At 43.2% G+C, this 72,089-nt stretch overlaps 1 pseudogene; it reads left to right on the top strand.

Moving 5' to 3' along the window:
- The first annotated feature begins 22,712 nt into the window (after positions 1 to 22,712).
- On the top strand, positions 22,713 to 26,374 carry LOC136127915 (uncharacterized protein KIAA0087-like; annotated as a pseudogene).
- The last annotated feature ends 45,715 nt before the right edge of the window (positions 26,375 to 72,089 follow it).

Raw genomic sequence — 72,089 nt, 5'->3', positions numbered from 1 at the left:
GCTGAGCCTGTGCATCTGGAGCCTGTGCTCCGCAACGGGAGAGGCCACAACAGTGAGAGGCCCACGTACCTCAAAAAAAAAAAAAATTAGCTATATAGTTTCGCTATATATCCTGCTAATATTGAGCTGAATTGGATTCAGAGATGAGTAGTATAGATACACTGAGTTCATAAAGTCTTGCTTCCTAAGTTTCCTGGACAGCTGCTTAAAAATTTAGGTCTGGCCTAACAGTCCTCTAATGGGTAAGTTTTTTCTTTCTTTCATAAGTGAGAAATAAGGAATTCTGCTAAATTGAAATAAAATTTTCTTATACTAATTGCTATAAGTAAAGGGCTACCATTTCTATGACTCTGCCCATGCTCAAAGTCTCTGTGGTGACACCCTGAAAGATGAATAATCTGAAATAATTAGCAAATTAGCTATTTCCTTTTTTCCTTCTCTTGAGGAAAAAAAGTTGAGGCTGATGAAGTTTCCTGTTCCAGTGTCCGAAGGTGTGTGCTTGTAGACAGCACCCTCTCATCACACCTGTGGCTCTCAGGTTTGGGTGTGCACCTGCATTCCCTGGGAAGTGGGTTCCCATACGACACTCCTCTAGATTCCCAGAACATACTCCTGTAGATTCAGGAGGCTTAGAGAAGGGTTCAGGTATCTGTATTTTTATTAAGTCCCCAGAAGATTGTAATGCCTTCCAAGATGAAAAACCAGTGCATTTTCTTCCTGGATTATCCATGCTTCCTCCTTGTCAAGATAGGGAAGGGCAGGAGGGCATGGGGCTGCCACACCAGGTGAGTTCTCCAGGGCTGGTCTGGTGGGTGATAACTGTCATCCTACAGGGGATACCAAAACCAGGGGAGAGCGAAGAACAGCTCAAGTTCACCAAGCGGATAAGAAATCGCCCAACCTGTTGCCAGCACCAATGAGGCCATGACTGGGAAGTCAGGAATCCAATGGAAGCTGAGAAGCAAAAGCATGGGTCCAAGGGAAAGGCCAGGGCCACTGTGAAGGTCAAGTGTTGTCTTCTACTTGTGGCTAGGGTATAGGTGGGGCAGCTACACCTTAAGCATCAGCACTGTCTGACAGCTGGAGCAGACTCAATCAATCTGTGATTTTTCCAGGAATTATTGACTGAGAAACTGGTGGAGAGAGGAGCTGCCTGAACATAAGTACTTGATCCGCTATTGGGTCGGCCAGCTCCTCAAGAGGTCATACTTTGGGACCCTGAAAACAGAAGCAGAGGTTGGAATCCTGACTCTGCCATCACCACGCTGTGACCTTGGACGGGCCAAAGTCATCTCCCCAGGGCTGACCAAGTCAGCACTTGGTCAGTGTTGGTACATTTGAGAGCAGACTCCTCGTGGTTTTGCTTTTTATATTTTTGTGATTGATCACCAGGCTTTAAATACAGTTAGTACCCAAAAAATACCCGTTGAATGAGCAGATTCTAAAAATAATCAAAAGAAAGTAATCAATGGGATGTGATTCATTGATAAACAGCAGGCTTATCCTGTCTCTGAAACTTAACTCAGCCATGCTCAGCCAAGGCAAGATTTCAAGGCAAATGGATAAATAACGGTGGTAAGGACCTAAAGACTATTTAATGAACAAATGAATGATTAAATGAATGGATTGTTAAAACTAAATTACTGTGTAGACATTCAGTCACAGGATGCTAAATACCCACAGAAAAAATGATGCCATAAAAGTATGTTTGCTATTAAAAGTCAATTAAATATTTCAGTAAATCCAAATATCTGGATATCTGGGTTAAGTTCATCAAATGACTGATTCCTGACTGAATTTTTCATTTTAATTGAGTCTCTTTTGAGATGGTGTAGCCTGAGTCACTCTTGAGGACACAGTGAAGGAGAAATGTGAGGAGGCATCATGCCCATGGGTAGCCTTGGACTGTCTCATGAGTTCAAGTTGCAAAGAGAATTTCAATGTCACCACAGTCATTGCAGGTTCACAGTGAAGGAATCATTTCAGAGTTTCTATTTTTAGATTCCATCATAGTAAAATAGGGCTTTGAAGTTTTCCAAGACCTTTATCTCATAGTTTTTAATTAAGGAGAACTGCATTATCACTGAAGTATATAATCTTCTTGGAGCTATAAAGTCCAGCTGATGGCCGATTACATTTTAATCTGTTTAATGAAATTTCCTAATAAAATATCTGATCAATGAATATTTGTATTGTGCATGCTTTACACTAATACGTGGTGTGTGTGTGCTTGCATACATCAATACTGTTCGGGCTTTTCAGCCTTATAGATTTATATCCAATTTGCTTTCAATGTTTCCTGCATTTTCTGAGCAAAATCCCTTGTTCAGTTTAAATTTCTAATATTCAAATTTATATCTAGATGTTAGTAACCAGAGGGAAATTATTTAGCCACCGCTATGCATTTTACATGCAGATTTTTATGGAGTTGCACTAAACCAAGCATTGCAGTATATGGTGTGCCAATTTGTTGCTGTTTTTTCTTTCAGCATATTAACTGCAGAATTGTAAAATGAAAGAGGCGAGAATTTCTCACCCCAGTCCATGAGTTGTATGTGGCAGTTCAAAAAGCCCAGGAGTTCTGCCAGCAGCTCAACTGAATCCGAACATTTCTCTCCTTAGGATGCTACTTTTTGTGCAGCGTTTTTCTCTAACCCTGGGAAGGGACGATTGAATAAATAATGAGTAAACATGTCTCACTGAAGGGACTTTGACGTTTCATCTAAGTTTACACGTTAATTAAGATTGTTCTAGTCTCCCCCAAAGGGTATTTTTTTTCTTTTGAGCAACTAGACTGAAATATAGCATAAAAGCGTATGAACACTCTGTTAAATGCACAGATTTAACCCAGCCGTTTTGCTTCTAATCATTATTAATTGCCTCCAGTGGTGGACATTAATTTCCCTATTGCAGCAACATGCATCTTGAGCTTGGGCATATCCTAATACATCAAACGGGACAGGTGATATAATTCAGTTGGTCACAGCTGGAAAGGAGACAGCCACCCACACGCAGGCAGTCTGTCAACCTTAGTTACCACCACAGCCTCCAAAACAACGTTGTACATTTATCTCAGGGGATAACGTTACATGAAGTATGGCCGCTTGGTTCATCCTATTTAATCTGTTATTGTCTTAGTGACTACAAGAATCAAACAGTTGAAACTCAAAACTCTGAATTTGTTCCTAGCCATTGGAGGGGGAGAAAATGGAGACAAATGGTCAAACTCATGGTTCCGATGAAGTGATAAGTGCTTGGTTCAGTGTGGATTATATCTGAAGATAGATGTCATCACAGGATGTAGAGTGAGCCGCTAGTAATGTTTACTGTGATGTGATTTCAGGGTCCTGCCCTGCTCCGTGGGCCTTTAGGAGATCTTGACAAGTTGCTCGTAGTACCTTGTGTTTATACAAGACTGGCTCTTTGGAACGAAGTTATTAGCTTTGTTATCCTCAAAGATTAGCTCAAAGCTTCTCAGTGGTAACACAGAAAAAAGAGGTAGGGTGGGTATTAGAGTCGATTGGCTGAGAGAAATGAGACGATGGTGAGGCTGTGTTGAATTATGAGCCAACATCAAAGCTGCAACTAGGACTCAAGGCCAAATGTTGGCCCTTGAGTCTGGCTCTCCCTGAAGAGGTACTTCCTCTTCCTCTGCAGGATTCATTCTAAGTAAGAGAAATGCAAATCAAAACCACAATGAGATATCATCTCACACCCATTAGGATGGCCACTATCAATAAGTGTTGGCAAGGATGTGGAGAAATCGGAACACTTGAGCACTGCTGGTGGGAATGTAAAATGGTGCAGCCGCTACGGCGAACAATATGGTAGTCCCTCAAAAAATTAAAAATAGAGCTACCATATATACGGCAATTCCACTTCTAGGTACATATCTGAAAGAATTGAGAGCAGGATCTCTAAGAGATATTTATACATCTATGTTCAAAGCAGCGTTCTTTACAGTAGCCAGGAGCCGGAAGCAACCAGATGTCCATCGACAGACGAATGAACAAAGAAAACGTGGTACTATATAAATACAATGGACTACTACAGCCTTTAAATACGCAGCCTTTAAAAGGAAGGAAATCCTGTCACAGGCTACAACATGGATGAGCCTTGAAGACGTTATGCTAAGTAAAAGAAGTCAGCTGCAAAAGGACGAATGCTGAATGCTCCCCCTCGTGTGAAGTATCTAAAGTCAAAGTCATAGAAACAGAAAGTACAAAGGGTAGGGAAGGGGAATGGGAATTCCTGTTCAGTGGGTATAGAGTTTCAGTTTTGCAAGATGAAAACATTCTAGAGATCTGTTGCACAGCATCGTGAATGTACTTACTACTAAACTGTACACTTAAAATGGTTAAGATGGTAAATTTAATGTTATGTGGTTTTCACCACAATACAAAATACATATAGACAGATATATAAATTGAAAAGTCTAGAGGAATATCCACACAATGTTTACAGTGTTAGAATTATGGGGAATATTTTCTAATTTTTTTGTTCTCATACACCTATATTTGTAATTTTTCTCTACAATGATATATATTGGAATTCTGTCTAGAAGTTAGTTTATCATAGTAACTACCTTTTCTAAAAATAGCCCCAGGCCCACAGGTGTCTTGCCCAAGGACACAGAGAGTCAGCAGGAAACCAGGAGGAATGTTGAGTCATTTGCTCACCCAGCAAGGTGGGTAAACACGCAAGTATGCTCCTGTCTTGCTCCACATCCAGGGACATAAATTATTTCACAGTAGGATTCGCTGGACATTCTCTACCAAGGCATTCTTAGGATTTTCTTTACCACCACCCAGCTCCCCATCTGCCCAGAGTCAGCTCAAGTAAAACCTCCCAGTGGGATGCCACTCATCACGGAACTTCCTCTCATCTCTCTTTTTGCATTTACCATATCCTGCCTTGTTAATAGTTCTTTGTGAACCTGTTTTCTCTTTCTCATTAGATGATAAACTCTTTGAGGGTAAGATCCATGTTTGCTGCATTTGTGTATCTCCAAACACAGTGTCTACTCATGGCGATACCTGGAGGGGTAGCCGCTAAATGAATGACAATGAATGAACAAATCAGTGAGTGAATCAATGAATGACATGATCACTGAACTCTCAATGAGCAAATCAACAAATCAAGTCAGCTAGGACAAAATTTTTCCCACGAGTTCTGGATTGGTTCTTATTTTATCCAAAGCAGCAATCCTTATCCTCAAAACTTCTTTTTGATCAAGGAATTTTTATTCTTTGTACTTAATAAGAATTATAAAAAGAATTACAATAATAATTATAACTATGTCATCTCAGCCCCATATTTTAAATAATATGAATCCATTTTTACCTCAATAAAGGCAAACTTTCATTGTTAAATTTGCTTTAGCAGGGAATCTCAGACTTTTATACAAAGACAGGATATATGCTTCATAAAAATGGTTTTATCATATGTCTCCAACCTGGTCCCTGGGGAAAAGTTACAGGTGGGTCCTATTTTGTATATTAGAGATGCCTCTTTGTGTAAATAAATTTTTCATAAATCAAATTACTGTTGGGATATCATAGAGGCACCACTATTTCAATGGAACTTTCCAGAAGGGTTCTGTAAAAACAAGTTTTGCAAAGCAAGTAACCAGACGTCATTTGTACTGTTTGTAAACTTTGCTATATAAGATTTTCTAAAAGTGCAGCACGAGGTTTTATCCAATGGTTTTGGCATTAGGTTTAAAAAAAGGTAGCAAAATACATTCGCAGCCTCTGCACGTAAGGCATCCATAAGTCTAACCACCACAAAGAATCAGGATTCCGTAAGACAGATCCCAGGCTTGCAGTGACTGTCACTCTTTCCTTGCTTTCATCTCCCCTGCCTTTCCAGAGGAGATTCTTGCAGGATCCAGGCCTGAGCACCGCTTTCTTCCAGGGCTTCCACCACAGCTGTTTATTTTTCTCTCATTCTGTTTTCTCCTGGAAGACTCTGAACTCCCCCTGAAAAGCCTGCCTCAAACGTCTTTGTCAACTTTAACTAGAGGGCCTGGCTGGCTTTTGCAAGAGTCCCTCCCTGCAAGATTCACTGTCCCTTGCCTGCCTGCGAGGAGGTCTGGCCACGACGCTTGGACTGCTTTTCACTCACACGGAGGTGAGATTCGCAGCCAGGCGGGCGATGATGGGCTTCAGATGGCAGATAGGCCGTGTGCCGCCAGCACCGCCTCAGACGTGGAGCTCCTCTGGGGTTGCTGTCAGGGACTCACACAGGACATTTTTGTTATCTAGGCAGAATGTGTGTCTGGGTTAAACTGTCAGTGTCACCGTGTCACCGAGTTCTCTGCTGAGCCCGAGACAGGCCTTCCCTATCAGTGATGGCTACAGCAGGCTGGGATCAGCTGCCTCTCCAAGCAGCCTGCTTTTTGCAGCCGCAGTGTTTACAGGGCATCACAGGCAGCCGCCAGGACTGGGATCAGCATTCTCTCTGAGTTTGCAAGGGAACAAAGACTACTCCGAAAGACTCACGTGGAGGAAAAAGCATGATAAGATGTTCTGTGACTACAGAGATGCCTTCTGCAACCACGTACAGTCATGCTGTTAATTAAAAGAGTTAAACTTGGAAGTTAGACTTTGATGCAATGTGTTGTTTCCATTCTTGGAAATACAGTCACGAGGAGCTAATAAATAATCCATGAATGCTCATCTTTTTAAGTCATTTCAAAGGGATGAAGTTGGCCTGGATAATTGTAAATGCAATGGCTCAAGCCCAACTCCATTAAAATGGAAAGGTGTGAACTGATTAGATACTCAGCTGCTTTTGATAGAAGTCTTAAATTCAAATGCCACATCATTTGTTTCTAGCAAATGGAGTAATTACAATAATATTTTCTTCATTTTTAAGGTCAGATCTCTTAAAGTCTACGTGCCTGTGCCTTATTTAAATGCAGCCATAATAATTTCCCCTCCATTTGTTAATTAAATGTGTAGGTAGCTTAAAGGTAACATCCACCCTTATTTTCTCTGGAGGGGAAATAAATAAATATTCCAGGTGTCTAGCTCCAAGTTTGGAGGGGAGAGTTATAATGCTATTTCATTTCAGATATTATTAGTGAAATGGAAATTAACCTGATTTTCCACCCTAGTAACTCTATTCTTGCTGAGAAAGATAGCTTTTGTTTAAAGCGAAGGTGTTTTCCTACTGCTGTAGCTTCTCAAACCTATTGTGATCTGAATTTTTTTTTAATTGATAAAGGATTCTTTCAGTGGTGAAGTCAATACTTTTTAATATTCTTGTAGCATCAATGCCCAAAGCAAATTTTGTAAATACTTACCTCTTGTGGGAATTGCAGTATGTTAACAAATATGTATTTTTCTAGGATTTTGATAAATACCCGAGAAGTTTTTTATAAGGGAAAACTAAACAAGATTTTATTGTTTCAACTGGGCCTGGCATTTTAAATGAGCCCCCAAAAACCACAAAAAACAAAACTGATCTCTGCTTACTATAAATTAAAAGGTTTCCTTTTGCCTCCTTCCTCCTGGCTGTCGGGGAGTTAAGCTCCGGAAGTCAGTCGCTGTACAGAAGTGATGAAACCGGAAGCAATCGATTTGCTCAGGAGGGGTAAGTCTGGTTACAACTGGGTCCAGAAATCTCCAGATGCACCCCTCTTCTGTACTGTCAAAATATTTAAATGTCCTGCAAGCAAGCAGTTGGTCAGTCTACTTTCAGGATTGCAGCAAAACAAAAGAATTAATAAAAGGATTCAACAGAACCAGGTAATACAGACCAGAAAGGAAACCATCTATTCAGCTGGCTTGGTCCCTGGGCAGAGTTCTAACCAGGTCTAGCAGGATTCCTGGAGTGTCCCTTCCAAAATATCTGTTTGCAGCGATTCTGATTCCAGGGTCCACGGGAGCCAGGTGTCTGTCCTCTGGTGATGATGGTGTGCAACCCTGGGGAGGGATCACTCATGTTTTATTATTCATCTGTCTATGTACTAGAAAGAACATGTAGGGCTGAGGGTGGGGGTGAAGAATACACTTGGAAATATTTAACCCATGCTAACAAAAGCTGGAGAGAGGCAGCTCTGTGACAGACATGGCCCCGACCCCGAGAGTGGGTCTGTGTTCGAGTCCTCCCCATCTTAGCTGGGCAAACTTGGACCCTCAATTTATCTTCTCCAAGATTCAGCTTTCTCATATGTAAAACAGGACAATCTATTACCTCCTTCATTAAATTTAGGAGAATTAAATGAGTTAACGAATGTAAAATGAAGGCAATTAACAACGTTTAGTACATAGTGAGTGCTAAGCCACTATTATTTATAGATCTGTAGACCTCCTTAAAAAAAAAAGGTCTACAGAACTGGAAAGGATTTTAAAGGTGTTCAAATCCAGCCCTCCCTCCAGCATCTCACGCACATCCCATTGGAAACTTGAATGTGTTGGCTTGTTGATTATGGAAGACATGTTTAGACAGCAGGGAGAGAAGACTAGCTTGAGGAAAGGCTTGGAGATAACCTTGACAAAGAATTTTGAATGTCACTGTAATCAACAAGGGAACTGGTTAAGGTAAAGTTTCCTTCATGGGTGTTACATGTTCCAAGCATCAATCTGAGACCTGACCTGACTGCTGGGCGTAGAACACATGGAAAGGTAGTACATAGCAGGGGTGTGAGGTCAGGTGGCCTTGACCTGGGAAGGAGGTGGGGGTCGGCAGTGAGACTAGAAGGAAAGAGCGAGGTGTGAGGGTGACTCTGAAGTTTAAAGAACAAGTTGAAGGGCTGGAGGGTGAGACAGAATGTGGGATTGAGGGTTCTGTGTTTTGAGTCCAAAGAGAATTTTGTGCAGGCCCTGGTGATGAAAATTTCTGCCGGAATTTTTAAGGTTGTGCTCTCCTTTTAGCTTTGTAATAATTTGATTGTACTCATCTGTGTTCCACAAGGCAGGATATTTATTACCTCTGTGTAGATTCACATAACTGAATTCTGTATGTATGGGAGTATAATAAAAAGCAGCTGGTGTTTATTGAATACTCACTGTGTGTATGCCAGGTACTAAATTAACTTCCTTAGTTCTCACAGCAACCCTGAGAGGTGGATACTATCCTTTTCCCCATTTCACAGATGGGGAAACTAAGGCACTGAGAGGTCAAATGGCTTTTGAAAGCTACTCACTGAGTACGTGGGGAAGCGGGGATTTGAGCCCAGGCAGCGTGCCTCCAGAGTCCTGGTCCTTGACCCCTGGGAAGGGATGAACACTACACAATCTTCCCAAGGTCACAGCTGAATGGTGATCACACTGGGATTCAAACCCAGGTCAGATGCCAAAGCCCAGGCTCTTTCCTTTATTCCCCAGCCGACCCCAGAGACGACATTAGCAATTCAAAGACCAGGTTCAATCACTGCTTGGGGGTAAAAGTGTCCAGGGTTCAGAGAAGCAATTTTGCAGTGAACCAGGGTGACACTAAGAGTTTTCTCCTCCTAGAATATAAAACTTGTATGAAAGGAGGCACTTGCAAAAAAGATTTTTCTTAGATTTTCTTTGCACATTAAGTTGATAATTACATATAGGAGTTGATAATTACAAAAGGAGGGCACTGATAAACACCAAACCATTGTCTTGCAGGGGGATTGGGTGGGGTGGGTGAGAATGAGAGCCTTTTGGAGTTTGGGTCATGTAAAAGGGAATTTTTCACATTTTCCCCTATGTCCGTACTGTATCGTTTGAATCTTTTATAATGATATTGTATTCATGTATTAATTTTCAAATTTAAAAATGAATTTTAAAAAATATATAGAAACAGAAACTTCAGGTTTTTAGGCAGAAATAAGGAAGTCCTAGTTATCCGATACTATAAACGCATTTTTATAATTAGTGCTATGCAGGCAAGGAAATAATTCCAGTGTAACTAAATAGTATCTATGTATGTCTGTGTGTGTCCACAGATATACGTGGGCAGGGCACCTCACCAGGATGGCAGGCCGCAGCTGTATATAGCAGGGCAACTAATTATCCCTCACTTCACTAAAGGAAGAATTTCACAAAAGCTTTATCGATTCCAGGAAGCAAATCTGCAAAACTTGGTAAATGTAGAAGAAATGATCCAGTATTGAGATAAGGCATCTAACCTTAAAAGATTTTTTTTAAAAAAGGCAACCAACAGTTAAGTGCCCACCGTCTATTGCCGGGTTTCTCCTGGCTGCACCCCACAACTTCACACCTTTAGTAACAGGGCTCCCCTGATATGCCGAGGCATGACAGAGTTTCCAATTGAAACTCACTTGTAATTTATTGTTCTCCTCACATCAGTTTGCAAGGAAGGGAGCACAGCAGAGAGACATGCATCCTGTACGCCCAAGACAGTCTGGTTGATCTCTTCTGTTCTACCTATTATTAATAGCACCCTCTCACCTTCACTCCGTATCTGATTTTGATTGATCAGCCATATGGTCACTGTAGGCTAGAGCAAAGCCTGTATCTTGCCAGGTCCAAAGGAGAGAGCAGCCCATTCGTCCTTGTGCACAGCAGCCGTGGTGCCTTCCTCGTCTTGCTATCTCTGCGCAATCACAGAAATGTCTCAGTCCTCTTATCTCAACTTGGGTCCCCTGTCTTTTCCATCCCTCCTTCCATTTCCTTTGCTTAAAGCTAAAACCAGCTTTACTAGTCCCAGAATCCCACCTCTCCCCATTGAACTTCTCAAGGCCATTGAAGCTTCACACTGTAGCTCCAGCTTTAGGTGAGTTCCCAGATGAAGGGGAGAGAGAAACTGAGGTCCCAGGACACCACAGCAACACCTGACAAGTTAAGCTACTTCCTAGAGTGGGAATGAAACTAAGGGTGTGGAGAAGACATTAGACCTACCTTTGATACCAACATACCACGCAAATAAGCAGTTATGGGCTTGGAATCTGATAAATTAAAAAAAAAAAGAAAACAAAACACACATGCATGTACAACTCTCCCTCTCTCTCTCTCTCTCTCTCTCTCTCTCTCTCACACACACACACACACACACACACACACACACAGGAAGACATGCTTTTAGAATGGTAAGTGCTTCCAGAAAATAAAAAGACTGGGCATCGCTCTGGGGTTTCTCTGGGAGGCAGCATCTGCTGTGGGTAGGACCTCCAGCTTGGGATTCAGACACATCTTAGCTTACAATCCAGCTCAGCCATTTACTAACTATGTCAGCCAGTTTTATTATCTGTACAATGGGAATAATAAAAGCATCAAAGCATTGTTTTGAAGTTTTGAAGATTAATATGATCGTGGGGTTAAAGTAACCACAGTAATGATTCAATAAATGTTAGCGAGTATTGCTGCTATTATAGATATACTACTGACAATGTCATGATAAAAAGACATTGTGACCTTATCAAAATATGTTACTGGAGCATAGTACATGCTGCATAAATGTTAACTGTTATTACTATTACAATGGTTAGTTCAGCCTGTGTAACAATCTATCATTACGATGGCAAGAAATTGCCAATCTGGTTCTTGACGGCGGGTTTGCCATCCCTTGCTGCCACCTTGGTTTCCTCTCGTGTGAGGGCTGCTGAATACCGGCGTTATGTCAAATCTGGTATTTCCGGTGGCGTCTCCAAGGCTCCCCACCCAGCCGCAAATATACAAGAAGCCTCGTAGTCAATGCCTTCACTACAATTCTCCAGAATTCTCCTAGCCCGGCCTGCAAAATTTCCAGTAGAGTTTCTGATCTAAAATGAGAGGCAAGGTAGGTCATGGGGTACTTTAACCCTAAGGAGGTTTTCCCCACTGGCCATTTTTACAGCATCATACTTAAGGAGGACCCTTTCTGAGGGCAATTATTCTGTTTGTTTCACAGTTTGGTGGCACAAACAGTAGTGTTTTTCTATTGAAAAGTGAAGGCTCTAAAATTAGATGGTGGCCGTAAATTTTTTATGGGTGCCCTGCACCGTTCATACCCTCGCTTTACCTCCTGTGCTCCACTCAGCTGGGACGGCTCCAAGCTGCCAGCCTGATTTGCGGTCAGTTCTACTCGCTGAGAAGCAGTGGCCGATGGCACTGAACGCTGGGCAGGGCAGGAGACCCAGGCCCCTTTCCAGGCATCATCTCCAGCTGCGTCCACCGTCATGGGGAAGCCCTTCTCTCTTGGCCTCCTTAGACCCCAGCTGCCTGGGGTCAAGTCCAGCTCTCCGCTTTCCAGCTGTGTCACCCTGGATAATGGCTTGACCTCTGTGAGCCGCTGTTCCTCACCTGTAAAGTGAGAATAACAATGAGACTCCCCTCCCACGGTGCTGAAAATGAAAGGAGATCGTGTTCGAGAAAGCTCTAGGCATCCATAGTAATTCCTCCTAAGCGCCCACTTTATCATTGAGCAGACTGGCATTTCCTGAGCACCTGTTCTGTGTCACCCCTGTGCTAGGTGCTTACTTGGGCTATCTCGTTGAAGCTCTGCCGCCCTGAAGGGCAGCCACTGTCATCCCGTGTACGTGTGAGGGAATGAGTTTCAGGAGTAAAGTCCTCTCTCTTTGGACCCACAGGGGATGAGAGTGCAACACCAACTCGGCCTGTCTGATTTCGGGGTCTTACTTCTCCTACCACACCCACCATGCAGAGGCTTCATAAAGGGCACATCTCTGGTGGGGCTCAGGGCCTGTAGACAGTGACCTTTGCTTGGCTGTGGGTCCTTTCCCACGAGCAGCCCTGCAGGGTCTGCCTCGGGCTCTGTGGTTCCGTGCAGCCATTTGCTAAGCAGGATGTGAGGTGTGGGGCGTTCGCTTACCAGCCTGGCTTATCTGCTTTGGGGCAGGTCCTTCCTGGCTCTGGCCTTGTGGGTTCATGATTTGGCATAATTACGGTGACCACAATGACACCACTGGCTTTGCTCAGGAGCCTCCCAGGCCAGGAGCCTGAGAGGAAGCAGGATGGGGCCTTGGTTTAGATTTCAAAGGCTGGAGATAAAGGGGTGTGTTCCCCAGCTTCCCACCTGGTCCTATCTCAGAAAAGTAGCTCTTGATTCTTTTGGTTCTCCCATTATTTCACGAACTGAAAACTGAAAGAAAATGATTTTTCCCTCTATCAAACCTGTTTCACTCTCTATTACGAATGACAGTTCTAGGGACAGTCGTCCAGTTACTGTTTTCCACCTGTATAGGTCAGCTGCTGGTGGGCTTCCTGGCAGCCACTCTCTCCTCTTCTGTCCCCCGTCTGAATTTTCCTCTGTGGCGTCACTGCTTCTCTTCTCTCAGCCCTTGAGCTTCGGGTAGCACCACTCACCCCAGGCTCAAGGGCACACCATGTGACTCAGCCCCAGCCAATCAGAGCATTGCATTCCACTGACCACAGGATTGGTCCAGGACTAGGCACTGGCCCACTGAGATGGAGAGATACTTTTGCCAGGACTTCTCAAGAAATCATTTTTAATTGCTTACCATCAACAGAGCAAACAAAGAACATTTTCATCCACATTTGCATATGTCCTGACATACCACTGGGTACCCCTAGAGGTACATGGCCCCACTTTGAGAAGCATAGTCCTACAGGCAAATTCCAAACTCCTGTGTACTCCGTATAAAGGTCTTCACAATTTATTGCAAACTCATCTTTTCAGCCCCATCTCTTGCTACCCTGAGTTTCTTGCCATTTCTGGAACAAGCCCTGCTCTTCCACTCCTCTGGGTCTTTGTACCAACTGTTCCCCTTGTCTAGAATGCACTTCCCCCTCCTATGCCTAGAAAACTCTACCCATGCTTCTCTCTAGATCCACATCAGATGTCGCCTCCTCAGGAAGTTTTTCACTTCCCAGATTTTTAGCTTCTTTCTCCTCAGCTAGACACATATCTTAACCTGGGCTTGCGTGATTCTCCCTTCCTCACTGGGCTATAAGCACACCCCTAAGCACCTCTGTATATCCAGAGCTAACACAGGGCCTGAATAAAGGCTTATTGGATGGGTGGATGGATGGATGGATGGACAGACCAACGGACAGATGGACCATTATGCTTAGAAAAACCAGCTCCCACACCCGCCACATCATCCCGGCCCAACTGGCATCACTGTCGAGTCACAGTGACGGTTGAATAACATGCAACCTGGTTCTTACACGGGCATAATGCTATTTATTAATTGCCAATTTCATAACAATCCATTTCACTGTCTATGCCTGTTGAACTCTTGAATGCTTTATAAGGAAAGGAAAACAGGGCCAGTTGCTCTTTTTCCTTAGTCTACCTGCTTCCTGACGGCAGCCAGGGCAGGAGTCACTCTTAGTGCTGTGGCAGAAACTGGCTACCTGCCCACCAACCCCGTTTCCTTTCCTCTTGGGCACACAGATCAATTATATTTCCCAGCCTCTCTTGAAGTTAGGTGTGACCATGTGACAATTCCAGCCAACGGAACATGGATGAAAGTGATAGATACAATTTCCAAGTCTGGCCCATGAAAACCACCCATGTGAGATCCTGTGTGCTCTTTCCCCAACTCCTGGTTGGAAGTGAGAGGGCTCTGAGGTCCCCAGGGGGGTAATAGAGAGTCAATATGGAAGACCCCAGGTTCCTGACTCACCGTGTGGAGAGCCACTACAAACATCCACATTGGACTGGGTTGTAAATAAGAAATGTCATTTTATACTCTTAAACTCAGTGATGTGCTGGAGCTGGCTTATTCTGACTTGTGAAAACCAATGATTAAATTTGGAGGAATTTTGCAAGTCAGTTGTTAAATACAGCCATGATTAAGAGTTAAGTTTTATAAACTAACAAATACATTATATTTTTTAAAGGCAGTAATATTCAAAACTCATCCCAACCTAATAATTTTACCATATTTATTATGTACTGCTCTTGAGGTTATTTTTGTGGAAATGCTGTGTAATGGGAGGGTTACAAATATCTCTTCCCAACTCTGCATTTAATGATGTCACATTGTGTCTTGAAATCAGCCACGGTAGCAGTACTTACACTGTAGAAATCGGCAAATACTACAAACCAGGCTTTCCCCCCCCGGAAAAGGTTAAACATTTGCCAACACACCACTCTAAGGCTTGTCTGTTACAGGAGCAAATGCTTCCCTAACACACTGACTTCCTACTTTAGGAAAAGATAACAGATTAAATGCACATTAGCTAAGTGCATTAGCTCAGCATAAAGGAAAAGCAGCCACAGTGGCCACAGCAGCTGCCCAGAGCCGTGGCACGTGAAGAGTCACACCAGCGCTCAACATACTCAAGTTGAATGTCAGTGGCATCGTGTGCTTGAGACCCCGCTCATCTTCCGAGCACGAGCGTGTGATGACGGAGGCACAGCAGCTGTCATTGCCTGCTTTCACATTTATTGGGTGACAAGTGTAAATAAGAGGGAATGGAAATATGGGTGCTAAGTTTCAATCCACAGCTCTTGCTGGAGAATACAAAAGTGAAGATGCTCTGTGTTCCTGCCCAAGTTCTTTGAGGAAGAAAATTTCTCCATGTTTTAACTCTCAGCAAAAGCATACGTTTTGGCACCAGCACCTGGAGTGGACCCATGCAGAGCAGAGAGGCCGAGAGAGTGGCAAGTCTGTGGCCAAGGCAGATCCTGGGCTGCAGGTGTGAGGACAGCAGGCCTTGGGCCAGAGCCAGATCGACAGTGTTTGAATTCACCAGGTTTGCACATGACAAAATGATCGAAATAATTATCCTTTGTGGAAGCCATAATATTTTACTTAGAGGAAGGCAGGCAGATCCTTGGGCGGCGCGGCCCTCCTCCTCGGGATATAAACTGCTGAAGTAGACCCCAGAGTGCAGGGCCATTTGCGAGAGACATCACGCAATTCGCAGGACATTTCAGTGCAGACACTGAATGAACTAATTCTGCTAATAGAGTATTTGATTTAATGGCACATTAAAGGGGAAAGGGGAGCGCAGACACATCCTTCAGCTCAGCAGCTGATGGGTTACCATAGATATCGTAAGTGAAGGAGCTAAATTCTCCTCTGCCTGCACCAGAGCATGAGAGTTGCAGGAACAGACGCGGTCATTTTGCTCCTGGGTTTTGGCTCAGGAGCTCCGAGCAGAAATCATCAGGTTAATGCAGTGCTCCTGCATAGAGGTTATAATGACTGGCTGGAAAGACTGACCCACACAATGACGATGAGTTTCTTTCCCTTTTTGTTAAAAAATAAAAGTTGCTAGATCACACCAGAGTGGAATAAAATAGAACTAGGGGTCACCTAGTGGATCACCACTTTTCCTTTCTGAGCCATTTGTTTTTAGTTATTTGCCCTTTGGTTCCTTCTGTCATTTTTGAGCGCCAGGCTCTTTACATGTATGCACATGTTATTTACATGTACACCATCATGTAACCCTGGGAAGGAGATGCTATTTTCATCCTACTTTACAGATGCATAATCTGGGGCACAGAGAGGTTAAGTAAATTTCTCAAGGTCACTCAGCTAACTGGGCCCACAGCTAGAATTTAAATCCAAATTTCTCTGACTCCAGAAGCTGGGTTCTTATCCCTCCAAAGTATTATCCTTTCAGCTGGAAGGTGGGGCACAGCAGAGCTCATCAAATATCATCACCCAAAAAAAGCCCATCAGAATTGATTTGTTTAGAGACTCGAGCAATAAAAAATATATCTCCAAAGATATATATTTGGAGCAAATCTTTACTTTTTCAATTTCAAATTCAATTTTTCAATTTTTAAAGAGTACTTCCCTAAAACAATCCAATGGGAGTTTTACAGTAATTTTTTTTTCAAGAAAGCTTCACCTTGTATCTTTTTCTTCAAGATTCATATATAAACCCTAATCAGAAAAGGTGGCAAATTTTAATGATTTTGGTTTGTTCATTTTCTATTTATAACACCCCTCCTATTTATTTTTTCACTCAGCTGCCAGAAGGCCTTTTCTGAAACTGAAATCTGATCAGCTCAGTCCCTTCATTGGGTTTTCCTGTAAAATGTGGGCCAACCTCCCCAGAGTGGTGCACTCACCGCGGGGCCCTGTTCACCACTCCTCCTGTCTGCCCACCCTCTCCCTCTCACTTGCATCTTAGACATCAACCACAGCAAGCTGCTAGGAGAGTCTCCAGGACTTTGCATGATCTGCCTGCTCCATTCTTTGACTGGATGACGCACAATTCCTGCTGCTTCTTTGAAAACAGCTCTGTGTCACCTCCTCCAGAAAGTCCCTGTGGACTTCATCTCCTCGCCCTACCTGTATTTGGGGCTGCTTCTCTCTGCCCCCATTGAAGCCTGGGTTTATGTCTTTCATGGCCCTTGTCCCATTTCATCACCCTTCTCCACATGACGGTCTCCTCAGAGCCTGGCACAGTGCTTCAGCGATGCATGATAGGATCACCCAGAGAGTCTGATTTAGTTCGTCAGTGGAGGGCTAGGGTTGAGAACATCACCTCTGGCTTCATTAGGGTTTGCTGACCAACTAACTGAACGGGTGGATGCATGAATGAATGAATGAACACACTGAGGCACAGAGCCTGAGATTCTGACCTGCTTCCACCAACCCTGGAGACTACGACTCGCTCTGCCCTAAAATAATTAGAATTTGTCTAAGGAGGCTCCTTGGTCACGCACTAGGTTGGGGGCTGCGAATTCAGATCCTGAAAGTTTACAGACTCCTCGTTTGACTTCAAGAACAAGAATGGACTGCCACTTGTTCCAGTACACAAAATGGGAAAGATGATTCTTCCCACATAAAGGAACCTCTCCGTGGAGCTGATGGCAGACGCTGTGAAATTACCAATTCCTCCTCAACAGATACCCCTTTCCTCCTCGACCAGCTGGGATGAGAGCTCATCTCAAGTTCTCTGCCAGCTAAGAATCCCAGAACCGTTGGTGGTTGGAAGGGGTAACAGCACTGGCCAGTGACCACTGGAAACACCCCCGTGTACTGGAGGGCACGTCATCCTGACTCGGGCTACACTTCTGGCAGAAGAGGCCTGACAGCCCATCCCTGAGGTCACAGCGGAGCAAACCCCCAACATCACGTCCGAGTCCGAGAGGCCAGTTCATGGAACAAAATAACCTCATGCTGCTATTGCTGGGACCCACAGGCATGGAGAGATACTCCTCGCTAAAACCTGCACCCTTTTGTCCTCATTCTGAGGAGAAAAAAGCCAAAAGTCCTGGAGATTTTAGCTCACAGAGCCCAATCTCACAAGCTAGAATATCATGGGCTATCTCTTGCATTTGAAAAATCACAGATGCGTGCTCTGCCTTCCAGCACCAGGCAGGAGAAATGAGACAAACAAGCTTTGAAAATAAATCTGACTCTCGTGGCTCCTGAGAGCCGACGAGTGTTGTCCATCTGCCGCAAGCGCTCACACTGTGAATTCATTGATTTGATGATACTCTAGCATAATTGATTGAGGAGACTGGCTTCTTGACTTGCCTCCATGTTTGCTGTCTGATATCTTCCCAACACCGCTCTCTCCACTTTATTTGTGACGAGGAAGGAGAAACCAAAGATTTTTCTGGCACTTTCTGATGGGATGACACCCACTCTACTGGCCGTCCTGAGACAGCACGCTTTTTGAATTCTTGAATGGCAGGAACTGTTAGCTGAGTGTTCCTTTCTACTGACAGATCTTACTCATCTTCCCAATACTGCGTGCATCCTCTCTACCCTGGCTGTCCATTTGTATTTATAGGTAACGAAAAACAGCTAGAGGTCTATTGCTACACCTGAAGTCTCTCCCTAGTAAGAGGGACGTAGCAGCAACCACGGGCTGACACAGAACAGTGATAACGGCAGAATTGTCACAGGAGCTGTTAGCCTGGGGAATAATACTGATCTTTCCACTCTCAGCAACCAGACCCGTCCACCTCTCTGCAACTGTGACATTCAGATGTCACCACTATTTCATTAAATGGAATCAAAACAGCTGTGAGGATTGCTGTTTTCTTTTCTAGCACAAAGTCACCATAACTTACTTTACAAAGCAGCTAGCAGCCAGCAAGTACAGCTGAAACGGAAAAGCCGACTGCAAAAGGAGGAACTTGAAAGGGGGACGACCCAGGGGCAGGTGGAACCTGGAGCTAGCTAGGAGCCCCCCGTGGCTCACTGCAAATGACCCAGGAGCCCTGGCCGTACGGTTATTCGCGAAGATATAACCACAGGACAAGTTGAGTTTGGCATCTAGTAAGCAGATACCTATATACTAAGGTTCAGCTCAGCCTTCGATAGATCGCTATCCGGCCACTGCTAGAGGCAGCAGCTCAGACAATATAGCACTTCCAGTGCCCTTCTCCGCCCTGCCACACTCAGCCTCAGCCCTGATGCAGTGTAAACCTCCTTAAGACACGGTTGTTAAGCCTTAGGAGGCATGCCAGCTTCTTCAGCTGGACAGCATGGCCAAGACAGTGTGGCTAAGTGGTTAAGTCACCGACTTCCCAGTGAAATGGGCTGGGTTGCATTCTGCGCTGTACTGCTTAGTAGCTGTGTCACGGGAAAACTACATAACCTCCATATCTCAGTTTACTCATCTGTAAAATGAGCTTCATGGGGAGAGCAGATCTTGTCAGCGCCTTGCCCTCACCTTCAACCTGACTGCTCTTCCAACTGCGTTTCTTGCCCTAAAGCTTTTTCTGGTGGTCAGAGCCCACTCTCTGCTCACCTGGCAGGCTGGATGCACCAGAGAATTAATGCCCCCTAGGAGCAGATCTCGACCAGTGAGAATGGGAGCTGGTGTATAAATTAATGATGGTATATAAATACCTCAACTCCCTTGCCCCTTGAGTAGGACAACCCTAAGACACAGATTCTCTACTGACACCCAGATTGCTACAGTGGATCAATCTACAGTTGACCTCAGCGGCCACTTGCTGAATAGCAAACCCTTTGCTAGCTGCCTCCTTTCTTTGCCTCACTTTCCCACTCACCTTCTGGGGTTTCCTGAAATCATCTCCCAGATAATTTCAGAGGGCACCTTTTTTCTCACTGGTCTTGTGGAAGGATGGGGGCTGCCTTTTTCTCATTGGTCTCTCCAATGAGAAAATGTCTGTTTCTAATTGCCCCCGCCCCCCCCGTAGATGTGCTTTTTTTTAAGCCCATGATCAGGGAGACCCTGCAAATCTACATATGAGATTTTCTGGTTCCCAGATATATTTGGTCTCACTTCACAGCCATCCTCAAAATCCAGCAGTGAGCCTTCCCAAAGTACTATGTTTCTGCATGCATGTTGTTTGATACTAGAAATATCCTAGCATTATCATTTGAAAACTCCATTATTAGGACAGTGAATTAAGTTTCACATTGCTATTTCCTTTCTGAAACTGGTACACTCAACCCCACAGCTTCTAAAATGTGGTAGATCAATACTACATTCTGACCAAGTGAACCATTTGCTGTCTCCAAGGACAGCACAGCAAATTTTAAAAATCACAAAATCCATTTTATTCTTGACTTCCAGTATATAATTGGGAATATTTCAGGGGAAAAAAAAAATCCATGAATCAGTTTTGCTCTTTTAACCTTGTAGGATCTTGTAAGAATTTATGCATTCAAAAAATGAGCAACTATACACCAAAGGCTTAGAGTTCCTTGGTAATGGTACTTGTTGTGAATTAGCACTTATTCGTGGGAAGGTTGAAGTCTACAGCTTGTTAACACTTTAGTTGGAGAAAAGGTGTTAATGAAAGTAGTATTTGCATTTATTTCTCATCAAGGCTAAATGAAACTGGGTAGAAGAGTCAGATCAAGTTCATCTTCTGGAGGAAAAAACAATTCAAAGCACACACTTTCTTAACAGAGAGACAGTCACATAAGAATAACAGCTGAGGGCTTCCCTGGTGGCGCAGTGGTTGAGAATCTGCCTGCTAATGCAGGGGACACGGGTTCGAGCCCTGGTCTGGGAGGATCCCACATGCCGCGGAGCAACTAGGCCCGTGAGCCACAACTACTGAGCCTGCGCGTCTGGAGCCTGTGCTCCGCAACAAGAGAGGCCGCGATAGGGAGAGGCCCACGCACCGCGATGAAGAGTGGCCCCCGCTCACCGCAAGTACAGAAAGCCCTTGCACAGAAACGAAGGCCCAACACAGCAAATAAATAAATAAACTCCTACCCCCAACATCTAAAAAAAAAAAAAAAAAAAAGAACAACAGCTGATATTATTATTAATCCTCATTATTTTAACTTCAGTCTTTGGGTCAGGGCACCTATGCAAAAGAGTTTTTGTGGGCCTGGGCATCTGGGAGCCACGTACAGCTACACAATGCGGTCATGGCACTTTGCACAGGCTGCCATTCTCTGATGGCAGGACCAGTGTCAACTCCCTCTGGAGAGTTGATGCCTCTCTGAGGGTCCATGAGAAGTCTGGCAATTCGGACGTGTGTCTCAGGGTAACATTTATTCCAATCCTTCCCCCTTTTAATCAGTTCAAAGACAGACCCGTTTCAGCGCTGATGGGCCAGCACCATCCGTAGGGTGCACTCATGCTCTCTTTTCTGCTCGTTTAAGGGACTTAGGAATGCCTGGTAGACAGTCTGTTACTGGAACCAATGAGACCCATATAAAGCTTAAGGGATGTGGACAAACCTGTTCTTGGCTTTCATAAAATTTCTTCCTCTGGTGTTCTGGACAGCCCCATAACTTGTCCATGGAAAGGGCTGCTTCAGAAAATTGCGCTTTTTATGGTGGCAATTCAGTCTCGCATCTGAGTCCTTGATGGTAAAAGGTATTTAAATTTAAAAGCGTATTTTGATATAAAGTCTATGGAAACCCACTCCCTCCCAGTTATTTGGATACTCTCGCCAAGCAGAGACCTTGGGGCTGGCTGCTTCATGCCTATTTCGTTTTCCCATTCAATCCATTTTCACTGAAAAGGAGACATAAGCAGGGAAGCCAATATAGTTTTATTGGATCCAATGCACTGCCACTAAAACAAATATATGTACACTCAGGCCAATACACTTTTATTAAAACAAACAGAATTTAATTCAAACCAGCATTCAATACATTTTCTCAAAGCAATGAAATTAAGCTCTACCAGTACTTCTGCTCAATATGTTTTCCCAATCAAATCCATTTGAACAAAGTGAAATATATTTATCATAGATAACACAGTTTTATTAAAAACAAATTCACTGAAACCGAGTTTCCCTTTGAACTGATAGATAAAAATTCTAACCAATTGTACAATTAGATCATAGAACAGATGTATTTTTACTTTAGCAAAAAGCATTTCTATTCAAGTCCACTTTAAAACACGCTAATGGATAATAAAAGTTGCTCCAACAATGTCTTTAACGGAGTATTTTCTCAAAAGTATGTCCTTTGGGGTTGAAGTACAATCTAGAAAATAAAAAACACTTAGGGAAAAAGAACAGTGCTGGGAATATGATTACAACAAATTCAGACTTGTAATGATTAAATACTTAAGTCTACCCATGTGTACTTAGCGTGAAGGTTTTGGACATGTGTGAACACACAGACATGCTTGGGGACATTCTGTAGCTGTGCTATTATACCCCATTACCCAGAAAAAATCTTCCTTATCAGTGTTCAAACACATAAATTCTCATCTGTCTGAGGTCCACTAGGGGTTATCATGCTTAGGGCTAAGCTGACGGAATGGGGAGTCGGGTGTTCGTATGGCTCTTTGGAGGAGATTTCAATGTTGGTGCTTAGATCACAAAACACCTTCGAGTCTTCTGAAGAACCGTGGAGAGGGAGACTACTTCCAAATGCCAAATGCCATGCACCTTTTGCAGAGTAACAAACTCACTTACTACATACAAGTGAGAGTATCCACATGCATTCCACCTCTACCCAGGGCCACCATGCTCCTGCCATGCGCAAACTCTCAGGTAGAGGAGCACATCTGGAGAAATTAGAATCCTCCCCATCAGGGAACATTAGGGCTCTAATCCGTGGCCAGCGTGAACTCCACCCTGTCTGCCTCTGCAGTGATCCCCACCCTCTGTCTTCTCTGCCTCTATCCTACCCAGAGGCTGCAGGTCGTAGGGATCGAACAGAATTCTACTCCCGTCATGAAGCAGCCCAGAAAATACTCTGTAAATCAAGACTGTGGGTTCCCTTCACTGTTTCCCTCTTCCTGCCTAGAAAAGTGCAAAAAGTACAGATTGTGCCCACAGGTCCAATAATTCATTGACCTCTAGGGCACCCTGGCCTTGAATGAACTAGACACACCATCCCTGAAACACATCTAGTCACAGAGGACCCCTTGAGAACAGTTAGCCCCAGATGTTCACGACAGAATTGTTTATAAAGGTGAAATGTTAGAAACTTGAATATTTAGCATGGAGGGGCCTGGTTAAATGTATTGTAATACCATCTTCCTAATGTATTCTGTAGTATTAATACCAACACAGTATTGCAAGCATTCAAAGTGATATTGTGGAAAGATTTATTAAATGGGAAATGTTCATGGTATATGATTAAATGAAAAAGTGTTTAACGAAACATTATGTGTAGTAATTTCTTATCTTCGTAAAGTAGACATGCATTCGTTTGCATAGATGGACAGATGACACTAAAATGTTAATAGTGGTTAACTGAGTGGAGGGGTTATAGATTTCTCTTTTTTTAATCTGTAATTGACACATTTCCTACAATAAGCATATATCACTTTTGATATAAGAAAATTTTATTTTAAAAGTGATTTTTTAAAATTTTTATTTATTTTTGTCTGCACTGGGTCTTCATTGCAGCACACGGGCTTTCTCCAGTTGCGGCGAGCGGGGGCTACTCTTCGTTGCAAGCGCAGGCTTCTCCTTACGGTGCCTTCTCCTGTTGAGGAGCACGGGCCCTAGAGCTCGTGGGCTTCAGTAGTTGTGGCACGTGGGCTCAGTAGTTGTGGATCGTGGGCTCTAGAGCACAGGCTCAGTAGTTGTGGCGCACGGGCTTAGTTGCTCCACAGCATGTGGGATCTTTCCGGGCCAGGGATTGAACCCATGTACCCTGCATTGGCAGGCGGATTCTTAACCACTGCGCCACCAGGGGAAGTCCCTAAAAGTGATTATTTTTTAAGGGATGGTGTTAAGTCCAAGCTAAAATGTAGTGGCCAAGTATTGGGTGTGCCTCTGTCATCTTAACTCTGCTATCCTTTCAGAAAGGGTCCATGTCACATTTTTTGTCTTTGTGCACGATTCTATTTGAAGGCTTTGTTCAACTGGTCATCCAACATACACTCATACAAGAGCCCAGGTAATAAATTCCTCCTTGAGTTTGTTCCAGGAAGCAGTGGCTCAGCACAAAAAAAAAAAAAAAAAATGTGCCCACTTTATTTTGTCAGATGAAATGAACTATGTCACCCCAGATTTTCCTTTTTGATTTAGCTCAGAGCCATGCCTAGCTGTTGCAATGATCTCGTTTCAGATGTCTGGGAACATCTAATGCCTCTGCTCCTCTTCAGCAATTTCAGTTCTACTTTCTTCCTTGTTTTCTTTTCTTTCTTTTTTTTTTTTTTACTGTGTTTACTTGTAAAAGAGATTCAGATTTATTTTGGAAACCTGTTATTTTGAATTACAAAAAAAAATCCTATAGAAGCAAATCCTAAACAAATATAAATATTTGACCATGATTATGCAAAGAAAGCTCCTGTTGCTTTCTCCATGTCCATAGAGACATCGTGCTGGGTGAGTGACACCTGAGGAGGAACCCTCAGGAGCTTGGGACTCATCTCATTCCTCTTGCTCAGGTGCATGGTCCTCGAGCCTCTGCTTGGCACTGATAGGGACAGGTCAGCTTCCCTGCCTGGAGGAGCAGCTGGGGTGTCCCCCTGTGGCCTGAAGGCATCGGATGGTGAGCCCAGGAATGCAAGGCATCCCCTTTCCTTCACTGGGATGCTCCGTGTGCCCTTCTGGGGAAGATTTGCTCTTCTGGGCTGCTTCACGCACATGGTTCAGTCCCTTCAGTTCAACTGGGTCCCTATTCGATATTTTTCTGTGACCCACTGTGAAGATGGAGGATGGGGACGAGAAGGAAGAAGGAGAGAGGGATGGTTTGGTGGTTGGTGGTAAAGAAAGATACAGACAGACAGACAGGCAGAGAACAGAAGAGACAACACAGAACATGTTTAATTAATACCGACATTTATCCTGCTGCAGTTGAAACCCAGGTGGAATAATTGCTGTTCATTGTATTGTTTTAGATGAAAATGGTAGAAATAAATGTAACTGTCAAAATTGTAAACCTTCCCATCTTCATTAAAAATAGAGTTAAGAAATGAAAAGCTGTAGGCAGGGAGGCAAGAGTGTTCCGAGATTTCATTTTTTCCCCCAAGGCAACATTCCTGACGAAGCTTGGCATTCAGGCGTCCTGTTTTCTGTCTTGCTACCAACAGTTACTTCATTTTCTCCTCCCTTGGAAAGGGTCACCCAGAGCCCCACGCCCCACCCCCAGCCTCTCCCAGCCTGTACTTCTTCCGAGACCAGTTATCCTCTCTCGCTGGCCTTCAAAGCATCCTACTCACCAGTTCTTCCTTCTGGGCCTGGGAAAATGCCTTCTCCAGAAGCTGTCCATGCATTAACCAATCTAAACCTCTTAATGACCCTTTGAGAGGGACCTCTTATCCTCATTTCACAGCAGTGGAAATTGAGCTTCAGAGAAGTTGAATAACTGACCCCGGGTCACACAGCTCGTGCAAGGGCTGAGTGACAGGGCTAAGATTCGGAGCATCAGCTGACTCCAAAGCAGGCGATCTGCCCTACCCCTCACTGCTTTCCCAGGAAGTCGCAGGGATCGCCTGGCTCCATGTGCACCTGGTGCAGAAGAGGAAACAGAAGCCCAGAGAGGCGAGGTGGTTTGCTCAAGGTCACCCTGACCCTCCCTGCCAGTTAGCCTGGGGCTCTCTGCATGCTACCATACTGCATAGCTCATTATATTCGAATTCTTTAGCTAATACATTCAGATGCTCAAAACCTGCCACTAAAATTACTGCCAGTGTTTTCTAAGAGAAAGCAGCTTAGTTCCAACCTCTTTCTCCATCATTTTCCTTTTAATAAATAGCACAGCTGTGGTTTTATGCCATCTCCTTTCATTACCTCTCCCTGCCCTCAAGTGGCGGTGTCAACGTGTGACCATGTGGCTCCAGAATGGGCCAGCGGGAGGAGGAAAATTCTTGGAAAAGACAGGAAGAGGATTAGCTCTCTCGCTCTCCATTCATTTCCAACCCATGTCCTTCCTGTGTCCCTGGAATCCAACCTCAGTCTGTGGGCTTGGGAAGTGACTGAAGCCAACGGCTGGTCTGTGAGGGAAAGAGGAGGCAGATACACCAGGGAGCTGAGAAGTACATGGAAATCACACCCTGACCTGCCCAGGTGCAGGGAGCAGGTAGGCCAAGCCCCAGCCTGCCGATGCTTCTCCTTGCGCAGGAGAGAGCCAATCGCTGGTTTCTGTAAGATTCATAGACCTTATCAAGAAAAGAGACTAGATACATTTACTATTTGTTGAAACATGGAGGTTTGACTGTTGATGGAGACACATAGGGTGGTAGAAAGAGCACGAACTTGAGAATCAGACGGATTTTGCTCAGAGTTGGAACTAAGCTACCGACTAACCACTCGGCTAGGGGTCTTGAGGAAGTTATTTAACCTCTCTGAACCTCAGCTTTCTCATCTGCAAAATGGGATACTAGCACGCAGTGGGTACTCAAATATGTATTTAATGAACTGATTTTAGAGTACTCAAAATCATTTGGATTACTGTTTTAAAATAAGAATAACCCAATTCCTGTCCATCTGAAATCCAATTACCCACTGTGGAGTTTCAAAGGCAGCAAAGATCGTAATGGCTGAACATCACTGAGGTCATCCTGAAATTTATTACGTATCCGAGAGCTTATTTTGACTGTATTCTGGAGGCAACACACGATGCACAGAGTCAGCCCTCTCTATGTTGTTCAAGTTGTTAGAACGACTTAAATTTGCAGGACCACTCACTTATGAGTAATGGTATGCGTGAATGTACACACACACACACACACACACGTCTGCACTCACACACAGGACCACAGAACTCACTAACAGGCAGGAGTAGAGTAGCAAATCATTACATTCAACTATCATGAGCAGAGCTCAAGAATGCAAGTGAGTTTCCCCCCTAATATCCCAACAGGCTAGAGTATTCCCGAGCTTTAAAATAACGTATTTTTAAATCCAAACACTAGCAGACATTTCCCCAAAATCCAGAAGCGTTTTGTCAAGAAGGAAAAGGAACTAAGTAAACAGAAGATGAGTGGCATTTCTCAGCTATTTTATCACATCGCAACTTCAACAAAACCAAGCCTGTCCTTGCCTCATCCATGACGGCTCTGCCAGCAGAATGAGTGAATTGGGGCAGATTTCAGTTTTAAATGCCTCCTAATATCATTTGGGCAAATTAGCTTATGTGGCTGGACATTGGATTCCAGCCACAGAGAATGTTCTTTTCCTGTCAGAAGCTCTGATAACCCAATGCCAGAGTGAAATATCAGTAACCTCTTAACAATTTTTCTTGATTTCTTTAAGAGTGAACATGAGACATGTTAAGAACAACAACCCAATCATTAAACCCCATGTGGTTCTCCTAGGAGCCAGCTCTATTGCTTTAATCAGATTATGGACAACTCATTCTCAGCCCGGCCATTCATCTTCTTTGTTTATATACACACCAAGTGGCATTCTTCTTAACATCAAAAAATAGTAATCAAAACTGAGAACCACAAAAGACCTTTCACTATGTACGGAGTTAAGTAACATCTATTTGCTTTCATTAGTTTCTAAACAACAAGTACACTGGTTCTGATTAAACCTGGCATGTGTTAATTACATCTGAGGTCCGGGGTTGTTTTTTTTCCTCCGGGGTTGTTTTGTCTGCAATAGAGGATGACTTAAGAATGAAGCCAGAGCAGAAATTTGAGGCTCCCAGGCCTCAGGAGCCACCTGCCTCCATGCGCTTCCTCAGTGAAAGTTTCCAGCCTCAGAATGGCAGCAACGGATGTGAGCGTGTCACAGAAAGTTACGTTTTGGGGCGGGGGGAGGGGTTGTTTTGGTTTTAGGCCTCGGCTTTATCACCCGTTTTATGGGCTGGAGTTAAATGGCAGTACAAGGCAGTTTGCTCTCTTACTGCTCAGCACTAACAGCCATCATGAGCCATAATTAGAAGTAAAACCACCACATAAATAACACGGCAGAAAAATTGTCACCAGGTCGAGCCAGACTGTGGCTATGGGAAACTTCAGTGGGTCCTGGGTACTTAAGGGGCATCGTGTGTTTTAGCCCATATTTGCCTTACTAAAGCCCAAATGGGAGCTGTTTAGACTTTCAAAACAGCTCTTGAAAATAGACGATGCCAGTTTAAACAGACTGTCTGTTGCTTAGTGTGGTGTAGAAACCCTTTGCCGGGTGGCCAGGACAGCTGCAAGGGCTGAGAGGGAGAGGGTGGGAGCCAGAGGTGAGGAAGGGTAAAGAAGTGGCTGGCAAGGAAGAAGCGCATGCACTTCCCCCATCAAGGAGGTCTGGATAGATTTCACTACTGCCCATCCTTGAGCCGGGAAGGTCACACTTCCACTGGGGGAACCAGTGAAGTTGGGTGGCCTCACAGAGGTTGCTTCTGTGACTTATACCCAGTGATGAAGTGGGAGCAGGCAGACTAACATTTCTGAGCATTTTACATCAATTTTCATTAATTCTCATAACAGCTTTAAGAAGTCAGAGAAAATAAATTGAGTCCTGCCCTGGGGCAGGGCCCTGAGGAAACAGGACCAACGGCCCACTTTCTGCCTTTGGCCTGCCCATGTGCAAAGAGGCAGCAGATAGGAATTAACATAAGGGCGCCATACAAATAATCAGAAGCATTTCTTTTTCTCCTGATTTAGCCTCCCTCACACAGGGATTAGGAAACAAACCAAATACAGTAAGCCTGGAATGGAAGGAACATGGTAGACAGTAGTTTTCAATTTTGAATCACTTAAAAAATTGATTTAAGTACATCCACTTGCTTTTTTTTTTTTTTAATTTATTTATTTATTTTTGGCTGTGTTGGGTCTTCGTTTCTGTGCGAGGGCTTTTCTCCAATTGCGGCGAGTGGGGGCCACTCTTCATCGCGGTGCGCGGGCCTCTCACTGTCGCGGCCTCTCTTGTTGAGGAGCACAGGCTCCAGATGCGCAGGCTCAGTAGTTGTGGCTCACGGGCCTAGTTGCTCCGCGGCATGTGGGATCTTCCCAGACCAGGGCTCGAACCCGTGTCCCCTGCATCAGCAGGCAGATTCTCAACCACTGCGCCACCAGGGAAGCCCCATCCACTTGCTTTTAAAAAATAAATCATATGTATTTTTCTACGGTTCAGCCAGAATAGTTAAGGTCTAATCTTCCTGTGGAATGAAAAAGAACATTCCTCTGAATGATCTAAAAGCCCACATGTGTTCTCTAAAAAAGGATGGTTTGCTTTCTCCTTTTCTTTCTTCTTTTGCAAAATCAAACAAATAAAAACAAAACAAAATTCATCAAAAACTCTGTGTTGAGAGGTTTTTATTCAAAAGAAACATTGCATCTGGTGTTAAGCAATGCATTTAGTGGAATGGCTCTCTACATATACACGTAGGTAACACAGCTCCATTTCACATGCGGATTTTTGTCTGCATTTATATCCCTGCAGGCCACATGTGGCGTGACACTGACTTTTTTAAAATTAAGATATGAAGTGCTCATTTTTTTGTGGACCTGCTATATTCTAACAAATTTACTACACATCTCAGAAAACACATAGCTTTGCCAAAGTTGGTGAGCAGCCCAGTGCGGTTTACCTCCAGCCCACAGCTCTTTCCCTGAATTCAATACTGCAGGCACAATTTAATGCAAACCCAATTTATGACTTAATGCTCTAGGGACCATAGTGAGAGATTGTTACATTATTCTTTTCTAATCCTATTTGTGTTTTAATTTGCTAAGCCTGTAATGAGGTGCATGCCTTGAATAGATTCAAGATGTTTCACATCGCTTTTGACTTTGTTTAATATAATAGATTTTACAGTTTGCATTAAATACCCAGGTGCTATGGTCAGTATTATCTCTTTATTTTCTCAACTAGAGTGAATAAAATTACACCGTGAAAGTAATTGTATACATGTTTCCTTGTTTATTGTAATGGTTTATTTCCTATTATAACTCTTGATTCAAATTACATCTAGTTCTCCAAAAGTCAATTCTCCATGGACTCTTACTACCCCCTTTCCATAAAACTGTTCATCTCTGAAAAGAATGGAGACTTGGCTGACAATTGATTAGTTGAGTAATAAGAGAATAAGTTTTCTAGCCTAAGTTGCGGTACTTCAGTTAACAGGAGGGAATAAAGTGAGGAAGGCAGGGAGGGAGGAAGAAAAGGTGCTGTGTCACTGTAGACTCACTATTTTATTTCGGGTGTTCGGCTGAAACGTACCATCCCTAATCAGAACTGCTACGTCACCCAAACCCACAGAGTGTCATTTGCTGTCCATAACTGTGTTATAGTCAATTATAGCTAAATTCTCTGTTCTGTATGTACAATCAAAGGGTGTCTGGAATGCATTTTGCTATTTTCTGAATCCTATTATTACCGACATGTTTATTACATTCAGAAGATGGCTTTCTGAAATTACATTGGAATTGTACAACCCACCTGCCATTTACAAACAGAAGAATTTAAGCATTTCTTAACAAGGAGAGAGTTCATTGAGCTCTTTCATGGTAACTTTTCTCGTGTTATTTTTTTCCATGGCCATTTTTACAAGACTCATTGCTCAAGCCTCTATTTTTGTAAAAATATCTAAGCTCTCAAGTTAAGGTTTTTGTTTGTTTGTTTGTTTTTGCGGTACGCGGGCTTCTCACTGTTGTGGCCTCTCCCGTAGCGGAGCACAGGCTCCGGACGCGCAGGCTCAGCGGCCATGGCTCACGGGCCCAGCCGCTCCGCGGCATGTGGGATCTTCCCGGACCGGGGCACGAACCCGTGTCCCCTGCATCGGCAGATGGACTCTCAACCACTGCGCCACCAGCGAAGCCCAAGGTTTATTTTTAAATTGATAACTACACAGCCGGTCAAAAAGGAGTTGCAAATTGGCTATTGACACCTGGGGTAGATGCTTGTGACAATTTTCACTATGAAATTTTTCTCAGACTATGTATAAAGGGATTGTAAAGCGGACCCTAAATATATCTATTCGATAGCCCTGAAATCACTCCTTTAGGTTGCCTGTCAAAAGAAAGACAATTCAAGTTATGCCCTTAAATTTCTTTTTGGGCCATTTTAAGAGGAAAGTGAGTGGTGTTAGAAAGACACATGGGGGCTTCCCTGGTGGCTCAGTGGTTGAGAGTCTGCCGCCGATGCAGGGGACACGGGTTCGTGCCCCGGTCCGGGAAGATCCCACATGCCGCGGAGTGGCTGGGCCCATGAACCATGGCCGCTGAGCCTGCGCGTCCGGAGCCTGTGCTCCGCAACGGGAGAGGCCACAACAGTGAGAGGGCCACGCACCGCAAAAAAAAAAAAAGAAAGACACATGGTATCTATTTGAAAATGTAACACCTCATCATTAATTATTAAGGGAGAAGTGAAAGTGTTTCTAAACCCAATGCTTCTCCTTTCCCTTCTACTGAAGTTTATACTCTTAAATCCCTCCGACCCAAGCTTATTTTATTACTGGTATTTGCCTCCAAGGGCCAAGGGATATTACACCTTTTTATTTGCTATTTTTACAGGACCCAACAAAGTGCTTTTAAAATATATAACCACTTAATTCAAGTCAAGCTTTTTCAATACTCCTTTCCTTCAAGCCCTTTCTAATTTGTTTTCCTCCAGCCAGGAGCCCGGAGAAGACTCTGTGATTTATGTTTTCATTTATTTATTTTATTTGGGCTTTTCATTTAAGCAAAGAAACACTCCCCACAGCCCTCAATTCTGCATCATCTCACCCCACTCCACCCCTTTGTATTTGGACCATTAAGATTTTCTTAAGGCCAGACTTTGGAGTATTAAATGGATTTCTTCGGAGCTTTGACCACAGTCTGGAGGAGGCTTGGCCTGGGGTGCTTCTGGGGGCTCCAAGGGAGGGTTGGGGGAGGCTCTTTACACCACTCAGGGTGGCAACACCCCAGTGCTTTACATTTCCACCTTCTTGAGGACAAGCTCTATCTCTTTTTTCCTTTATCACTTCATGCCCAGCCCACTACAGAGCTCCTTAGACAGAGCCCTGGAAGAACTCAGCCTTTCCCTAATGATGGAGGGTGCTCTGCCACAGAGCTTAAATTTCCATATGTTATTGCTCAAATTGACATATTGTTTTTGTTTGGACACTGGGTATGGGATGGAGGAAACTTCTACATGACATTTAAGAGTTGGGATTTGACAGTTTAGAGCCATGGGTTTGAGTATCTGTTCCACTTTTTACCCAGGGGCCTTGAGCAAGTTAGTCCCCTCCACACTGATTCATGGATCCAGCCAGTCAGTCAGCAAAACCTTCTTAGACACCTACTCTATGCCAGGCACAGAGTTAGGCACAGTGGGTAACAGGTAACAACATAGGCATGGTTCCTGACTGCACTGATCTAGTGAGGCCGACAGATGGGCAAACATTTACAGTAAAATGTGTCAGGCATGATAATAGGAGAAGCCAGGAAAGCCTTTTGGAAAAAAGTGATATATAAGTGACATGAAATCAGTTTCCTCCACTGTAAAAAGGGGTTAATATATTATCTGCCTCATGGGGGCACTATGAGATTAAGTGAGTACAATGGGCCCTTGCATTGCTCCCACATGAAGTGAAAACTCTGTTAAAAAAAAGTGGGAAAGCAATTATTGTCATCATTGCTAAGTACCATTCCAGGATTCCCAAAGAAATTAACATTGGAGAACCACATAGTTCTTTTTTTTTCTTTTTTTTTTTGTGGTTCACGGGCCTCTCACTGTTGTGGCCTCTCCCTTTGCGGAGCACAGGCTCCGGACGCTCAGGCTCAGCGGCCATGGCTCACGGGCCCAGCCGCTCCGCGGCATGTGGGATCTTCCCGGACCAGGGCACGAAGCCGTGTCCCCTGCATCGGCAGGCGGACTCTCAACCAATGCGCCACCAGGGAAGCCCCACATAGTTCTTTTTTTAATAGAAAGGAGTAAACAATAATGTTGCCTGTAGAACATTAAAGTAAATTTGAAGATAAATGAATTAAAATTAATAGGCTCTCTCAAGTAAAAGTCACTAACAATTGAGTCTGTTTCAAACACCAGCTTCTCTAGGGCAGAAAGGATCAGACAGCTCGGTTCTACCCACTTAAAAAGAGGACTCGTCCTCCGCATGGAGTCTTGGACATTTCCAGCAGAATAATGCTCCTCCAAAGCGTTCTTACCAGTTTATAAAAGGTAATAACATTTACTTTCATTTAAAGCGAGCCAGGAAGCATTTTTAAATGAGTATTCATACATTGAGAATTGTACATATAATTGTAAATTATATTTGCTCATTGTAACTTCAGAAATGAAATTCCCACAGAGACAAACTTTGGCTTCACCTACCCGCCCTTAGGAGACCATGGTTCATTCCAGGAGGTGCTATGAACTCAGTGGATGCAGTGTGGGTAATGAAGTTCTCCAGTGCAATTCCTGAAAATAATAAAATAATCAAGCATTAATGAGCACGATCTTTGATTACTTATACAAATGTCACAAATACTTGGAGAAAATCATCTGTTAGTCACAACAGAATTCATCTTAGGAGAAGAACTGTCTTCACTTTAGCAAATACTTGGCTGGCCATTTTGGGGCCTTTAGATGGGGCCCGAGACAATTGTCCTGCTTAGTAACATAGGAGTAACGTTAGTGAAATGCTCTGCTTAGTAATTTTGAGGTGCTGGGAGCAGCCTAAAAAACAGAGAGAGGGTTAGAATATTTTGAGGGATAGGGACAGAGCAGCTGGTGGGAGATGTTTAGGAGGAGAGCTGGCAAAGAGGTTACCTTGATGTGGGTATGACAGGGGCAACATCACCAAAGATGGTGCCCGATATTCAGTTTTTAGTTAGCAGTTAGTAGTCTGCCAAGCTGGATTGCTAAGTAGCACTTGCTATGTGTGAGCACACAAATACATGGAATTGTCACCATAGGTCTCTATATATTGCATTATATGAGTAGATACTGGAAGCCCTCAAGGAAACTGAGGGTGTCTTGGTGGCTACCGGGCAGAGGAGAGCAGCATTGGTGTCCAAGAGAGATCCAGAGGTCAGCAGGAACAATGTATTGGAGGAAGAGATCCCCAAGAACACAAGCCCCTAGGAAGTCACAGAAATCATGGGCAAGGCAGTGAGACTCATCCAGCACGTAAACAAGAGGATTTTAGCCTGTTTTACCCCACCTGGGCTATATGTCTACATATAAACTATAACAAGCCCTTAATTCTTCTTTCATTGGAAATTCTTTCCAAGGCAAGGTAACCTGAAAATTTAAGCCACTATACTGGATGAGCCCTCCTGTCAGACTTTGGAGGAACTGACAAGTTGAAAAGACCACATGGAGCTACTTTTCAGATTTTCAGAGATGCCAGCAACGGCTCCTTTGTATGCTAATATTACTATCCCTTTAAGATGAATTCCCCCACTGTCCTCAATGAATGGTTGCTGATCTAATGATTAATTGATGGCAAAGAGTCTCTAATGACCTAATAGCTCATTAGGGTTGACTGAGCCAGCAGGGGTCTTCGAAAATGTTTTTTATTCCACTCTGAGGCTTTGTGAGTTTTCCTGTACATACATCAGACCATGGTCCAGGTTATTAAACCTACAAACGAGAAACCACAGCAAGAACAGGATGGACCTACAACTATAACTTGGGAGTATAAGGGCAAACATGGAACCCACATGACAGAGCTGTATAACACTGCCAAAATCATATGATGGGAAACTAGAGAGAGACATGCTGGGAACCAAATGGGTTCCCAATAGGTGATATCTTATGCCAAGAATTAAATTGTCACCATGAGAGTGTGGGTAAATTCACCATTCATTCCTCATCTAATAAATTAACGTTTATTAAATACCTATCACTAATATGGTAGTATAGATGAACGCTTTACACACATTATATCAATTTATACGATTGCAATGGTCACCTCACTTATAAGAACACTGAGCCTCTGGCAAGTTAGGAGGCTCAAAACAGTTATATAACATGTGCTTTATATCTACACACCAGGTCAGGAACAGATCTGGGGCTCAAATCTAGGTCTCTCTCTAAAATCCCTGCTTTTTTATTTCTCAACACATTGTGCCCTAGCAGGGCTCAAACAACTCAGGCATCTTATTTCTTGGATAATGTTTGCCTCTAAAGATATAGGGAAAGGTGATTACTGTTGGTATTAATTTTTAAAAAGCAGTCAATTCTGGTAGCATGAGTAATTAAAATATTCAGGTAAGCCCCAAGCCATAGTGCTGAAGAATTCTCATTCATCTCTTCTCTCCTGCACTGAGCCCGACACTCCTGGGCCATCACCAGGATGCTCCATGGATGGATGAGCTCCTTTCCTGGCAACAACCCTCATCTGCTGATGGAGCTGGAACTGCCGGGAAACAGGGAAAGAGATGAGAAGCAAACACCCGGGAAGACTGACCTTATGGTACAGAAGTGTCTCTAGTTAAATTTGAGAAGACACTGGTTGCACTATTTTTGTTCAGCACAAAAAATCCCACCTAACGTTTAACTGAACTGAAGTTTGAACTCAAAACAATCATCAGGGAAAAGACGAGGGTATCAAGAGCATGGCCAAGGGACAGATTTCAAAAGAGAGGTATGTCTGTAAATTTGGCCAAGATATTTATTCTCCAACTTCTATCCACCAGGGCTGAGGGCTGCTCCCTGGGGCATTAATGCCCCAGTGTTTCAGGCTCCTGCTGGCCCAGTGAAGGTCTTCTGGTTGAGAGGCTTGCTGAAGGATGCTCAGGGCAAGTACCAAGGGAAAAAGCGATACGAGCAGGCCTTTGAAAGCATCTGCTACATGTGCTTTTTTTCTAGAAGAATGACCAGTACAGCCCCCAAGCCCACATCTGTTCATACAGAATAGGAACATATTTTTACCTTAGTAGTGTGTAGTATATACATCCTCCCCAGAACCATGAGGGTATACAGTACTAGCATACACATCCTGAAATATGTCCAGCTATGGAGAGGCAGCTGTTCATCCCTCTTTTAAAGAAGTCATGCAATGTCGGTTGACCTCTATGATAGAACTGGCATATATTAGCTGAAATAATACTTTAACAGTTTTTTAGTACCCAACTATATGTTCTAAGAAATAGCAAATGTTTAATCATAAATATTTTAATGGCTTCAGGGATTCATGCTATTCAATGACCGTGTTAAACGATAATAATCACATCTGGTTTATTGCTATAGTAATTCAGCAGCTTCTCTTCAGCAGTTATTTTTTATTATATGTGCTGTGCTACTGTCATGGTCATTTATAGCAGTAATATTTTAAAGTGGCTCATTTGTTTGTTTAAGGACAGTTTCACAATATATTTCTGTATTAATGTACATTTCACACTATTATTTCCAAGCTGCCACTGGAAAATTGATCCTAGCCTGTTACGACTGGAGAGGCTGAAGACGTGCGAAATGCCCAAGCAGAGATGGAGTGGGGTGACCAGATGGGGCTGTCCTGGTGCCCACTGGGGTTATGACAACCGCGATGAGCCTTATTCATAAATGAAGGTGTGCACTAAGACAGAGTTAAGCGGTAATAAATATAAAAGGAAGACCCTAGATCTGGGGAGGCATTTCAGGTGAAATACCATCTCAGAGGCAACAGCATTTGGCAAGAACCCAAAGACGCATGGTTTGCAAGGCCTGAGGCCATCATCAGGCCTCAGCAGGCTTCTCAGTGTCAATAACAAAATAACAGTGAGGAGGTGAAGAGTGAAAACATGTGAACTCGCAAGAGTGAAGCAAGGGCAGGTCAAGGTTAGTCGCTGGGTGGCTTAGATGATGACAGCAATTTCAAATCTGCTCAAAGTGGGCATTAGGAGTGAACTGCCGAGGCATGGGCGATCAGCTCCCTATTCGTGTCCTTTCATTCGAGTGGCTCAGAGCAGCAGGGATGACGCTGGATTTGTGTGTGATGCCCAGTGTACTTTTGTCCTGTACGTCACAAATTGTTGCTTGTGATGGGGTAAATATTAGCCTGAAATCATATATTGCTCTTCAGTGGAGAGAGGGTAGAGAAGAGGTTCTTAATAACCCGGGAGAGTTAATTTTCTGTGACATTCTGCTGAACCTAGTTGTGGAAATTCAGAGGAGCCCGGAGAAGACCGCTAGGCTCCTGCTCTGCTTCTTCTTGGCTGGATCCTGATTGGTTGGGTGACAGAGGGCAAATGGCTTTTACGGCTATGAATGATGTATGACCGTAAAATGGTCTGTAACCAGAAGTGCCAACTGACATGCCTACTGATTTAACGGACACCCAGGGTTATGTTTGCACAGAAACGCTTAAATAAACATGTGCTAGGTTTGAGGCCGTTTCCTAAGCAATCATTTCTCTCGCTCTTCTTTTCTACTTTATCTTACTTCATCATAAAAACAAGGAGAGTAAAACTACAATTCCCTTTTGTATAATGATGAAGAGGTACTCATTGCCCTGGCAGTTCCTGTAATCCTCTCTACTGAGTCTGGCCCTTTTTTCCTCTGTCTACCTGCAGGGGGCGCTGTGATAGACTATGGAAGCCCAGGCAGGGCTGGCCACTGCAGACACTTGAATGAGCTGCCTCTTGGGAATGGAAGAGATGTCCTCTGTTTACTTCTGCCCTTGGTGAATTAGGAAAAGAAAGCTCTGAGGTCACTTTTCAATCAATGGAATGGCAAGATTTCCTTTCAGCTACAAATCAGCAAAAGCACCAATGATGGGAAGATAATCTTCCCATGATGGTCCTCAAACTGGAAAGTATCCCATGAGCTTATCGGTTTCTTCCGATACATTTGCTACACCCAGAGCAGTGAGGATTAATGCAGTTAGATTTGGGTCTCGAGGTTTAATCTAGATGATTTTCATATGTCTGCTGAATTGTCATTAGAGGAATATAAATTTTACTGAACGTGTAAGTTTTCTCAAATAAATTGATCAGAAACCCATAAGATATCACAGAGTAGTTCCTGGTTATGCCAGTGGAAAAAATCCCATAAGATCCATTTGATTTATATTCCAGGCTGAGTCAGGGATGGTAAATCAGACCCCAATTTTTCTTCACGGGATCTCAACTGGGTCTCACAATCTCTTTCACAGGGCCTCCAAGCAGACACTACCCATTGATCTGGGTTGGCATTCAAGATAAAATTTAGATGCTGCTCCTATTCTAGAACTTTTAACTCCTTCCTTTCTGAGAAGAGGAATTTACAGAATTTTCCATCTTTTTCTATTACCTGGAAGGTTTTCTTTTAAACTAGTAGAATTATTTGTTTTTTAAAGAGTATGTAAACCTGTGAACCCATCTGATACTGGTGTCTTTTCCAATGGTAAACCTTTAATCGTCTTTCTTCTATGGCACTTGGTCTCCTCAGTTTTCATTTCTTCTTGGATCAATTTTGATAGTGTGTGCTAGGAGATTGTTTATTTTAGCTTTTCAAATTTATTGCCATTTTGTTGCATGTAGTATTCTCTTTGATTTAAAAAAAATCCTTCCTGTAGTTATATCTCTTCTTTCATTGCTAATTTTGTACATTTTTGCTCTCCTTTTTGTAGTCAAACTTCCAAGGGTTTCTCTATTTTACTGGTCTTAACACCCAGCTTTTGGATTTATGAATTCTTTCTATTATTTTCTTTTTGTTTCTTATGCCATTTATTTCAGCTTTTGTCTTTATTAATTTCTCATTGTAGCTTCATTTGTTGCTGTTAACATTTTTTTCTGCTTCTTAAGATTAGTACTGAAGTTTTGGGGGGGAGGAGTCCTCCTTAATAATAAAAGCAGGGATCACCAACCTATTACACATGAGCCAAATAGGACCCACAGCTTGTTATTGTACAACTTGGCAGCTAAGAACGGTTTCTACATTTTTAAAGCACTGTCAGAAAAAGAGTCTGTAACAGAGACCATATGGCCCACAAAGCCCTAGCCCTTTACAGAAAAAGTTTGCTAACCCCAGTAAAAGCATTGGCTATACCAGGGGTCCCCAATCCCTGGGCTGCCGACCGCTACACATCCAGGGCTGTTAGGAACCAGACAGTAGGAGGTGAGCGGCGGGCCAGCAAACGAAGCTTCATCTGCCTCTCCCCATCGCTAGCGTTACTGCCTGAACCATCCCTCCTACCCCGGACTGGGCTGTGGAAAAATTGTCTTCCATGAAACCTGTCCCTGGTGCCAGAAAAGGTTGGGGATCGCTGGGCTATACTTTTCCCTCTGAGTACAGCTTTCACGCTGTCCCATAGATCCATAGGAAGTATTCTACTTTCCCTTGTTTCTTAGATACTTCATAATTTACTTTTCAATTTTCTCTTTTATCAAGGGGTTATTCAAGAGTGTATTTCATGCTAAGTATATTTTTACCCACCTCTTGATTATTCGTGTCTAATGTTATCAGCTTAATAAGAGAATGTGGCCGATCTCCATTCCCCAGCTTGAGGTTGTCCCTTCCAACCCATCTGACTGGCTCTTCCTGTCTGGTCCTGGAAGGCACTGGGGTTTACTACCCACACGTTATTATTTATTTATTTATTTTGTCATGTAGTCGTTTTTAAACTTTCTAAACCCATGTTCCCCTGAACACTTTTTTGCCATTAAAGACTTTCATTTTTTAAATTGAGAGATGATTGTCATATAACATTAAGTAAGTTTAAGGTGTACAAAAACATGTTGATTTGACATGTTCCTATACTGCAGTATGATTACCATTGTAGCATTAGCCAACACTTGTATCATGTCACATAATGATTATTTCTTTTTTGTGTGGTGAGAACAATTAAGATCTAGTCTCTTAGCAACTTGGAAGTTTGTAATACAGTATTGTTATCTATAACCACTATGCTTTGGATTAGACCTCCAAGACTTATTAATCTACAAATTGCAAGTCCCTGAACACTTTTGATGAGATAAAATCCTCTTCCCCTCCTTTAATAATAATTGATCTTTGATCTAAATTAAATATTAAGATGAAAATAAATCAAAACAATGGGACAAAATGTTGCTCTGCTTTCAAAGTACACGCTCCTGAAATAGTGACACCTCGTCCTTAGGGTCGGCAGTCACTGCTCCAGAGAAAATTCCTCTAGTCTGACATGTCACATTTCTAGTCTGGTGGGACTCCAGGACTCCTTAGTCACTGCAGTGTGCTCACTGTAATAGAGATGACAAAGCTCCTTGGTGTAATGTGAGTGATAGAGACAAATATGTTTGACCCTGGGCATCAGTAAACCTGCTGGTTCAGTAAAATAAAAATGTCCAAGAATTCAGGCCGTGAAGGAGGAAGTAACACTCAGAATTTTGATATCGTCACCATACACAATGGACCACAGAGAAGAAATGACTTAATTACCTGGGTTTCAAGGAAAGAAACTTTCAGTCTCCATGAGTTATACAGAATTTTTAAAAAAAATAAATAAATGCCACTGACTGTGGCCCAGAAAGACCACCTGGTCACTCAGACTGAAGGTGGCATTTGCCTTGGCGAATTCACCCACCTAGAGTCTGGCCTCAGTGCTATAGAAACATCATTGCATTTGTGACTACGAGTTGATTGCACCTGGGGGCACTGGTACATGCTAGCAAGTCTCAGAGAGACATATCAAATCATATGCCACCTTCTTTATTTACTATGAGAAATGGAACTGTGTGTGGATGGAACCATCGTATGTACATGTACATGGCCAGTACATTCCAACAGTCTTTTGTCCCATGAAGTCTTTAGCCCACTGTACCACTCTTCTTCCTTCTGTGTATTTCTGTGGGTACTCAAAAGTACCACTGAGTTCATCAACTGACGAATGGATAACTAAAATGTGGCATATCCACACAATAGAATATTATTTGTCAATAAAAAGTAATGAAGCAATGATACATGCTACAACATGGATAAACTTTGAAAGCATTATGCAAAGTGAAAGAAGCCAGTCCCAAAAGATCACATAACGTGTGATTCCATTTATATGAAAAGCCCAGAATAGACAAGTCTACAGCAACAGGAAATAGATTAGTGGTTGCCTAGGGATGGAGAAAGGGGCTGGGAGTTGGGGAGTGGTGGTAACTACTAAAGGGTACGGGGTTTCTTTTCAGGCTGATGAAAATGTTCTAAAATTGATTGTGGTGATGACTGCACAAATCTGTGAATATATGAAGACCCTTTGAACTGTATCCTTTTAATGGATAAATTGTATGGTATTGAATTATGTCTGAATAAAGCTGCTACCAAAAAAGGATCACTGAGATCACTTTGGATCGTAGTGCTTCTCGGTCGATATCTTCGTATCTTTGAACTAGACGCAAAAGGAGCATTCGTATATTTTCATACATGAGCATTTCACTTAACGATGTGTGCGTCTCACAGGACATGGCAGGAGCGTAAGAGGGCAAGCAAAACCACCAAAGCACGTTTCAAGCCTCTACCTGTATCGCATCCACTAACATTCCATAGACTAAGCATGGCCAAGCCTAAAATCAATGATGAGAGAGTGTCCTTTCTGTCGACTCCATCAGGAAGCGTTGCCAATGTCAGGTGATAAAGGGTGTGGATATATAATCCTACCATGGGACAAGGTGGGGAGTTTGAAATGATAATCAAATCCATTTCAGGTGGTTGTTTTCTTTCTGGGGGTAGCAATGGGCGAGTGTGGCCCTAACACAATGGAATGCTGACACACTCACGTCTCCTGGCTCTGCCACACTGGGAACTCAGATCCACCGCTTCCACAGATCATAGTTTTCCTTGTTTTTATTTTGTATGTCGACAAAAGTCTTGGGAATTTTAAACTGTTGCAAAATAAATTGAACCACGATTTTTATGTTTCACAACTTGCGTAATTGACTTCATCTACTTTGATAATTCTACCTTATCATATTTCTAATACTTTATAATTTTCTTCTAAGAAGTTGGGGGATGCATTGGTAAGAATCAAGTTTGGCTGAAAATAACTGAGACCCAAAATAACACTGTCTGAAGCAAAATAAAAGTTTACCTGTCTCTCAGGGAAAATCCCAGAGCAGGCAGTTCAGGCTGGTGTGGCAGCCCTGCTCCACGAAGACTTCAGGTAGCCATGCTCCTTCAGCAGTGACAGCAGTGAGTAGCTCCTGCTGTCATATCCAAGATGGTGGCCACCACGTCCACATTCCACGCAGCAGGATGGAGAAAGTGATAAGGAAGAAAGAGGCAAGGGGCATGTGCTAATTATTAGGAAAATTTCTAGAAGCTGCCATATCTCATTTGCCAGAACTTTGTCTCATGGCCACATCTAGTGCAGGGATAGCTGAGAAAGAGAGTCTATATTCCAGTCAGTCAGATGCTCCAATAAAAACTGGGAGTTCTAAGAGACAGAACGGATATTGAGTGGACATGTAGAAATCTCTGCTCCAGAGGACAACTGTCCCGTATCCTGCAGCTTCAGTACTACACAGGTGGTTTGGGTAGTCATCATTTCTCATGAGAACTATTATTATAGTTTCTTAGGTAGTAGATATCTAGAAAGATTCCATTGCCTAGTGTTTCCATATCCAGACTCTGGAGTCATGTTGATAGGGTTCAAATTCAAGTGGTTCCTCTTCGTTGTGTGACCTTGGGATAGTTTCTTCTCTGTATTTCAGTTTCTTCATCAGTAAAGTGGTAACAGTAGTGCCCATCTCACAGAGGACTTGTGAGTTAAAACATGAGCTATTCACAGGGAGATCAGCTCGGTGCTTTGTGACCACCTAGAGGGGTGGGGTAGGGAGGGTGGGAGGGAGACGCAAGAGGGAGGAAGTATGGGGATATATGTATATGTATAGCTGATTTACTTTGTTATAAAGCAGAAACTAACACACCATTGTAAAGCAATTATACTCCAATAAAGCTGTTAAAAAAAAAAAAAAACATGAGCTATTACTATTAACTGGTGTCCCTGCCTCTAGTCACAGCCCCTTTCCTTCTACAATGGAAATCTGATGCTATCTTACTCCATTAAACCCGTGGAAATGTTCTTAGCGTACACACATAAAGCCCCAGATCCTTGGCGTGGCCTGGAAATTCCTTTATAATCTGGACTCTGTTGGCTTGTCTTCTGCCTCCCAGTGTGTAACCTGCTTTGGGCCCTATCACACCACTCACAGTCTTAGTACAAAGAATGTCATGTGCTTCCCATTCCTCTCCCTGTGCTTCCTGCATGCAAAGTCTCCCTGGCGCTCCTCCTTTCCTCGAGACACAGAGAGCTGCTTCCTCTCCCAACTCCGACATATTTCCTATCTGTGATATGAAGTGATATGACTCTTGATGTAGGTAGATGTCTGCCTGCACAAAACTGGGCCTCCCTATGCACAGGGACATAGGGGATTCAGGTCTGAGGCCCTAGGAAGATGAAGTCGGGGCTCAATATTTGTTGAACAAATAAATGAACACATCTAATACGACACAAATATTGGGCATCGGGCAAGAGACTGAAAGAAGTATTGCAAAGAAGAAAGAGCTTAAAGTACACTTTTCCCAAGTTATACACTCTATAAAGCAGAACAAACAAAAACCATAAAATCCAATGCCAGTAATCACTTTCCAAATAAAAAGAGCACCTTAGAGCCATGTTTCATGAATAATATATTGTGACACGGACTCAGGATTGTAAACCCTCTTGTTCACGTCAAAGTTTATAGACTATGATTAGCTGGTTTTGATCTGCCGTCAGAAGGTGTGTACTTAGGGGCTAGCCATAATGACAGCTAACATTTATTGAGTTTTACTCTGCACTCACACACATTATGGTGATACCTGCCTTAACTCATAATAGCTAAGAGGTAGATACTACTGGTATCCCAATTTTATCAGTGAGGAACTTGTAATGTGGAGCGGGTAAGCTGGGCTTGGAACCCAGGCATTCTCACTCAGTCTAACTCAGTCAGTTTATCTACAATTGGTGCGAGAATAATAAGGCAAGGATCCATGTCTAAGAAAGGAAACACGCGTTTGCTTTGCTTTGCTCACAATGATCTCTTGAGTTTTGCTCTTAACCATAAATGGCAAATTTATTCAATTCTGAGAGAACCAAATCCCAGAAGTACATGTAATTTCCAAGCATACGAGATTAATCAATTAAAAAGGAAGTTAACCTCAGAGTCAGTTTGTTTAAATTTTTTAAAAAAGCCAAAGCCACTGAATTCCAGAAATCACTCCACTGAAGAAAGCAGAGATGCCCCACATTTAACCTCTCCACAGCCCAGCTCTCTCCTGGTTAAGGCAAAGCTCTGACTGAGCTCTTAAGAAGCTGGAGGGGTCAGTTGCTGGAGACAGATGGGGAGGTGTTATCAACCACATAAGAGGCCCGTGGGGGCATCAAGCACCTTCCCTATGTTTCTAATGATGAAGAGGCCAGTTAAGCTGGCATAATTAAGTGTCTTGAAGTGCCTGCAGTAGCCAGTCCTCGGGCCACCTGCCTACTCACCTCCCAGCCCGTGTGGGCACCTCTCCCACAGGGCACTGATTCCACACAGGCATTTACAGCACAGTGACAAGAACAGCAGGAAAGCACAGCTTTCTCCCAAGGGTGGAGAAGAAAAGACCAGCACGTTCTCAAGAACCATCACCCCACAACCCGTGTTCCCAGCCTGGAATGAAGATTCCTTAGTTTACTTGGCCCCCTACACCTAAGTTGGAGATAAATAGAAAACCAAGCAGCAGCATCTATAGTATGTCAAAGGGTGAGAAGTACTGTGGAAAAACTAAACCAGGGAAGTGGAAGAGGAAGTGCTGGGTGGGCATGAGAGCCATCTCAAACGGGGATGATAAGAAGGCCGGCGGGGGTGGGGGGTGGGGGGAAGCAGCATCTGAGTGAAGACCGGAAGACAGCAAGGGAGTGACCGCTGGGGGATGAGCAAAGACCCGGAGACACCTGGGGGATGAGCATTCCAGCAAAAGGACCAGAAGGTCAACGTGGCTGGAGCAGAGTGAGCTACGGGGCGAGGAGGAATGACAGAGAGGTAACAAGGGGAGGGGTGGCTGAGGGCCCTGATGGCCAATATGAGGATCTAGGCTTTTATTCTGCGTCAGATGAGAAATCATTGGAGAGTTTTGGGCAGAGACATGACACAAGCCACCCTATTGGTCAACTGATGTCTAATATTATATAAATTATAGGTGTACAATATAGTGATTCACAACTTTTAAAGGTTATACTCCATTTATAGTTATTATAAAATATTTGCTATGTTCCCAGGCTGCCCTATTTTAAGAGGCAAACTCTGGCACCTGTGCTGAGAAGAGACTGGTGGGAAAGAGCAGATGCAAGGAGAGCAGGTGTGATAATCCAGGGGAGCAGCGAGGATGGCTGGGAAAGGGGTGGAGGTCGTAGGGGTGGGGAGAAGTCACGGGGCGCTGGGTATCTTTGGTGGTCTTTGGAAATAAAATCCTCCATGAAGGCAACTAGGCCTAATTCTGCATTGTTCCCCATCACGGTTGCGTGTTATTCACGGGGATTTACTAAAGTGTGGAACACATGAATAGAATTTGGGGGAAAGCCAGAGTTTGGGGAAAGACAAAAATGTGTCTGGCTTTTAATCAAATTAACCCCCGTGTAGGTCATCTTCTAAAAGGAAAAGCCACGTGGATATTGGATTCAGTTCCCACTCAAACTTCCCCAAAGCAGTGCACACGCTTTCTCTCCAGACAAATTCTCTTCTCTTCTCCCCTCCTTTTCCTCTGGGTCCCTCCTAAGATCTTTGTAGATTTCCCAGGGATGTCTTGAAGCTGTGGGGACCCATGAACTTTGACTCCTTTGACTGCCACCCTCCAGTGGCCTCTAGACGGCCAAAAACCCAGCCGGCTGGCCACACAGATACGCTCCTGTGGGGCCTGGGCTGCCGGCGAGGAGCAGGTTGTGGAATTTGCAGCTAAGCGAGGGCAGATTGCTGGAGTTTGGTCAAGAGAACAGATGTGCATAGTGGGCCAATATGACCACAGAGAAACATTTCCCCGTACCTTTTAAAGGTGCACAATTGCCTGGTTAAGCCAAGGCAATTTGACACACATCACCTTGTTCATAAACAGAGAGAGAAAGCCCTTCTTACCCGGGGGTGTGCAAACGACTGGAGAGGAAGCCAAGGACCTCAGAAATGCTGCAGCGCAGCTTCAGGAAAAAATGTCAGTGGAAAGGGCCCAAAAACATATTAATGGACTAGATGTTACCACACCCAGGCCAAAGCAAGAAGCTGTTGATCGTCTGTTCACGCTTCATTTTAAGGCAAGAGTGGAGTTATCTTTACACAGGAAGACAAAACCTTCCATTCCATTTAAAGGAGCCCACTCTGCAGACCTTTTGCTCACTCCTCCAACACCTACCCAGCATCTGTTCTTCTTAATAGTGCCTGCTCCTTTTAGGAATTTCATGAAATGCCAAGGAAGTGGCAGCATCTTTGTTCCTAAGACACTTAAAATAGAGCAGGGGAGACCAGATGTCCATTAAGCGAAATGCCCAAAGCAATAGAGCGGAAATGCTGAGAGAGAGAAATGGCTTCATAAATGAGGCCAGTCCTATATTCTCTCCACTCTGCCTGGAATATTCCATCCTCTTCCTTCCGCCATCCCATGCCTTGCACCTGTGAGCACCATCTTCTCCTTTGAGACTGAACTCAGGTATCGATTCCCGGATGAACTCTGTCAACACACACCTCTCTCCCCTGATCCCTGTTCCTGGGGCACTAAACTCATGGACTCCTCCCTTCACACCTGTCTTCCCCACCAAACTATTCACAATGCTTGGCACATAATGTGTGCTCAATTAATACTGATGTCCATGACATGAAAGTCTGGGCTCTGATTTATCTGAGGGAGCTACAGAGGATCGTTTGACACGGAGGTGAATTGAGGTAAATACTCCTTGACTATGTGGCACATTTAAGCCAAGTGCTTTACATGATACATAGCATGGAAAAAAACCTAGGATTGCTCAAAATGTAAAACAAAAGAAAGTTAATTTTAGATGCACTACAGCTTTCCTGGAGGAAAACAATGAGGTCTGGAAATGGACATGATGTCTGTGTCACCCGCGCAGGAGACTCTCGGGGAGCAGTGGGGAAGGTGAGGTCAAGGAGATGTGGAAAGCACGGGCAGATGGAAAAAGGCTTTGGAGCACTTAAGGGAATTAGCTTCAAGATCACAAAGGGGAGGAGAGAAACACGGTGCACCACCAGTGTAACTATCTGGACATTCTCTGGGCAAACTTCAGGGAGTTCATCAGCTGGAGTGAGGTGATTTCAAAAAAAGGCATTGTCACCCCAGAACCAAGGAGGAACCTGGAAGCCAGCAGATAGAAGGACAGGAAAGTCCCAGAAAGAACTTTTCCAGGGATGAGCTTATAGAAAAAGGGTGAATGTAGGATAGTGATGAACTACTAAAACAGCATGATTCACAAGGTTAACCTGGGCCGATTTAAAAGTGCAAGGAATACCTTGTCCTCTAGAAAGAAGTTCTGCACTTCAGAAAAGGGGTTTGAATGTTAAATCTCAACTAGTGATTTAGAGAAGGAAAAAGTGACAGTGTAGTCAGCTGTGCGTAATTGCGGCTTCTACATCCTCAGGTTCAACCAACCAAGGATCAAATATATTGGTGAAAAAAATTCCAGAAAATTGCAAAAAGCAAAACGTGAATTTGCCTTGCTTTGGCAAGTATTTACATAGCACTTATATCGTATTAGGTATTATAAGTAATATAGAGATGATTTAAAGTATACAGGAGGATTTGTGTAGGCTATATGCAAATACTATGCCATTTTACATAAGGGACTTGAAGATCAGTGGATTTTGGTATCCGCAGGGGTCCTGGGATAAATTCCCTGTGATGTACTTACCACAATAGTACCTGAAAAGACTGTTCACTCTTACATTCATTCATTGACAGGGCAAAAATCTTTTAGTAGCAAATATGAAAATATGTACTAGTTATTGTGTTAAGTGTATAAGGGAAGGGTGAAACATGCCTCTGCCCGTATCCAGGCCCTTGGGGCTTAAAGCCAAATAAAGGATATCAAATATACTTTATTAACTACACTACAAGTTAAAGAAATAAATGTCATAGGTCAACTGCTAGGAAAGTCCAGAGGAAAGTGAGATTGTTTCCAAGAAGAATGATCAGGAAAGGTTTCACAGGGAAAGCATCGTTTGCGCTGGGCTTTGAAGGATAGGTAGGAGTATGAAAAAAGCTTGGACAGAGTTTTACACATAGAGCTATATGGGAGTTTGTTGTTAAGATTATAAATCAAGCCAATATATTGGTAATTCCCCAAAGCAATTCCATGCCTTTGTTCATGATATTGCTTTCACCTGGAATACACCACCCCTCTTCAACCCCTTCCCCCCAACCATCTCCCTATTTGTCTTCCAAGATCATCACCTCTTGACAAACACGCCCCTGACGCCCTGAATCACACTCTCCGTCATGTTTTCACTGGGGTCTGCACTCTGAGCAGGCCTCTGTCACACACTCGCCACCCAATCAGGGGTCTCTGATGGCTTCTTTTTGTACGATTGTGCGTGCATCCAGAGGGCCCCGCCTGGGCTAGATTCACCTTCACAGACTCAGTGTCAGGCCAGAGCAGCCGCTAGATAGACAAAGGTGAAAGATGAAGCCATGGGGTGTATGGGAGTGCCGAGAGTCGAGAGCAGAGACAAGGGCCTAGGATAGATCTTTGGAAACTGCTTATCTTTTGAAGACCGCAAGGAGGAAAACAAAAGCAAGTGTAATACAGAGAGAAGCCCTGCTTGCCCAGGTGTGGCCACAGGAGGTGACCTTGAACATCTTTGAGGCTTTTCTTACTCATTCTTACATAAGAGGAAAATAGCTCCCCTGTGTTCACGAGGAGATCTGCTCAGGAGCAGATCTCCACGGCGAAGATGCAAAGATCCTTGCCTCCTGCCACACACAAACCCTTTCCCCCCAACACATTAGTGAACAGCCATGTAGGGCAGTGTTGTTATTCTATCGTCCAGGCATCAGCTGGCTCTGTTTGCCACCCTCAAACAGGCAGGGGTGAAGGCAAACATTGATCCATGGGGCCCTTATCCAGAAACACAAGCAAATCACCAATGATGGGGGCCCAGGTGAATGGAGGAGATCTTTGTTCAAGGAACTTGCAAAGGAAGAATCAAATCTGCTGTTTCACCATCTAAGATACCAACGAGACTCACAGTTTGGAGTTTGCCCCTGTTCTCTAAAACATGGGTCACACAAGAGGCCATTTGCTTTGAAAAGAAAACCAAAATTTTACCACTGCCAACTTACCCAATTCTAAAAGGGTGACTTAGCTTAGTTTCACAGTGAATTCCTTCTCCTTCAGAACCACCAGGACTCCTCCTCCAGGAAGCCCTCAGTGAAGTTTTTGTTGTCTATGTGTGTTCCACAGCACACCATGGGCATCCAGTCCACAGCACTAAGGCATTTTGATCTAGCTTTTGGCAAGGGGGCAGTGTGCCCCAAAGCTTTTCCAGAGCCTTGTTTATAATAGATGGCAGCAGCCTGTGTTATACACCACACGCTATTTCTCAATGAAATATAATGGTCAAACACAACAGTGTATGAGAGTTCCAGTTGCTCCATATACTCACCAACACTTAGTATTGTCAGTCCTTTTAAATTTTAGCTCTTCTCATGGGTATGCAGTAATTTCTCATTGTGGTTTTGATTTCCATTTTCCTCATGACTAAAGATGTTGAACAGCTTTTCTGGATCTTTTGTGCCATTTATATACTTTCTTTTGTGAAATTTCTGTACATATTTTTTGCCCATTTTAAAACTGAGTTGTTCCTATGGAATGCGAGAAGATATTTTCAAATGATGCAACCAACAAGGGCTTAATCTCCAAAATATACAAACAGCTCATACAACTCAACTCAACCGAATCGAAAAATGGGCAGAAGAGCTTAATAGACATTTCTCCAAAGAAGATATACAGATGGCCAGTAGGCACATGAAAAGATGCTCAACATCACTAATTATTAGAGAAATGCAAATCAAAACTACGGTTAGGTACCACCTCACACTGGTCAGAATGGCCATCATTAAAAAGGCTGCAAATAACAAATGCTGGAGAGGGTGTGGAGAAAAGAGAACCCTCCTACACTGTTGGTGGGAATGTAGGTTGGTGCAGCCACTGTGGAAAACAGTATGGAGGTTCCTCAGAAAACTAAAAGTAGAATTACCATATGATCCAGCAATCTCACTCCTGGGCGTACACCCGGACAGAAGTATAGTTCAAAAATATACACGCACTCCTATGGTCATAGCAGCACTATTCACAATAGCCAAGACATGGAAGCAACCTAGATGTCCATTGACAGATAAATGGATAAAGAAGATGTGGTACATATATACAGTGGAATACTGCTCAGCATAAAAAAGAACAAGATAATACCATTTGCAGCAACATGGATGCAACTAGAGATTATAATACAAAGTGAAGTAAGTTAGAAAGAGAAAGACAAATACCATGTGATATCACTTATATGTGGAATCTAAAATATGGCACAAATGAACTTGTCTTCAAAACAGAAATGGACTCACAAACATAGAGATCAGACTTGTGGTTGCCAAGGGGGAGGGGGGAGGGAGAAGGATGGACTGGGAATTTGGGGTTGTTAGATGCAAACTATTACATTTAGAATGGATAAACAACAAGGTCCTACTATATAGCACAGGTAATATATCCAATCTCCTGGGATAAACCATAATGGAAAAGAATATTAAAAAAAAAAGAATGTCTGTATGTGTATAACTGAGTCACTTTGCTGTACAGCAGGGATTGGCACAGCACTATCAACTATCCTTCAATTTTTAAAAAGTAAAAAAACTGAGTTGTTTTTCTTATCATTCAATACTAAATTGTAAGAAGTCTTTACATATTGATAAAAGGCATTTTTTGTGAGATGTATGTTTTGTAATCATATATCTGGCTTGCTTATTCAATCTCTTATAGTATCTTTCAAAGAATCAAAATGCCTTATTTTAATCAAGTCAAATTTATCTTTTTTGATGATTATTGCTTTTTATGTCCTAAGACGACTTTACCTAAAAGAAAATTATAAAAATATTCTCTTTTCTTCTGTATTTTATAATTCCAGCTTTTACACTGAGGTCTATGAGCCATTTCAGTTAACACTTGTGTATAAAGTGGGATAAAGCTCAAGGCTGGTTTTTTTTCCATATAAATATCCATTTGTTTCAGCATCATTTATTGAAAAAAAGTACCCTTTTCCAATTGAACTGCTTCAATACCTTTGTCAATACTCAATCGACCAAATATGTGCTGATCGAGGTCACTGGTTTTTTCAAATAATGAGCTTTGAATCTGGTAAATTTCAAAAAAAAAAAAAAGTTCAATGCTATTGAAAATGGATCAAATCAGGGAATATGTTCAGGACATTTGAAAAATAAAAACAGCCTTGAAAGGAATTGCCCTTGTGTGTGTGTGTGTGCGTGTGTGTGCGTGCACATGTGCCCTCACCAGGCACCAGCCTTGGGAGAGCAGAGACGGGGCCTGACTCAGAGACTTAGGCTTGTCTACCCAATGCCTGACACACGATAGGCTCCCAATACACACGTTCATTGAATAAACAAAAGAACGAGTGAATGAGTGAGTGAATGAATGCATGAATTTCCAGTGGCCCGTAACACAAAACAGAGCTTCGTGGATATCGCTGCTGTCCCCGGTGCAGCTATTTATCTCCCCAAATTTAACTACACTCACCATAGTCTCCAAGTGGTTCTTCCCTTACATGAAACAGCAGCTTGGACTAAAACCAGGAGGTCCTTCAGCGAGGGCAAAATCTCAGTAGAGTGGGGGGTTCCTGCCTAGGTTTCTATCTGGCTACACTACTTTACCTCTCTGTGCCTCAGTTTCCTTGTCTGTATTTTATAGCAGTTCTGTGAGGACTCACAGAGCTAATCCTCCAGCTATAAAACTCCCATAACTCGACTCCCTTTCTGATTGTAAGTCCTCACATCTCCAGGAAGGAAGAGACAGCAGGCAGCTGACTCACCGTCCACAGTCCTTACAGGTCCCTGCTGAGAGGTCTACATTCTTGTCCAAATGGTCCATCTAGACCTGACTGCTCTCTGCTTCTGAGCCACGCAGGTGGTGGCAGCATCCGTAGTTGCCCCAGAGACTCCCTCTCAGGGGGTGTGGGAGACCCGGGCAGCAGCTCTGCCTGGGAAACCAGATGTGGGCTCTCATGGCACCACTCAGACCCAAAGTCCTCCCCACTCACACACATCATCTCTCAGGAGAATTGGTGTCTTGATAGAGGACAGAAGCTCCTCTCTCTTCTTGCTTTTCCCGAATACTTTCTCTCTACTATGCATCCTCTATTCGCTAATCACATTTGTCCCCTGAGGCGATCAACACAGCTGACTAGCTGCTTGAAAGGGAAGATGGAGAGTAAAGAGAAACATCAGGGGCTAAAAGAACAAAGGGTCTCAATAAGATAAAGTGTCTAGAGCACTGTATGTGAATAATTAGTGTTAGTTGATGTTGTCATTTATTATTATTATTATTAAGATAATAATAATCTTATTATTATTATTATTATTAAGAGCTGCAGAAGAGGAGCCCCAGTTCCTGATAGGAATTAGAACGAAGCCTCAGCACCAGGCTGGCCACAGGGGGCCGCCCTCCTCCCCCTGTTGTTCACGGAGTGCCAGCCAATTTTCAACCCATGTGACCACGCTTCCATCCAAGACAATTTGAATTAATTTTGTGCATGAAATTTGGTGGGAGGCAGTGCCAAGTGTTTAACTGAAATCAAGATGCAAACTTCCCCTCATCTACTCGTTTTGTAAATCCTGTCAAAAATAAAATAAAAGCCATTAAGCTTGTCTGGCAACATTTGTCCTTTATGCACCAAGCTATTCAAGGTTCCTGATTTCTCTCCTCTGTTTGCCTGCCCACCCCCCCATATTTGTTCTGTTGTATTTATGGTCCCTGGGCTGGCCCAGCACACTGTCAGCTCTACTGACTTTGCCAAGTCTAAGATCCCTTTCAGGGACTTATTTTATTTAAAGAGCATCCCATTAATGGGTTTAACGGCCTTTCAATCACTTAGTATGCATTGTCAATGAGGGAGAATCGATTTTCTGAGAATTCCTGTTCTGGGAGGAAAACAAACAGCCCTTCCTTCCCATTGCAATTTGGCCAATGAACAGATGATGCAGGACTCCTCCATCCTGGGTTCACAAGCTTTCCTTGTCTGTGAGCAAGCGGCCTCACCAGCACAGCACTGAATAAGACTGGCTCCTTTCTTTCTGCACTTCCTTTCTCCTTTGGGGTTGTAACCTGCTGGGCCGGGGGGACACCCTGTATATGAACTCTGGATGAGGTTGACTGTTGCTCTCACAACAGACCCAATCCTGGGTTCTCTCTGGGGAAGAATCAAACCATTACCTTGGGGCCTAGTCAGATCCTTGGGTCCCCGGGAACAGATGGGAAAGAAGGGCTGCCGTTCCAGTGTCCCCCAGGCCCGACACAGAGTTTCTAGAAGGGCACTGCACCCCACACTCTTGAGTTCCAGAAGCAGTGGTCAAACACATATATTCTCACTGGGGCACCTCTACTTCCATAAATATCTGTTGACAACTTTCCATGTATAAGACATTACACTTGGCATCATGGGAGATGCACGCACGGGACATACAGAGAGTAAAAGGCGGTCTCAGCTCACACTCAGGTGTGTCTCTTCCAAGCTGGGACCTCCTTTAGGTGCTGTTAACCAGCTTCTCTCTCCTCCCTCTTCTGTTATACTCCCCCCCCACCCCACCTCCTCTTCCTCTCTCCAGCCCTTCCCCAAGAATCTCCACATTCTCAGTAACGATGGCGATATTTTATAGAGACTAACAATGAGTGTGAGTCCCCTACTCAGCACTCTACGTGCGCCAGGCTACATAACCTTAACTCCATATAAAGGCAATTATTTTATTACTAGCCCCATTTTTCAAAGAAAGAAACCAAGTTTAAGGGAATTCAAGTCATCAGCTGTGGAGCCCGACCCATCTGACTTGAAAACCTTTTCCCTTAAACCCGACACTTACTTTGCCTTCTCTTGCTCTTTGGGGGGTACTTTGCTCCCCAGGTAGTCTTAACCAGCAGGTACCCACTATCTTAAGGTAAGTGATACAGACTTGCTGATATCTGGCTCCTTAGAATAATCTTGTTCATCATAATAGCCATCACCTACCAAGTGCCCATCCTGTGCAAAACGCCTCATCAATCTTTTATTGCTTAATCCCCACAACTACCTCAAGAGATGGAGGAGGATACCATGAGGTTAAGGGACTTGCCCAAGGTCTCACACTTATTAAGTAATAACAATGAGGAAATTGCTAGCATTGATTGAAGGCTTATATGCCAAGTGCTGGGCTAAGGTGTTTTTTCCTAATCCTAACAAGGTAAGTATTATTATTTATAGCTTCCAGATGATGAAACTGAGGCTCAGAAATTCAAAGTAACTTGCCCCAGGTTACCCAGCCCCTAAGTGGCAGGACCAGCATTTGAACAGGTGGCCATGCCTGTGCTTGTTAGAACAACGCTACAGCCATACTCCAAAGCCCACATTCTTCATATTGCGCCAAGGCTGCCTCTGTCCTCTCCAAAAGCCCTTTGGAAAACGGCCCATAACTTTTCCCCAAAATAGTTGAAGACAAACCCAAGAGACTTGGCTGTGGCTGTCCCTTGACGAGTTTCTGCCCTGAACTGGAATCTCATTTGCATTTGTCCTTCCGTGGTAGTTTCCCAATTCCTGAGCAGAACACAATTTAACTGTAAAATTCACCTTAACTAGGCAGCTGTCTGCTGCAGTCAGGCACCAGGCTCAGGTGCAACTCCCGGTAGGCTCTCCCAAATCAGTGTGCCAGCCTCTGTAAAGCAATATAAAGTCACGTCCAAGAAATGAGATGCCACTTGGAAGAGGCACATGCTGCCACGCTCTCTTGTTGTCAGCTTAGAACAGTGCAGGGGTCGCCAGTCATGACTCCATTACTCCCAGGACTTCTCTCCTGAAGGCTTCCCTGTCATTTATGAGAACTGGTGCAGGGAAGACTACCACACATCCTGGAGCAGGGGTGCTACTGGGGACAGTATTTTGGAAGGGAGGGATTATGGGTTTAATCGGCCTTCCTTCACCACAATGTCAGTAGGCCATCAGAATGAGGGCTCCTGACATCCAATGGGCAAGATAACACCATTCACCAAATGGCATCTGAGCCTCTACTATATTCAAGACCTTATGCCTGGGGATACAAAGGTGAATCAGAAGCACAGTCTCAGCCTGAAGTGACCCTACAGTCTAGACAGGTATGTGTAGAGCGCCAAGTAGAGTAAGAAAAAGTGCCCTTAGAAGGAAGGTATAAACAATGAAGTTCAAAGACATCTGCTTAGAGGTTTTAGTTGAAATGGAGGGAGCAGGTGGTATTACTGGGAAGAGACTACAGGGAAAGATGAAGAAAAGGCTCAGAAGGAGGCTTCAGCAGAGACCTAAATCTGTGGGGCAGAGGGATTGGCAAAGCTATCCTAGAAAAGGAGCGAGGGAAGAAGTAGCAGCTCAGGATCCCAGGAAGCACAGGGGGACAAGTGGCAGGGGGTGTGTCCATAGTGTCCAATGAGACTGGGATGATGATACAGGAGAAAAGACCATGGGCTCTGGAGTTCAGGAGGTTGCTGGCAACCCTTAGAAAACTGTTGGTAAGGGGTGACCAGCAGTTTGCCCAAGGTCAAGGAGACAGGTGGGGGAGGCGGAAGAGCATAAACTGCTCTTTAGAAATGTTTCATAATGAGAGGAGAAGAGCTGTAGGTCCACGAGGTAAGGGGACAGCAGCCCTGAGGGACATGCTTTGAAGGATGGGGGAGATTCGAGCATGCTTGCAGGTCCCAGGAAAGGAGAGCTGGAAGACGCAAGGAGGGCATGTGTTCCTGATGGAGTGAGACTCTAGGACAGGCAGGAGGGACCAAGGGCACAGGGGGACAAATTCACACTGGGAGAGCGAGCAGACACTTCAGAGACAGGAGTAAGGAAAGAGGGAAAGCGATGATGCAGCCGCTTTGAGCTGGAGAAGAGGACGTCGAAAGAACTTACAGCAGGTAACCCTGACTTTGTCATGATATCAAAAATGAATCTACAGTCCAAAGGAGTGACTGTCCTGTCACAACAGTGTGGGGGCTGTGTTAAAATGGTCATCTGAAGGAATTTGCTAGAAGTCATGGGGCAAGATTCACTACATTCATTCTTCATCAAGCAAATTTGCATCTTTTCCTTTCTTGTGGGCTTTTTTTTTAGAGTTACATTTATAATTACAGTAGATTTGGTTCTTCAGCTTTTCCTGTCTTTACTTCTCCTTAGGAGCATCTTATAATATTTATCTCAAGGATTTGCTTCCTCTTACTGCCATCAACTCAAGAGTCCGTCGGGGCTAACTACCCAGTCTGAAGATTATCTGGGTCTTTCTGTATCTCCCCACTCAGACTCCCTGCATCTTAGCTATTTTACTGCTCATCAAGCCTTCTACCAGATGTGGGCAGGGGAAGCAGGAAAAGCCAAAACCCAAACCAGTTCATTTTACTACTTATTTTGGGATATAGCCAAATATTTTGAAGCCATTAGCTCAAATGAGGTTGGGGGCTATCTGAAGTTGTTATTTGATTATCCCTGAATAGAACGACCACCCACAATCAGTCCCAAAGTCAAAAAGATGAAGATGTCTATGTGAGAAAAAAAAGACACACTTAGTGAAGGTCTTACTGGCAGAGCTCAAAGTTAATACCTCTTGCCTCATAGCTTTGATATCCCGTTGTCCTTTACTCTGAGTCTTGCTTTCTCATCGGCGCCGTCTAATTTGAAATTCCACATATTGTGTTTTCAGATTGGAAACTGTAAGAGTTAGCACTGCCAATATTAACAGATTAGTGGTTCTTCCAGTTCCTGAAATGTGACGCTCAGAGTATTGATCAGCATTAAGGTTACGACAGCTTCCCATGCTCCATCCTCTACCCGTCTCACTGATAATCGAGCACAAGGCATGATCAGATGGTGTCTGGTTTCTGTTTACTTCTTATTAAACTTTGAGAAGTGTGTATTTTTAAAAGACTCCAATTTGTTGTGATATTGTGCTACAGTTTTTCAAGAAAATGTGTAAAAGAGCCATAGATTCTATTGTATTACTGAGAATCTACAGTCATATTGTGAATCTACAATTACTTCAAAATTAAAAATTTAATTAAAAAAAAGTCTTCTAGGAACTTTTCACCATCAGAACAACAAAACCAAAACAAAACCTAACAATGGTTTTCATATATTCAATACATCCACTAAAATGACTAAAATTAAAAAGACTGACAACATCATGTGTTGACAAGGATATGAAGAAACTAGAACTCTCACACACTGCTGGTGGGATATACAACTACTATCGAAAGCAGCTTGGCAATTTCTTATAAAGTCAAACATACACTTATCACGTGACCTAGCAATTCCACTCCCAGGTATTTACTCAACAGAAATAAAAACATGTCCACAAAAAAGACTTGTATACAAATGTTGATAGCACTTCATTCAAAATAGTCCCAAACTGGAAAAAATCCAAATGTCCATCAACTAGCAAGTGGATAAACAAATTTTGATGCATTCATACAATGGAATACTACTCAGCAATAGAAAGATTAAAACCACTGACACATAAACATGAATACATTTCAAAAACATTATCACAAGTGACAGAATTTAGACACAGAGTACATACTAGGTGACTTCATTTATTTAAAATTCTAAAACAGGCAATGCAATCTATACCAAGAGAAAGCAGATCTGTGGTTGCCTGGAGACAAGGGGGATCAGGAGCGGGGACTGACAGCAAAAATACACAATGGAACTTTTTAGGGTTATAGAAGTATGTAATATCTTGATTGGGTGATGTTGGTGGTTACACAGGTATGTATGTATGTATTTTATTTTAGGTAAAATATACCTCAATAAAGTTGATTGAGGGAAAAAAAGAAGACTCCAAGAATCTCTACCGAAATCAGAAAAACGAAATATAACCTAGCGATGAGTTTCTTATACTCAATAGTTTAACTTCCTTATCTTAAATACATCTTCAACAATGAACAGGTATCTTGAGACAACAGACTCTGGCTTAGATCAGCCAGTAGAGGGAACTCTTTCTCAAACTGAGGCTTCATTAACTCAATGGCCTACGAGATTAATCTCTACACTGTGAAGATGAAACTCTTATGTCTCCACATTTCTCCCTCTCCATAGGTACAGACACTTAGCCTCAGGTAGAAGGAGCTCAAACTATCCCAGTAGAGAAACCAACCGTGTTCCCATTGAAAAGTGGGGGGAAGGAAGAGGTCCACCCCAGCAGGTCGTTGCTTCAGCCTCTAAGCCAACTTCCCACTCTGATCTTTAACCGTATCTGGTAATTATTAAGGATGTTCGTAAACAAGCCCTCTTTTTACTCCCCAGCCCCTGCAATCAGAGCTATACACAGTGCTATACCTGCCCCCTTCCCCCCGGTTCAGTTGCCTGAGAGTGGGGTCTTGGCTTATTGGCTTATTTTTGTCAGCTGTTCTATAATCTGGAGTTCCAGTTCTATTTAATGTCAGACCACTCTAGAACCATGCTGGTCTGCCATTTGCCTGTAGCCAGGTTCCCATGACAATCCTCTCGGCCTATTTACAGGATCACACCCAGGACAGCTCCCTGCAGGAACTCCTCAAAGTCAGGCCCTTGCCCACCTATGCTCTGACTTGGGTCTGCCATAGCCCTGGCAGGCCACCAGCCCATCCTGAGTGTCCTTGTCACCATCTCCTGAAGACTTCCCAGATTTATGAATCGCAGATTTACCCCCAGGGATGCCCACCTACTACCAACTAGACTGTGGTCCTCAAAGGCATTTTTTCAAGTCATTGTTCACCAGAAAATATGTTGGTGAGACAACCATAAGTTCTTAGAGGGCAAATTCCGAGTCACTGTAAAATAATTCTGTTTATGTTGCATCTAGAATCATGGAACTTTAGAGTCAGGAGGTTTTCAGAGCTATGTGCTCCAAGTACCCTGCCAGTCACTGAGAAATGGACATGGAGGTCCTACTTTTGAGCCTTTCCAGTAGGGGGCACTCACTACTTTTCAAGATAATCTATGCCATTATTAAGCAGATGGAACTGTTAAAATCTCCTTTATATTTGAAATCCAAATTTATCTCTGTGGACATCTACCTATTACCTTGGACTCTACTCTTTTGTGAGGAACATAGAATTCCCTGTTACATACAAGAGCATTTTAATTGCTTATAGTCAGCAGCCCTGTGCTCCTCTTCCTCCTGCTTCTCACATTATTTCTTCTCCAGGCTCAGGAAAAAAAAGTCAGTTCAATTCAGTTCAGTTCTTACTCAATTCTAGGTAGCATCCAGAGCACTTGGGATGCAAAGATGAGTAAGTTATGGTTCCTGCCTTCAAAGAGTTTATAGGATGGAAGGGGAGAGTTAGCAAGTGAGGGCTGGACACTCAGAGGAGATAGCAGCAGTCAGTGAGGAGGGAGAGAGTCAAAGAGTATTCCAGACATTGGAAACAGTGTGTTCAAAGGCCCAGTGGCATTGCTAGAGAGTTTTGTTTGTCTGTTGTTTTGGGGGTTTTTTTGAGGGGGGAGCGTGTAATAAGAGATAATACTAAAAAGGCAAACCAAAACCAGATCTCGAAGGACATTATAGACCATACTAAAGAGTTCTAAGCAGGAGAATGACATAACACTATTTCAGTTTTAGAAAGATTTCCTTGACTTCTATAGTATAGCGCTAGGCACAAGTTAAGCACTATTGTATTGTTAAAAATAAACTTAGTAGGAATAAACTAACCAAGGGGGCAAATGACCTGTACACTAAAAACTGCAAAACAAAACACTGCTGAAAGAAATTGAAGAAGGCATAAATAAATGGAAAGACATCCCGTGTTCATGGATTGGAAGACTTAACATTATTAAGAAGTCAGTTCTACCCAAAGTGATCTACAGATTCAAACAATCCCTATCAAAATCCCAACAACATTTTTCTGCAGAAATAGAAAAACCCATCCTAAAATTCATATGAAATCTCAAGGGACCCGGAAGAGCCGAAACAAAGTTAGAAGACTCATCACTTCCTGATTTCAAAACTTATTACCAAGCTACAGCAATCCACACAGTGTGGTACTGGCATAAAGACCAACATATAGACCAATGGAATAGAATAAAGAGCCCAGAAATAGACCCTCTCGTACATAGTCAAGTGATTTTCAACAAGGGTGCCAATACTGTCCAGTGGGAAAAGGGCAGTCTTTTCAACAAACACTGCTGGAGAAACTGGATATCCACATGCAAAACAATGAAGTTGGATGCTTACAGTACACCATGTACAAAAACTAACTCAAAATGGGTCAAAGACCTGAACCTATAAAACTCTTGGAAGAAAAGATAGGGGGAAGTTTCATGACAGTGGAGTTGGCAATGATTTCTTGGATATGACACCAAAAGCACAGGCCACAGAAGAAAAAATAGATACATTAGACTAATTAAAATTTAAAATTTTTAGAAATCAAAGGACACTGTCAAGAGAGTGAAAAGTCAACCCATAGAATGGGAGAAAATATTTTCAATCATATATATGATAAGGGATTAGTACCCAGAATATTTTTTAAACTTCTTTAAAAATTTGTTGCAACTCAAAAATAACAACAACAAAAACCTGATTTTAGAATGATCAAAGGCCTGGAATAGATAGTTCTCTAAAGGAGATATACAAAAGGCCAATAAGCATATAAAAAAATGCTCAACGTGACTAATCATTAGGAAAATGCGAATCAAGTCCACAATGAGATACCACTTCACACCCATTAGGATAGCTACTATTTTTAAAAAAGAAAGAAAATAACAAGTGTTGGCAAGGATGTACAGAAACTGAAACTCTTGTTCACTATTGGTGGGCATGTAAGATAGTGCAGCTGCTATGAAAAACAGTATGGTCTTTCCTCAGAAAATAAACATAGAATTTAATCCTCATTAAATAAGGATTAAATCCTTATTTAATCCTCAGTTCCACTTCTAGGTGTATACCCTAAAAAATTAAAAGTAGGGACTCAAACAGATATTTGTACACCAATGTTCAAATCAGCGTTATTCACAATAGCCAAAATATGAAAACAACCCATATGTCCATTGACAGACGAATGGATAAACAAAGTATGGTACGTACATAAATGTAATACTATTCAGCCTTAAAAAGGAATGAAATTCTAACACGTGCTACAACATGGATAAACCTTGAAGATATTATGCTATGTGAAATAAGCCAGACACAAAAGGATAAATATTGTACTATTCCGCTTATAATTAGTACCTAGAATAGTCAAATTAATAGAGCCAGAAAATAGAATAGAGGTTATCAGAGGTAGAGGGGGAGGAGGTGATGGAGAGTTATTGTTTAATGTGGACAGAGATTAAGTTTTGGATGATGAAAACGTTCTGGAAATGGATGGGAGTGATGGTTGCCCGACAACGTGAATGTACTTAATGTGACTGAATTGTATAGTTTTAAATGGTTAAAATGGTAGATTTTACGTTATGTGTATCTTACCACAATAAAAATCTAAGAAATAAAATAAAAACAAAACATAAAATCGAGTGTTTATTATGCGCCAGCTGCTGTTCTAAATGTTTTTCGCCTCTTACTTGAGTCGATCCTCTCAACGATCCTATGAAGCAGGGCTATGACCATCATTTTACAGATGAGAAATGGAGGCTCAGAGAGGTTACATGTTTTGCCTATGGAAACAGAGAGAGTAGGTAATAGAGCTGGAAAAGGGAACACAGAGAGTCAGTCTCTGGGACCAGCACGTATAACCTGAACGCCACACACCCTCCCAAGTAACTAACAAATTATGAACATTATCTGTGGCTGGGTAGGGAGAGGGCTAAGTGACGAGGGGCCAGCGCTAGGCCTCCACCCGGCGCCTGGACTTGGTAAGCCCTTGATTCAGCTCCTCCCTGACACTGGACAAACCAGGTATGCCCCAGGGCCTTCTCCTTCTGAACTTTTCTGCTGGTGGTAGAGACCTTGAGGGAAGATGCAGCCCAGATATGCAGTCACTGTCAACGTAAAGGGGCATATGACCTACCCCCTCACTGGTGGGGGAGGGGCTTCTTTAAACATTCTCCAAGAAAAGGCCTCAGAGAACATGTGCCAGTCTAAAGATGTCTGGAGATTACTTGGTCCCTTATTCAACTACAAATCCTTTGAAGTTTAAAAACAAAAAGAAGGAAAGTAGTAACTAATGCTGTTGGTGAATCATTCACTAAAACACCTGCACAGTCTGGTTTTGGGGAAAATTCTTAAGTTGGAAATTTCAAAATGTTAATGTTTTACTAATACGTTTGCTTACTTCACTCTGTATGACGGTCTCTAGGTCCATCCACATCTACAAATGACCCAATTTTGTTTCTTTTTATGGCTGAGTAATATTCCATTGTATATATGTACCACATCTTCTTTAAGTCCGAAAGAGAAAAACAACTATCATATGTTAACGCATATATGTGGAATCTAGAAAAATGGTACAGATGAACCAGTTTGCAGGGCAGAAATAGAGACAGATGTAGAGAACAAACATCTGGACACCAAGGGGGGAAAGTGGGGGTGGGGTGGTGGTGGTGGTGGGATGAACTGGGAGATTGGGATTGACATGTATACACTAATACGTATAAAATAGATAACTAATAAGAACCTGCTGCATAAGAAATAAATAAATAAAATAAAATTCAAATCCAAAAAAGAAAAAATATGTATGTTGGTTTTCAATATATTAATATATCTTTCTTTTCTGAACTCACTCTCTGACTATGAAAGAAACCAGTGTTATCACTAGACTGTATTATTAATATTTATTGAGCTCTCACTATATGTAAACTTTTTACATGTATTATTTTATTTTATTTTTTTTGCGGTACGCGGGCCTCTCCCTGTTGTGGCCTCTCCTGTTGCAGAGCACAGGCTCCGGACGCACAGGCTATGCGGCCATGGTTCACAGGCCCAGCCGCTCCGTGGCATGTGGGATCTTCCCGGACCGGGGCATGAACCTGTGTCCCCTGCATCAGCAGGCGGACTCTCAACCACTGCGCCACCAGGGAAGCCCCTACATGTATTATTTAATCCTCACAACATCTTCATTTTATAGCTGAGAAAACACACAGAGATTAAGTACCCTGTCCAATGTCAAATAACAAAGAAGTAGAGAGCTGACAGTCACACCAGGCAGTCTGATCCAGGTCCATGTTATAAGCTAGACCCATGATCTGGGGAAATTCCCATCTACACTGTTAGGAGCCCATTTTCCTCATCTGGGAAATGAGGGGATTGGACCAGATGGTGTGTAAGATTTTCTTCCAGCTTGAACATGTCTATTTCCTTGTCTCCGCATGCAAATGATACTCCACCAGGGCTTCCTACGTGAGTCTCCACCAACATTTCCCTGCTTAAATTATGGGAGCCATTAATGCTGTAGGCCTGGAAAAGAGAGTTGAGCTCAGCTGAAACTGACATGCTCCCACCTGCCTTTACGCTTGAACTGCGGTAACCATCTAACTACCTGAACATCTCAACTCTCTTAACAGTCTCCCCTGCTCTGAAATAACCAATAAAAGAAAGAAACAGACATAAAGATTCAAGACAGAGGAGGAGAAAAGGGTTTGAATTGATATTCTCATTACACTTCCTTCTTTCTTCCCCTGGAGTCACAGAATTTCTTCCCACTTACGAATTTCCTAACAAGCCTAGGGAGCGGTGTGCTGATAAGTATTTAACAAACAGTTCGCCAAGATAACAAAAAAAGCCCCAATTGGTAGCATCTACTGAGTTTTGTAGTTTAAATATTCCCACCACGGCTGATTTCAAGCTACCAACACCAAGTCACTGACCAGGAATTTGGAAAGAGGTTGAGCCCATAGGAGCAGGCACCAGCCTGCCACTGAGTCTGGGTCATAGCTCTATTTCATCTGTAAGCCTTGCAGTCTAAAGTATTATTCATTCATCCATTCAACGAACTTCTTTTTATACTAGGAATATGAACAAGGTATCTATTAAATTAGTTCTTTGTTACAAATCAAATACTCTATTGAGTTCACTACAAAATAATATTATTTTCCCAGCATTTCCCCAGAGAAGTTCCTTGAGACAAGACAGGTGAAATGATGGTTTTTCTACCTTCAAATAATTCACTTACCCAAATCAGAAGAGACAATTTGCTCATCTAGTGATTCTCATTAACATTCTAAGTATTAGGGAAAGTGGCCTCAAAACAGCCTTGACTATAAAACCCTAAAGTGTTTTATTATAGAAAGTTTACCCAACCGATGCAAAAGAAAAAAATCACCTCTAGAAAATGCTTACCTAGACGTAACCCTTCTATAATACTTTCTCTCTACATTGGTGTATTCAAGATATGTGTGGGTTGTGAGGAACTCTGGAGCTTAATTGCCTGGGTTTAAATCACAGTTCTGCTACTTACTAGATGTGTGATCTTGGGGGAAAATTACTTAACCTCTCTGTGCTTTGATTTTCTCACTGTAAGATGGGGTTCATGATAATAATAGTAGCTGTTGTGAGAACTGAGTAAATATACATACAGCACCTAGAACAACATGTAGAAAGTTCCATCTAACTATTAGCAGTTATTAGCAAAGGTTTCTTTTTTTTTTCTTTTTTTGCTGTACACGGGCCTCTCACTGTTGTGGCCTCTCCCTTTGCGGAGCACAGGCTCCGGACGCGCAGGCTCAGCGGCCATGACTCACGGGCCCAGCCACTCTGTGGCATGTGGGATCTTCCTGGACCGGGGCACGAACCCATGTCCCCTGCATCGGCAGGCAGACTCTCAACCACTGCGCCACCAGGTAAGCCCAGCAAAGGTTTCTTGAATGTTGTCTAAGCATGTCTTTCCAACAAGAATGTAGTAGCCCTCAAAGTCTTTGTGCAATCTCCTGCAGTGCTTATACATAGTATGACTTTAACAAATTCTTGTTTAATAAGCAAATGAAGTAATTAATTGATTAACTGTGATTGGATCAATGTGACTCCAAAACATTCTCGCCACAGGGACTTCCCCCGCAGTCCAATGGTTAGGACTCTGCACTTCCACTGCTCCACTGCAGGGAGCACAGGTTCCATCCCTGGTCGGGGAACTAAGATCCTGAATGTCTCGAGGCGTGGCCTAAACAAAACACACTCTTGCCACAAATAAACCACTTGGTCTCTCATCTGGATCTTGGGAATACTTACATCTCCATAAGCCTCTCTGAAGATAAGGAAAATAACCAAGAATAATACCTGGAGTAATTTGTCAGAGCTCTTAACATGCTTACATGTTCAGGAATGTTTATTATACATAAGCAAGAAAAAAATGAAAGCAATCTAGATGTTCCACATCAAGGGAAAGGTTGAATAAATTATGATATAAGATACTATGTTTTCAGTAAGTATTTATTAACATGAAAAAATACCTTAAGTGTAAAAATGAAAACGGCAGCACATAAAATTATATAAACAATATAATCCCAATGTTTGTTTTAAAAAATGTGTTTGCATTAGGGAGAAATAAAAAGAGACATAAGAAATATACCAAAATTATTAACAGTAGCTATCTCTGGTCAGTGAGATTTAGGGTGATTTTGGGGGATATATTTCTGTATTTCCTAAAATGATAAAATGAAAAGATGAAATAGATCTGGAGTATCAACCTTGAAATTAGTGTCTCAGCAATGAAATTATGTGTTGCTATTTGCATATAGATTCACTGACCTAACCACCTCTGTGGATCAGCTACGTCACCCACCTGCATGTCCACCCAATCTGACATTGGCCACCACCCATTTCATCCCTCTCCCAATCTCCCAAAGTGTCCCAAATCTGACATGACAGCATAATCTATGTTTTGCAAATATGACTCCAACATCCAGCTATTTGGAAGTACCAATGATTGCCTTAATTTTTCACATTCCTTTCAGATATCCGGCATTAGGTAAGTACAGTCAACCTCACGTAGACATATTTCTACCTGTTAAAAATCAAGCACGTTTGTCTGATCTCCTGCCCTTGAGGTGCCTGATACAAGGGAAGCATGACTGAGTACTTTACTGATAAGGCTGAACAAATCTGTCTTTTGAAATAGCCTACAGGAAAAACCAGGTTGAAGATGTGTGATATCCATTAAAATCTAGCTAAATTTGGGTAAAAGGTGAGTCTCAATTTACTGAAGTGAGAATTCGAGAGTATTTGTTTAATAAAAGCCATTTTACTACTCTCAAATCCAACTGGGCTTGAAGCACGATATGATGAGTCTAAATCAAGGTAGCAAGTATATCATTGGCTCCTGCTATTAGGAATAGGTTAAGAATTATTTATAATGAGCATATCAGTCAAGTCTGATTTAGTTTTCTGATGTTTAAAACAACTTATTCAAAATAATAAAAAAAGCTACTTATTCCCTTAAGTAGTGCAATGTTTAGCGTCTTATTTTTATTCTTAATTTGCTAACATCCCCCTCTCCTCAAGGCAATCTCAAGCCCTAGCCTATCTAAAGCATCATAAATTTCAAACTGCTGAGCTAAATCAATAAGGCTTTATGGTTCATCTTTCTTTAAAAAAGAAGAAGAAGAAGAAGAAGAGGCTTAACTTAACTAAATGTAGCTGGAGAAATGCACAGAAGTTATTTCTCTCTTAGCTCATTTGCTATGGATGGAGGAACCAAGCACAAGTTCTATTTTCATTTGTGAGGAAAATCTCACAACAGCAGGCACATCTCAGGACACAATTAGCCCAGGTAAGAAGAAACAGGAGAGCAGTTTTAGCAGCTCCTGAAATACTGAGGGGAGGAAATGGCTAATACCAAGGAATATTTACTGTGAACCAAAATGTGTTATTTCTGTCAGCATGTCGTTAATTTCATGGAAATAATTTATTTACATGACATATGTTAAGCACCCCCTCCACCTTCTCTACTTTATTCTTGTCCACAGCCCGTGTCACTAACATGTTACATATTTTAATTTTTTCTTATTTTTATCATCTGTCTCCAGACAGACAGATGGAACTTAGAATATAAGCTCCATGAAGGAATGGATTTTTGTTGGGGTCTCTGTTTTTCTTTTTTTGCTTTTGTTGTATGCATTGAAAATGTGCCAGCACAGTGGAGGTGTTCCAAAAATATCTGTTGAATGAATCAGGCTCTCTCGTAATCAAGGGGCATATTCCTGAGATGTCTATGGTACAGGTGAAAGAGCACTGGATTCAGAGTCTGCAGTAAGTAGCACTTTGCTTGGCTCATAATAGACAATGACCATTTTTTGGATAAAGAGATGGTGTATAGATGTAGATAATGGGCACATGTTATAATGACAACTCTCCTTATCTATAAAATGAGGATGATTATTCATTAAGAAAACAACGTGGAAAAGGTGTGACATCTTAGTTAACTCAAGTAGGTAACTTTTTTTCTTGTAGCTAACGTACAGGAAGATGGAACAGGGCAGTAAGAACGGTAGCCATCTAAGACAAGGAAAGAAATCATTTAATCTCCTGTGTAAATGAGAGGAGACAGGAATTTGGGTAGAAGTGCATGTTTTTATTCTGTCTTGTACTGCTGCCAAGTCAAGACGGGCTTTGAGCAGAGAGGCAGGCGGCAGGCAGCCAAGTGGAGCAGGTGAGCCGGGCGCTGGCGTCCAATGAGACCTGAGCGAACAGCCTTCAGTTTCACTCCAGCGGCTTCCTTGAACTGAGAGGCAGCGGATTGTCAAGCGAGGTGACGAAAGCCCCTGATAGACGGTCGGGATTTTAGTTCTGGTCATTAAGTCTCAAGGGTAATCCAGCCCCAGCGTTCCTGTTCTTAAATGTGTGCTTTTCGCCACAAGAGACAAAGCCTTCTTCGGCTTTCCCGTCGCCTGCGGAGCCTTCAGATTTGTAGGGTGGGCGGTCTGCTCCGTTAAAGCCGAGGTCTTCCCTCCCAGTGCAGCACCAGCAGCTTCGGTGGGCGGAGGTGGGGAAGGACGCTGTGTCCTGGGAAAACCGGGGAGGTGGAGGTGCAGAGGAAAACCGTAGGCCATCTGGACCCCCCAAATAGTAGCAGGCAGGTTTGGGAAGATGTTCCAGGGCCCAGGGACACAGCTCCTCCAGAAGAAATCTCAAATGCCTATTGGAAGTGAATTGGGGTCTCCTGGCTGAGAAAAGACTTTTCCTCCCACGGTTGCCGCCTCCGGTTGGGAGATCTCAACGTGTTCCAAACCTATACCTAACGCTGTGATGTGCTCAAGAAAATCACCTTGTCTGAGGACCTCAGCCCTTCCTGTGTGTAATGATTCAAGATGCAAATTCTCCTCCTACCAGTAAGAGGCCCCCAGGCTCCCATGGGCCCCAGCAATTGTTCTTTCAGTGTGGACTGCTCTAAATCTCTGTTGCTGCAGGGCCTGTGGGAGGCTAGACAGTAGGAGACCTTTGAAACCAAGCCCCAGGAGCAGTCAGGAAAACCTAAAAAAGCCTGTCTCCTGGAGCTCTGTGAATACAAGCTGGCCAGCATTAGGAAGGGACTTTCCTACCTCTGTTGTAGGAACGGTAAGGCTGCACAGATGTCCCCAGACAGAAAGGAACTGAGAACAGCATTGGGTTGGCTGGTTTCCCACCTGTGATAGACATGGAAACTACATCCTTACTCTCCAACAAGCAAAACATCTCCCGCTGGGATGTGGCCGATCTGTGGCTCAAAATATAGTTATTTTGTCCATGCCTTTTTATGGTTGTTGGTTCCAAAGAACAGCCCATGTTCATGAATGTGCCACCCTAATTTCCACACGATCCCCTCTGTCCTTGAGTCTCTTCCGGGTGGGTTAAAATCGTAACGGTGGGAGTGGCTAGCCCTGCAGTTCACCAGCCAGATGTGGAAGGCAAGTGGGGAGAAAGACTGGAAGACAGAAAAAGGTCTGGAAACCACGTCCAGGTGAAGTGTGAGTAAGATTCCACCCTTAACTAAACTCAATTTTCTGGCAGTACTACTGAGACCTGGAGCATGGAGAGGAGAAGGCCCAGAGCAGGTTCCAGGGGATGGGTAGCTGGAGCTGACCCAACTTGGAAGCAGAGAAGGGAAATGCACTCTACTACATCACTGGATACTCCCCATGAAAGGAGAGGGGACCCAGGCACTAGACTCAACTGTGGGAGTTTTTTGTTACAGAGGGCCAGCTCCCAGTGGGGAAGGGACTCAGGGTCTCTCTCAGAGTGTGGGCAATAATGTGGGCCCTTTTTTTCCCCTCCCACCGCTCCCTCTGGAATTTCTGTAGAAGTAGTACATTGAGGTTATCACATCACAAGCTCAGCCAAGCTTCTCCCTGACCACACCGTCTGCCCACCCCACTAGGATCCCGTAATAAGAGCTACCATCCACTGATGTGACCCAGGTGCCTAGAACAATGCTGGGTACATAAGTGCTTAATAAATATTTGCTGAGTAAATATACTTCATGAACACTTCCTACACGTCAGTCACTGTGCTAAGAGTTTTATGACCATTATTTCTTTTTATTTTCACAGAAACCTTGCAAGGTTAAGTACCAACATTGTTTTTCAGTTGAAGACATTGAGGCTAAGAGATGTTGAACAAATTATTCAAAATCCTGCCACCTGGTGTAACAGGAAGTTAGATCTGGATCCCTCCTCACATGTTTAAAGACAGAGCTCTTCACTACAAAATTTTTTTTTTTTTTTTTGGCCACGCCACATGCCACGCGGGATCTTAGTTCCCCAACCGGGGGTCACACCCGTGTCCTCTGCTGTAGAAGCGTGGAGTCTTAACCATTGGACCACCAGGGAAGTCCCATCTCTGCTACAACTTTATACTGCTTTTCTGTCCCATCATCTTTTGGGGGCAGGAACAGGAATTAGAACACGTGAAGGAAGGAAAGACAGAAAGGGAGCTGGATTATCCCACCCATCACCTGGCAATGGCCTCTTGGAGCTGGAGCTGGGTTCTAGAAGCCCAGGAGAGGCTGTCATGCCTGTTTCCAGTTTAGTGACCTAATTCCCTCAGGTTCTGCCAATCGAGGTGCTCCCTTCCCCCATCACCCCCCGCCCCTCCCTGCCTTAGATCCAACCTTCAAGCAGAATTGGTTGGGAAGGGTGATCCATGGACTTTCAAATTATGTTTCTCAGATGGAGGAGAATGTCATCCCTAACACCCTATCATTTCATTTACCAGTTTTTTTTTTCCATCCAGGAAAACCAAGTCTTTTTGTCCCCCGATATGCACATCCCACTGTACGTGTGAGCGTGTCCCTTCGGGGCATTTAGCCAAAAATATCCACGTGGCATTATGCCAGCAGAGCTTTTAGGTATATCTCCACGTGGAACAAGTGGTGTCAGTACACATAACCCTGTGACGCCTTTGATGGGAATGTTCTACAAGGAAATGTCACCCCTCCTGGGACGTTCCTGCCTTGAAGCTCCAAGAACAATAAATCAAGTTCCCCTTCAGTCTTCTGGGAAACTTGTCTCATGATCCAGGCTGTGGGCTCTCATGGGCTGGATAATCCAATAAAACAATATGGAGCAGAAGTGAACTGGAGACGGAACCGGCTCCTGTTCAGTTTATCCGTGTGTCATTCAATCAACCAGCATGGCCTCAGTGCCTGTCCCATGGGAGGTCTGGGGAAAGGTGTTATGGAAGAAATAAAGAAATGTAAGACCCTGCCCTCAGCGTCCTTTTCATCCAGTCAGGGAGACAACTCACGCATGTATCCAGTGAGGCACACAAACAGGGATGGGTATAAAATAAATATCACAGCCCAAGAAGGCTAGAAGTGATCAGGGGCTGGATAAGCCTTCTTAGGGCTGGGTTGCCTGGGAAAGTTTGGGGGAGGGCAGAAACCATCTAGCGCTTGGAGGGGTGGAGAAGCAGAGAGACGTGGTAAGAGAGTTTGTTTGTACAACGACCTAAGAACGTTCATTTATCCATCCTCATTCCAACCCAAAAGACTGAGACCGTCACCACCTCTGACTGGGGAACTCACCAGGGCAAATGTTGAGTGCATTGGCTTTCCTACTTTAATCTGCGTGACAAGGCACACCCAAAGCAGCGACAGAGGTGGCTGAATTATGCCTTTTAAGGTAACTGTCAACTTATACCAGGAGCTAAGCTTCTGACCAGCTTTGTGAAGAGCTGTTGTGATATTTCTAATCCCTCAGACAGCATCTTTATGATGGAAACAAAAATCATTTTTGGCCCAAATCTTTCAGGTTCCCAAACTCTACCCATCACCAGTATTGTTTCTTTTCTTATTGTTATGGATTCACATTTTCTTTCCTACCACTACCTTCTCCCAAGCATCATCACCTCTGGGCTCCCTGCGTACAGATTACTGTGACCTGTCCCACTGTCCCCAGCTGCTCTTTATAATAACTCATTCACTGAAAATTATGAAAGTGTGCACACCCTTTGACCCATTAATCCCATTTCTCAAAATGCATCATAGCCTAACTTCCCTCTTCTGTTCATTCTTTTCATTTGTTCCTCCCACGTATATGGGGAGTCCTGCTAGACACTGGGGCTACACAATGAGAAACAAGCCAGTAGCTCGAGGTCCTGCGTGAGGTTTACGATCTAGGAGGGTTTTTGTTTGTTTATCCCCTAAATCCAAACTTTTTTGGTGGGTGGGTGGATCTTGATCAAGACAGGTCTGTAGTTCAGGTAGAATATAGAGTCACTGTGCCATATCATGAAATAGAAGCTTGCTGCCACAAAATGACAGGTGTAGACAGAAAGGGAAAGAAAATGGTTCCAGGTCAGAGATTTTCAAACGGATCACCCAAGCCTCAGGGGTGGGTTAGTGTGGGTGGGGTGGGGACACCGAGGAGAGAGAGGAGGGGACCGTGCATCACATGAGGACTGTCATGACCCCAGCACTCCCACCCACCAAGCAGCTCTGCACACATTTTCCCTGTGACTTT

Source organism: Phocoena phocoena, chromosome 9 (assembly GCF_963924675.1).
Source record: "Phocoena phocoena chromosome 9, mPhoPho1.1, whole genome shotgun sequence".
NCBI lineage: Eukaryota > Metazoa > Chordata > Mammalia > Artiodactyla > Phocoenidae > Phocoena > Phocoena phocoena.
Note: the sequence above shows the minus strand (reverse complement) of the source record. Positions and strands in the feature narration are given on the sequence as shown.